The sequence below is a fragment of the Malania oleifera genome, chromosome 2, assembly GCF_029873635.1.
Source record: "Malania oleifera isolate guangnan ecotype guangnan chromosome 2, ASM2987363v1, whole genome shotgun sequence".
Classification (NCBI taxonomy): Eukaryota; Viridiplantae; Streptophyta; class Magnoliopsida; order Santalales; family Ximeniaceae; genus Malania; species Malania oleifera.
Window position 1 is genome coordinate 10599507 of NC_080418.1, and position 72089 is coordinate 10671595.

The 72089-nt window shown below is 36.5% G+C and overlaps 5 protein-coding genes across 5 annotated transcripts; 4 read left to right on the forward strand and 1 right to left on the reverse strand.

Moving 5' to 3' along the window:
• The first annotated feature begins 1311 nt into the window (after positions 1-1311).
• LOC131147639 (E3 ubiquitin-protein ligase RDUF2) lies at positions 1312-3192 on the forward strand. Its single transcript, XM_058097150.1, has one exon. The coding sequence runs from the start codon at positions 1560-1562 to the stop codon at positions 2694-2696; it is 1137 nt and encodes a 378-aa protein (XP_057953133.1). The 5' UTR covers positions 1312-1559; the 3' UTR covers positions 2697-3192.
• Positions 3193-15172: 11980 nt separating this feature from the next.
• Positions 15173-26404, forward strand: LOC131147640 (E3 ubiquitin-protein ligase SDIR1-like). Its single transcript, XM_058097151.1, has 9 exons — positions 15173-15336; positions 20731-20907; positions 21018-21072; positions 21161-21213; positions 21323-21551; positions 22071-22185; positions 23177-23222; positions 24097-24222; positions 24532-26404. The coding sequence occupies exons 2-9, from the start codon at positions 20830-20832 to the stop codon at positions 24655-24657; spliced, it is 828 nt and encodes a 275-aa protein (XP_057953134.1). The 5' UTR covers positions 15173-15336; positions 20731-20829; the 3' UTR covers positions 24658-26404.
• Positions 25231-26404, forward strand: LOC131148040 (zinc transporter 2). The gene is given in 7 exon segments (XM_058097783.1): positions 25231-25373; positions 25375-25458; positions 25460-25737; positions 25830-25912; positions 25914-25948; positions 25950-26092; positions 26095-26404. Coding segments are annotated over 7 exon segments (876 nt in total). The 3' UTR covers positions 26205-26404.
• A 10841-nt stretch (positions 26405-37245) lies between these two features.
• Positions 37246-41170, forward strand: LOC131147641 (laccase-17-like). The gene is made up of 6 exons (XM_058097152.1): positions 37246-37451; positions 37843-37994; positions 38077-38321; positions 38687-38818; positions 39601-40566; positions 40694-41170. The coding sequence occupies exons 1-6, from the start codon at positions 37329-37331 to the stop codon at positions 40822-40824; spliced, it is 1749 nt and encodes a 582-aa protein (XP_057953135.1). The 5' UTR covers positions 37246-37328; the 3' UTR covers positions 40825-41170.
• A 17080-nt stretch (positions 41171-58250) lies between these two features.
• Positions 58251-58550, reverse strand: LOC131147643 (small polypeptide DEVIL 13-like). The gene has a single exon (XM_058097153.1). It carries the CDS (start codon positions 58548-58550, stop codon positions 58251-58253), a length of 300 nt encoding a protein of 99 aa, XP_057953136.1.
• Positions 58551-72089: the final 13539 nt, after the last annotated feature.

The window sequence follows — 72089 nt, forward strand, 5'->3', positions numbered from 1 at the left end:
GTAGTGTTTGGGAATGCCGATTTTGAAGTTTAGATTTAGATTTGTATTTCATGTGATTCTATACGGATCTAAATTACAACTCACCATATAAATATACATATATATATTTGGCAAGTATAGTACAAAATATTTCTCCAAAAAAAGAATTATTGGCACGTTTTTAATCCACGGTAAATTTGCCTAATTTACTCCTCTGCCAGGAAGAAAGAGGGCCATCATTTTTTTTGTACCGTAACGCCCCACCGAGAATTAATTTTTAAAAGGAAAATTAAAAATAGAATAGAATAAAGTAAAAGTGTGGACTGGGCGTGAGTTGGAAACCTCGGCGATGATTTGAATTTCAAACTCGGCGTCTTCTGATTGGGTACGGCTAGCCGATGGGTCTTCAAGTCAACGGTTCACGCGTGAGAGGCCAAGGACCCGATTCGACGTCGCTTAGTCCTCCAAATTGAAGTTCTCCAGAAAGGCGGACCAGTCCACTTTAACGTTTCCACTAACGCCGCTGAACTCCCAGGATAAATTGTTTTACAGTGGGACGCGCTATTCCAACGTTTAAATAAAATAAATTTTTAACTTTTTGTGAAAATTTTCTTTTAAATAATTATCCAACTAGCTACTAATAGAAATGTAAGTGAATAAAGTCTATTCTCGAGATACTAGGACTCGATTGTACTTGAGTTTCAATTGATTGACTTTGACCTATTAGCGTTTGATTCGATTTAATTTTGTTCGAATTTGAATTGATCAAATTCGAGCTACTTGAGTATTTTAATAAGTTAAATTCAAACTTATAATAGTGCTCAATTCGAGTTTCGAGTTAAATTGAACTTTTTAATTTTATTATTTTGATAATATATATTACATATACATTTTATATATATATTTATGCATTTGTTTAATATTAATTCATAATCGATTAGAGTATAATCAAGTTAAAATTGACTTTTAAGAGCTTGAAGTTGAGCTGAATTTAAGTTTTAATAATTTTGAAATGGATCAAATTTGAATTAAATTTTTAAGTTTAACATTTTTTGGTTGAGTAAGGTTTTACTGTATTGACTTAACACAAATAATTCATAACTACTAGTTTAAGTATTAATGCAATTTATTTGAATACAATTACTGTAATTATGGAGTTTTGTCAAAAATTATAAATTAAAAAGATGGGACAAATTAAAATTATTTTAAAATTGAAGACTAACAATAAAACAAATTAAAATTTTAAAACGAATATGAAGAATGACTGTGGGTAAACTATTTATCGAAAAAAATGTTTTATATATATATATATATATATATATTTCCGAGGTTTGGAAACGCCGTTAATTGCGTGCTAGGTGGGACGCGTCGAGGACACGCCATCAATTCACACCCTCCCCCTCCCACCGCTCCTCTTCAAAACCTTCAAACCCCCATTGCCTCATTTCTCTCTATCATACTCTCTCTCTCTCTCTCGATTACAGAGATCTGAGACTGATTCTGATCTTGGAAGGACTCAGATTCGGAGGAGTAATTTAGTTTCTGTCGTCTTCGGAATTTCAGGGTTGTTTTGTGATCGGATGTCGTCCACGGCCTCCTACTGGTGTTACCGTTGCACCCGCTTCGTTAGGGTTTGGCCCCAGGACGCTGTCGTCTGTCCTTACTGTGACGGCGGCTTCGTGGAGGAGATCGACTCCGCGCCTCGCTCCGAAACTAATCCCCACCGTCGGTTTCCCCCCTACGCGATGGGGAGCAGCCGGCCGGACTTCGGTCAGGACTCGGATCCGGGGTTCCGACGCCGCAGGAGGAACGCTGGCGACCGATCGCCGTTCAATCCTGTGATAGTCCTCCGTGGCCCGGCGGACGGAGAAGCTGGAGGCGCCGGTGGCGGCGAGACGGCAACCAGTAGTTTCGAATTGTACTACGACGACGGGTCTGGGTCCGGTCTCCGGCCTCTTCCGCCGACGATTTCGGAGTTCCTGATGGGATCCGGGTTTGACCGGTTACTGGATCAGCTCGCGCAGGTCGAAATCAACGGGTTCGGGCGCGCCGAGAACCCGCCGGCGTCGAAGGCCGCCGTGGAGTCGATGCCGACAGTCGAGATCGTCTGTAATCACATAGTCAGCGAATCACACTGCGCTGTTTGCAAAGAGCCGTTCGAGCTCGGCACCGAGGCTCGCGAGATGCCCTGTAAGCACATCTATCATCAGGACTGCATCCTCCCGTGGCTTTCTCTTCGCAATTCCTGCCCGGTTTGCCGGCACGAGCTGCCGACAGACATCCCAGGAGGCGGAAGAGCTTCGCCGGAATCTGCACAATCTCCGGCGAATACAGAGCAAGAGACCGTGGGGCTGACTATCTGGAGGCTACCCGGTGGTGGATTTGCTGTAGGTAGGTTTTCTGGGGGTAGAAGAGCCAGCGAGCGCGAGCTTCCTGTTGTCTACACAGAAATGGACGGCGGATTCAATACCAGTGGCGCTCCGAGGAGGATATCGTGGGCGTCGAGCAGAAACAGATCGAGGGAGAGTGGCCGATTTCGCAGAGTTTTCCGTAACGTGTTCTCATTTATAGGGCGGCTGAGGTCGTCGTCTTCATCATCCTCACGTTCTAGTACAGAATCTGATTCTTCTGTAAGTAGAAGCAATAGTCAACCAAGTTCAGTTTTGTTCGGTAGACACTCGCGCAGGCATAGCAGAGCCTGGGTTTTGGACGATTAGGGAGGAAATGGCAGATGGTGATGATTACTGGGAAACAACAAAAAGAAGAACAATTTGTGCCTTTTCCCGGCGGATGAAATTTTCTGAGAAGGCAAACAAACAGGGGTTCCCCCACTTCCCCCTCCCATCCCCAACTCATATATACATAATTCTTCTTCTGTAAATATAATGCAACCGTCAAGAAAGAAATTCACTTCAGTATAAGATTTATTGATGATAGGATCTGTCGAATCGGAGTTTCTTCATGGGATAAGTTTCTTTCTTCTTGGTCCTTCTGAACCCAGAAGAGGAAGAAGACGATCAATAGTGGGGAAATTGGAGAACAGGGACGCAGATTCTTCTCAAAGAAAATGGAAATTGATTGACAGATTCCGAGCGCGAAGGCTTTGAGTTCATGTTTTTTTAATTTCCTCACATTGCATAATTTCTTGTAAGCTTCAATTTATTTCTTTCTTTTAAAATCATCATCAATGAATGCCAGAAAGTTTTGGTTGAATGGTTTCTCTTTCTCAGTATTGTTGGACTACAGCTCAAAAGGTGCGCTGTGCCTGTGCACAGCTTGTATGATTGATTTCTTCCTTCATAAACAATTTCTAATGGGTGCTGGCTCTATTCGGCTCACGGCCATGGGCTTTTGACATTTTCCACTGTTTGGGGGATTTGATCATATTTTTCTGGAATTTGGAACTGTTTGGCTCTTTTTTGCACCCCGTTGCATTAATTTTGTGAATCCAGTTGGAAAATATTTTACGAATAAATGGGAAACTGTTAACATCATATCATGATGCTCCACCATGTTGGGCTCAAAGTGAAAATAGGAGAAATGGAGCACTGATGTTCCAAAGTTGCTTTACACTTTCCGGAGGCACGCCGGTGCAGGCTTTCAATTTTTGTTTCTTTTGGAATTGGGAATTGAAATTGGAATCCCAATGGGAATTGAAATGTTGGGGGCTCACTCAAGTCCATGAATCTTATTCCCATATCAGCTTTTTCGGGTTTTGATTGGATAAAGAGAGGATTTCTATTTAATATTTTTGTTTTTGTATTTGTATTTGGGAGCATACAATATGAATACGCAAATTTGTGATATTTTTTTTCTTCTTGAAATTCACATTAGAGTAGCTGCTTTGACTTTTTCGTCAAACTTTGTTGGGTGGATGTTTCATAGAAGCAAGCTGTTGTTGATCTGTGTTTGGTAACTAGTCATAAGGGATGGTATGAAATGCAAGCAGTGCCCATCAATCTATTTTTAACTCTTTAAAAAATAAAAGCACGAGGAAGCTCTTGGACCATTTCTCAAATTCTTGTTTGGGTAGCGAGACCTTTTATTGAACGTTTAACATGGTTGAAAAATGACTGTTTACCAAACACTGTCTTGGGCCCCCTTTCTGGAAGAGGGAATCATGGACTTTCCCGGAAGTGGGAAGTGGGAAATGGGAATCCATCTCCCTTTCCAATGCCTCGTTCCATACATGATGCGATTTGCTTGAGGGTTTCGTTTCTTTCTCTCCCTTTATTCGCCCAAGGGCAAAGGTAGAGGGAGAAGGAGGGAAAGGGAAGAGGAAATGCTTTTGGCTTTCCACTTTCCTAGCTTCCAATGGATTTCAGAATCTGTGTTTTGGTGGATGCAGAGGAGGGCCTTGAATTAAAAGCCCTAATGGCAATTTTTGGACACCCATAATTTTTTTGCTTTGATGCTCAAATCTCATATGCCCAAGGTAGTGGGTATCTTCACCAAGTTGAGGCCAATTAGGGTTTGTAATGTCCAATTATAAAATCAATCTATTTGACACTCCCTTGATTTTAATTTGTAACTTTTTTTTTGGGTCAAACATATTACTTAAAAATTGAATTGATTTAGTACAATTTCGTGTTTTATATATATATATATATATTAAAAATATTTACTTAATTTTAAATTTAAATTTTTAATTTTATATTGTCTCAAAATCATTCAAACACATCTTTGGAGAAAAAAGTAGAGCTTAATAGTTCGGGGGTTGGCGATGAAGAATCTATCCGAAAAGACGAGCTGATCGTATGAAACATGTATTTCAAACTCAATACATCACTTAAACATGTTTTATGCGAATTGTCCATATAAAAATTTTGTCCCATGTATGCTTCTCTTTGCCCGAATAAATTTCAAAGTTTAAGATGAGTTTTAAATTTAGAAAAATATCTACAAGATGACGCATAGGCATTTCGTACATGGCATGCATATCTTATCCTTTCTATTCATAGATAAGACTTTAAAACATTCCCAATTATTGTGTACCCATTTACGAAATGGAATAGGTTCATCTCACGATTTATTACTTTTGCTTTTTGAGAGATTAGTAGTTTTATTCCATTGAAAAATGAGAAGAAAAATAAGTAATTATAAGACATATCACAAAAAGAATCCACACTCATAGCAAAATTAGTCGATCATGATCTTCCTTATAAGGATAATTGATGAAAAAATATTGAGTATTTATGAATCATGGAATTTATATTTATCCGGTGTAGTTTGGCCTCCCAGTGGCTTTTTAAAAGGAAAGTATGAAAAGTAGTTTTTTGATATTATCTTAAAATTGTTTGGCCCCCTATGAAAAAGTGATGTCAGAAAGAAAAAACTGACCTTGAGCGTTTAATAAGAAAAGTTGTAAGGTGTCTAAAAGTATTCAAAATGACTAAAATATATATGTATTTTCAAGAAATATAATTAACGCATTGAAAGTTTTTTGTAATATTTGAAAATTTTTTTTTTTGAAGAGAACAGTGAAATTAAATATTTTATTAAAGAAAAAACTGTTGTGATTTGTCCCACATTGGTTGTGAAAGGGGCTTGGTGGTCAGTTATTAAGTGTGAGGGAAAATCTCACCCATGAGTTAGCTTTTGGGGTTGAGAAAACCCAAAACCACCCAACACTGGTATCATAACCGGGCATGCGGTGCACCAAATTTGGTGAGCCCAATTTGTGAGGACTTTGGAGCCTGATGTGTGAGGGGGATGAGGGAAAGCCTCACCCCGTGAGCTAGCTTTTGGGATTAAGATGATCCGAGAGCACCCAACAAAAACTAGCCTTTAACTTTTAAAAGTTTCAAAAAAACTATTTTCCAAAATCATGCAACCCAACTTTTAGTTTTAAAAAGAAGAAGTTGAAACAAAAAAAAGGGGGACAATCTGATCCTTAGTGGTTTTTGTTAGTAGAAGGGATCTTCTGTAACGAAAAAGAAAATTGAAGGATTTTTAATGTCACTTTTAAAGTCGAAAGAGATATTGGTTAGACGATAAGACCCTATTTGGAGCTTGAAGAGCTTTAGAGAAGGAGAAAAATTTTAAAGGAGTCAATTTTTGTTTTTTTTGTTTGATTATCAAAATAATAATAAAAAAATAAATAATGTATCAAATTAATATATAAAAATTTGATTTTATACATTATAAAAATTTAAGTTTTCTTATTTTGTAATCATATTAAATAAATTTTTATTTTAACGGTATTTGAAAAAAAAATATTTTTTTTCAAACGAAAATTTTAATGCAAATTGACCCTAAATAGTTCAAGAAATAGTTCAAGAGAGCATTAGTACATTTTTCCCTTAATTTTTTTTAGAAATAAAAAAAATGTATGCAACTTTCCATCATTTTTTTAATTTTAGAAAATTTAACATTTATATTCCAAGTAAAATTAAACACGTGCCTTTTCTTAGTTAATATCTATGGCGTTTTTTCTTCACACACAGCCGTTCTTCACAGGCTTGAGAAATCCAAAGAGAGAGAGAGAGAGAGAGAGAGAGAGAGAGTTGTGGTTAGGGATAATTAATAAGCAAGCTATGGAGTAGTAGGATTTTAATCCCCATTAATTCTAAATCCCCTTTGCATTATTCTATGCTTCTCTAACTTTAATCATCCTTATAATGTTATGCCCGGCACCCCACTTATGCCAAATACCAATGCTACAACTATTGCTATTGAATATAAAAGAAAATTAAAATAATACAGAAACTAATAATAAAGCAATAAAAGGAAGAAGACAAGAAATTTACGAGGTTTGGTATAGAATTACCTACGTCCTCGGACGCCGATGATCAATCCACTACTTCTTGACAAAGTACAACTTTGAGGTGTGTCTTACAAATGAACAGTTGAGCTCTTTATATAACTTCAACCTCAAGTCTAAAAAACACATTTCTTCAATGTGGGACAAATAATATAAAAAATTCAAAATAACCTTTTATACTATTGTGGAATAATTCTACCAATGTGGGACAAAAAAACAACAAATCTCCACCTTGACGATAAATTTAACAAATTTTTTAGTCACCAACATTTTCTGAAGTTCCATATCATCAGCGCTTTCCAAAATTATTCATACTTGCAGGATATTGATCAAATCCAAACAATGTTTGAACTTTATTGTTGTCACAATTTTGGTCAACATATCTGCGGGATTTTCAGTTGTAGCAATCTTCTAAAGAAGTATCTTCCCTCCATCAATAATATCCCGCATAAAATGAAACCGAACGTCAATATGCTTTGTTTGTGCATGGTAGACTTGGTTCTTTGCCAAGTGAATAGCACTCTGACTATCACAAAACACAACAATGCTCTTCTGAACAACTCCCAAATTTTCAAGTAAACCCTGCAACCAAATAGCTTCCTTAACAGCCTCTGAAGCTGCCATGTACTCTACTTCTGTTGTAGACAAGGCAATGGTAGACTGTAAGATAGACCTCCAACTCACTGGACCATTAGCAGATGTAAAAATATACCAGTAGTTGATCGACGTTTATCCAAATCACCTGCAAAATCCGAATCCACATATCCAACAACACGTTGATCAATAGTATTATTTTTCTCAAATACTATACCAATATCAATCGTATTCATAATATATCTCAAAATCCATTTTACAGCTTGCCAATGTCCTTTACCCGGCTCATGCATATACCTGCTCACAATACTAATAGCTTGTGAAATATCAGGTCTAGTACAAACCATTGCATACATCAGACTACCAACAGCACTTGCATAAGGAACCTGCGACATATACTTACGTTCCTTATCTGATTTAGGAGATAAATCCGCACTAAGTTTGAAATGAGGAGCAAGAGGAGTGCTTACTGGTTTTGACCGCTCAGACATGCCAAAACTCTGTACTACCTTCTTCAAATACTGTTTTTGAGACAAACTAACTCTTCCTCTCATTCTGTCTCTGCGAATCTCCATGCCAAGTATCTTCTTTGCTTCACCAAGATCTTTCATCTCAAACTCTTGATTTAATTGAGTTTTCAACTTGTTGATTTCTTCCCTATTCTTTGAAGCTATCAACATACAAGAGTAAATATATAAAAGATCCATTTTGTAGTCTGCGAAAATAAACACAATGATCATGTTTATTTCTGATGTACTTCTGACCCATTATAAACTGATGAAATCATTTGTACCACTGTCTTGGAGACTGTTTTAAACCATACAACGATTTACCCAGTTTACATACCCAATTTTCTTTTCCATCAACCTGAAATCCATCTGGTTGAGTCATGTAGATTTCCTTTTCCAAATCACCATGTAAAAATGCAGTTTTTACATCGAGTTGAACTAATTCAAGATCAAATTGTGTTACCAAAGCCAACAAAATTCGAATGGAAGAATGTTTAACAACTGGAGAAAATACCTCATTATAATCAATGCCTTCCTTCTGTGCGTAGCCCTTAGTTACCAATCTAGGTTTGAAGCGAACATTATTTGCATCTGGAAATCCTTCTTTCTTTACATAAACCCATTTGCAATCAATTGCTTTCTTATCCTTAGGTAGTTGGGCTAGCTCCCAAGTCTGATTCTGATGAAGAGATTGTATTTCTTCATCCATTGCTTTTTTCCACTTGTTTGATTCAGAGTTTCTCATTACTTCTTTGAAAGTGTAAGGAACATTATCATCCACAACTGGAAGTGCATAGGCCACCATATCAGTATACCAAGCAGGTTTTCGAATTTCTCATCTTGGCCTTTGAGAAAGAATTGATTCTTGTTGCCGTGAAGATTCTCGAATTGAAATCTCCTCTTCTTGTACACTATTCCCCACCGTAACTGGAGAGTTACCTTGTGTAATCTCATTTCTCACTAGGTTTCCCAAAATTGTCTCAACCTCCACCTATTGTTGAGTACCACTGGTCTTCTTTTCAACTCGTGACTCCTTGCGTATTGTTTTCTTCATCATCGCAAGTTCATCAAAAGTTACATCTCTACTTAAAATCATTTTTTTCTTCTCTAGACACCAAAGACGGTATCCTTTGACTCCTGCACTTATCCCCAAGAATATTGCTTTCTTGGCTCTTGGATCCAACTTAGATTCTTTAACATGATAATAAGCCATAGTACCAAATACATGTAAAGAATCATAATCACTAGCAGGCTTTCCAGACCATACCTCATAGGGTGTTTTTTCCCCTATTACAGATGATGGTAGACGATTGATGAGATGACATGCATATCTAACAGCCTCAGTCCAAAACCTTTTGTCTAACCCAGCATTAGACAACATGCATCGAACTTTCTCTAGCAAAGTCCGATTCATGCGCTCTGCCACCCCATTCTGCTGTGGTGTATTTCGAATTGTGAAGTGTCGAGCAATACCTTCATCCTGACATTCCTTCATAAACGGGTCACTCGTATATTCACCACCATTATCTGATCTGAGTCATTTAATATTTTTTCCAGTTTAAGTTTCAACTAATTTTTTCCACTTAAGGAAAATATCACACACTTCATTTTTATGCTTTATAGAATACACCCAAACTCTTCTAGAAAAATCATCAACAAAAGTGACAAAATAATGCATACCACCCAACGAAGCCATTTTTGTGGGCCCCCATACATCTGTATGGATGTAGTCTAAAATTCCTTCAATCTGGTGGATTGCTATGCCAAATTTCACTCTAGTTTGTTTTCCTAGAATGCAATGCTCACAAAATTCAAGTTTGCACACCTTTACACCTTTTAACAAACCTCGCTTAGCTAATTGTTGCAAAGACTTTTCTCCTACATGTGCTAACCGTATATGCCATAACTTGGTTGTATCTGAACCTGCTTCTTTCTCAGAAACAACAGCTGCTGAGCCAATAACTGTACTACCTTGTAAATAATACAAGTTATTTTTCCTTATTCCTTTCATCACCACCAGCCCACCTGATTTAATCTTTAAGGTTCCATCTTTCAAAGTGATAGTGAACCCTTTAGACTCTAAGACACCCAATGAAATTAGATTCTTCTTTAGGCTTGGAACATACCTAACATCAGTCAAGGTCTTAATAGTTCCATCTTGACATTTCAACTGTATTGATCCTATTCCAGTTGTTTTACAAGTATTATCATTTCCCATAAAAACAACCCTACCATCTAATTCTTCAAAATTAGAAAACCATTCCCTATTGGGACATATGTGATAGGAACAACCAGAATCCAAAATCCACTCACCAAAATAATATGACGAAGATGTTCCAACAAGAGAAAAATCTGACTCACTTCCATCATCATTGGCTATATTGGCATTTAAATGTGCTTTGCCTTTATTTTTCTACTGTAATTTAGGGTAGTCTTTGTTCCAATGCCCTCTCTCACGACAAAAGGCGCATTCATCTTTAGCAGGTCTCCCATGAGATTTACTCTTCCTTCCAGACATACGACTTAGAGAACGTCCCCTTATTGTTAGTGCTTCTGCTGTTTCCTTGTGGACCCTCTGATCCTTCTTTCTACATTCAGTAATAATCAATACAGTATAAACAGCATCATAAGTAACTTTATCTTTCCTATACAATAAAGTGGTGGTCAAATGTTCATACTCATCAGGGAGAGAATTCAATAACAATATGGCTTTATCCTCATCTTTCACCTTTTCATCCAAATTTAACAAATCGGCCAAAATTTTATTGAAAGCATTTATGTGGTCATTAATCGAAATACCTGGTTGATACTGGAAGCGAGACAATTTCTTTTTCAAATAAAGCCGATTTTCCAGACTCTTGGTCATAAATGTATCTTCCAATGTCTTCCACAATTTCTTTGCAGATGTCTCCCTCATAACACAATATTTCTAATTTTTGGCGAGACATAGATGAATCGTACCACATGCCTGACGATTGATCTTTTCCCAATCTCTGTCAACTATATCTACCGGTTTATCATCCAAAGCAATATCTAGTTCTTGTTGATACAAGATGTCCATCACCTCACATTGCCACATACCAAAATTATTGGTACCATCAAATTTCTCCACCTCAAACCGAGCATTAGCTATCGTCTTCGATGATAATGTTGAAGCCGAAGGGGTTGGAGTTCGTGTGGACAGAGTTTCTTCTACTGCTGCACTAGTTTCTGCCATCTTCTATATATTCAATAGCAACCAACAAAGCAAAAGGTCTAGGATGAATAGTACGTACCAACTGTGTCTACTCTGTTTTATCCTATGAAATTCCACTTTGACCAGGCCAACCTCCAGGGAGCGACTGAGCCGCAATGGTCTCTGAGCACTTGCTTAGACAAGGTCTTTCTTAGGCATCAAACGTGGAATCAAGGATCCTAACAGAAGAACACCTCCGTATCAACACTATTCAACCTAACTCTGATACCAATTGTTGTGCCGGGCACCCCACTTATGCCAAACACCAATACTACAACTATTGCTATTGAATATAAAAGAAAATTAAAACAATGCAAAAACTAATAATAAAGCAATAAAAGGAAGAAGACAAGAAATTTACGAGATTCGGTATAAAATTACCTACGTCTTGGAGCGCCGATGATCAATCCACTACTTCTTGACAAAGTACAACTTTGAGATGTGTCTTACAAATGAAGAGTTGAGCTCTTTATATAACTTCAACCTCAAGTCTAAAAAACACATTTCTCCAATGTGGGACAAATAATATAAAAAATTCAAAACAACCTTTAATACTATTGTGGAATAATTCTACCAATGTGGGACAAAAAAACAACATATAATACAATAGGTTAAAAAATCAGAATTTTATATCAATCAAGTTCTCATGCAAATAATCTCGATATAACTTTAAGTGTTGTTCAATTTAATGCATATAATTTTTTTTTATAATATTACTTCTTTTTATCATTCGTTTTACATAATTTTTATCATAGTTGGTTCAATATACAGAAAATAATGTTATATGCTTTTGCTATTTCAAATGCTCTACCGGTTTGAAGGTTTTTCTTTACATGCCCACGAGCGCAAGTTAATATTGGTGTAATAATTTTTCTGTGGTGGCTTCTTAAAATCACTTGACATAAATTCTATTTACTAAATTAATTTTATGTTGGGATGGATCTTCTTAGATAATAACTCAATTAAATTCGCAATAATTTTACATTGTTTGTATAGTAGAAAATTTATGTTAATCATTATTCACAATAATTTCGTAATAACAATTTGAACGATTGTGATATTATTGTCTACACTTTGATTTTTAATGTGCTTAATAACCTTGAATTAATTTATACTAACTCAACCCTACATATGGTATTAATTTTTTTAGGCTCATGCTTTTCATTTTTTGTCACACACTTATTGAAAAAAATAAAAATGATCTCCTTATATTCATAGTATTATATGTGTAAATAGACATAACAATTTTTATTTTTATTTTTTATTTTTGGGATTGCACTCGCTCAACTTGGTGATCCTTCATGATGTAGGACGGGAATGGTCGACCTAGTCCTACAGTTCAACCCTCACACAAGCACATACACTTAAAACACTTTGAATTAAGAATTCAATTAACTAACATAAACATAATAAATTATGCTATCTTTCACATGTTGGATTTTTGAAAAGGCGTATATGTTTGTCCAAAAAATAAATCCCAAGAGTTACTAATCAAGGGCTCAAGCTTTATGTGGAAAGAAGTTAATTTCAAAGTCAAAATAGTAAGTTCTAAGTTAACAAACTAATATTCTCACAATTGATTTTAACTAGCAAATATCAATATTGAAATATAAGTATTCAAGTGGCTTATCAACTATGGAATTTGAGACTGCAAACAAAGGCTTACACAATATTAAAGCAAGGGTTCAAACAAGTACTGAATTTACCACGAGATTCATTGGGTGACTTGACGTTGTTCAACGAGTTAGACCACGCCGTAAGTCCTTCATACAAGCTTTGAATCACCAAGATCAATGCAGCAATGGAGTGTAGGGATGGTGGCTGTGTGGTTGTATAAGGAGCAGTGGCCATGTGGTGTTTAGATAGGGGTGGCTGTGCGGGTGAAAGGGAGGAGATGGTGACGGGGTCGTTGGATAGAGTGGTCTCTCACCACTTGATCTCCGGAGAGAACGTCGTAACCTCACACTATACAATTGATAGATTAGACAAAGGTAAACAAACTTCAATAATGGAAATTCATTCAATATTCAAACATAACTTACATAAGAATTCTTACAATGAAAGATGTATAGTTAGCATGAGGGGACAGGACATTAATTAGCTTACACTTCCCACACAAGCATGGAAAACAAAGATGATTAATACTTTCACTAAATCCTAACATCATAAACACTCTCCAACTTACTAAGCACATATCTTGCAATATTACAAATTAAATGGACACATATGCCAAAGGAAATCCAAAATCGTGCAGGGCCCATGGAATCGTGTGGGGCCCACATGGGTCTTGAGGTGGATCTTTCTTCAATTCTTCATTGGTCTTCAAGCACCAAATAATCTTGACATAAATGTCCATGCAAATACAAATTCAAAATAATAAAGTCTTCAACAAAAGTCTTCCATCAAAAGTAGATGGTCTTCAAGAAATCCCATGTGCACCTACAAAACAATTTGTATGATAGCAAATATCGAGAGATTGTCCACGTGTCACCATGTCGTCAAAGGATTGGATATCGGGAGGTTGTCCATGTGTCACCATATCTGTAAAGGAAATGGGTCAAGCGTGTTGATCCCATTACTTTGGGTCTAGGTCCAAATAAATAAATTTTTGGGATTGTTTCAAAATTTGCAAAAAAAAAATAAAGAAAAGAAAGTCTAACTTAGAGGAAATCCAATGCAGTGAAAAGTTGACCTTGTTTATTTGCACTCTTAGCTTTGTCTAAATTGACATTATAATAATGGAAAATTCTACGCATGACAAGAAAACATCATTAAAAATATTCACAAGTGACGTGGACTCTAATAGCTTGTTGCAATTTGATAAGTCTAAAAATATCAACTAATTCTAATTACAAATCATGGGATTCTACATCACTTGTGAAAATTTCTTATAAAGAATATAAAATATATTATATAATTATAAATAAATAATTAAAAATATAAAATAAAGAAAATACGTTATGTATAAGAGTCTCAACCCCTCATTGACTGGATTCGCCACTACTTACATGGTTAGCTCCCATTGGAGGCTTCACTTAAGGATTTAACATGCTCAATGCGTGTGGTAATGTATTTAACAATAATTTCTCACTTTTGGTCATTTTACACGTATAGATTTGCCTTTGTTGGTACAATTTTTATAATTTTAGTTAGTGGGGGCTTTTGAGGGGTTTATATGGTTTCGCTTTTGGTTGTGCTAATTGGATCTCCCATGTGACTTGTATGAGAAGAAGGTGCACTAAGATGACACCTCACATGCTTTGCACATGGACATGCGCATCGAGGTGAGCTCACATCCACCCGACGGGTGACTTGTCATCCGTGATCCATTCGTTTAAATTGAATTTGAGTTTAATACAAGCTGCTCTGTTTACATAGTAGTCACTTGTTAATAAAACGAGTCAACCCGAACTTGAACCCAAACTCATTTAACTCCAACCATTTATGACCGGCTCGAACTTGATCCGTTACCCTTTTTGCCACCCCTATGACCAATACCTGATTGAGGTGATTTGAGTTTGTTCCTCCAAACAACTTCTATAATTTTCTTCTCATCTCAATTGGGTTATATTTTCAACAAGTATAGATTCTGGGATTATCGTTATGAATTTTTTTTTAAAATTTGGATTTATATAGTTTTGGAAGAAATTCAATATAATTTTGTGTTATATTTTATTTAAATCTAAACAAATTAAAATTTAATATTCCAATTCAAAACTTGAATTCATGGTCCAACGCACACTTCAAAAATATATTTGCAACAAAAAAGAAAAGAAAAGGGATAACGGTCACCCATGGTTGATCAACACGTGGCACTGTTCTTATTTAATGACCTACCATGAAACAAAATTATAAAAAGAATGGCAGTTTAGTAAATAAATGAGCATCGGCGGTTAATAAAAAGTAAATCACAGATCTGGAGCGACTAAACGCGACCGTTTCGGTCGGTCGGGGATTTGAATTTTGAAGCGAGATCCTATGGTGTGGATTCGTTTTATCGACGTCATTAGATGCAGTGTCAGCCGTTGGATTTAAAGCAAGCTGACAATGGTTCACTGTTTCTCCGATAATAAATACGTTCACAAACAAAAAGGGCAATCCTTAAATTAATCCAAAGAAGTAACAGTACAAACTTCGAAGGGACTTTGGCCAACTCCGGAAAGAACCAAAACCCCACAAGAACAGTACGATCACCGGTCGGCTTCTTTCATTTATCGCTCTTCTCCGAATCCGCCGCCATTCGATCGCCTAGTTCTGTAAGCCCCCTTCGACATCTCAATTTCTGCATTTCTTCTTGTTTCTGCGAGTGTCAGCTTTTTGAAAAATTGAAAGATTCTGAGGATGAATCGCAGATTAGGGTTTTATGCGAGTCTTTAATTAAACCCAATGCGTGCGGTTTCTTTTTCCTTTTCTTTTTCTGTTTCTTTTATATTGGGAGGTTCATTTTCGTGTTCGGAATTGTTACACTTGATCGCGCTTCATTGTTCTTTGCGTGGGATTAGTTAGGGTTTGGTAATTGGTTAAAATTTTCGGGAAGGATGTGTAACTGAAGAGGATTTGAAGTTTGATTGTGCAAATGGAAGGAGCAATCGATTTTTTTTTGTTGTTGTTGGCCTTTGGATATTTGTTGAAGCTGATTTCTCGGGGAGTTCTTATAATCTTAGGTGTCGTGCCTGTTGTTTTTTGTGCTGAGCAGTGATCATGGGTGGAGTATATGTGAATGCGATAAATAATTGGTAGAACTAAAACACATGATCAATGCAGTTAAATTGTGATTTTAGGCATACTTGTGGAAGCCATTTGATGCACAACCTTGGTCCAAGATCCCATTGTTGCTAAATCAAAAAAGCACCAATTAGGACTTCCTCTCATCTGCTATGATGGCCTATCAATGGGCTGGTCTCTTCTCCTTTTGGAAATATGTATAAGAGAAGAAAGGAACCTACTCTTTTTAGAGCCAGAGGTATATGCTATCTACAGTCCAACCCATCATAGACGCCAGTTAGGGTAAATTCTACATTCATCGAATCATATCCATATCTAGAGTGATCCCACTGTACTGAAGTGAGCTAGGTCTCAATTGACTGTTATGGTCACAACGAGCACATTGGCATTCTATGTCAAGTCATCATTCATGAATTTTTTTCTTTGGTAAAACTAAGCAAATGCTAGAATTCTTTATTGTGTGTCTTGTCTCGCCCTTTTGCAAACACAATGTGCCCTGGCACCCTGGGTTTGAGAAGGGGGGGGGGGGGGTTGCACCTTTTAGAAGCAAGAGAAATAGTACTATGAAAATGATGGCTAGATATAATGCTTATGTGGTCTTTCTAGATTTTTTCTCATTTGATCCATGAGGTTTATGTCTTATATATATATATATATAAATATAATTTTATTCCGTCAAAGCCCCCAATTTCTAGGGCTCATTTAGCTTTCTTTTTGCAATTGTTGCCATCTCAGGGGAATTAGACGTTAGCATTTATTTATTTGGTCAAGGTAATGGTTTTATTGGTCCTGAAAAATATTTCTAGCTACACTGGCATTTGCTCATAGTATTTAGAATTTGTTAATATTTTTTACCTGGCATATAAGCATATATTATAGTGCAGTATAATTAATGTATGTTCTTTTTTTTTTTGCTTTTGTTTTTGTTTTTTTTTATTCAACATAAAAAGGCCAATTCTGTGTTATATGTTGAATGCCTATTTGCTAGTGCACCACCATTATTTGGGTCTAGTTCTTAGGTTTCATTCATGCAATAAGTTGTAGATGATGATGAGGACAACGTGATTCAGTGGCAGCATCAAGGAATTACAGCCAAGGAAAATATTTGAGGGAAATAGAGGATTGGAGAGGTGAAGAAGAAGAAGAAAATGGAAGAAGGAAGAGGAGGATGGAGATACAATAGCGATAAATCACACATTATTTTTCAAGTCAAATTCACCAAAAAACTAACTCCAAATGGCTTCCACACCCTATTTATGAGGAATCCTAAAAGACAAGAATTACACATATACCCCAAAATATATGTGAAAATTACAAACCAACAACACATATATCACAAACGGACCCAAATACACATAATTCTACTAGGCTACTACAAATAAACTAAATGCTTTTTGGTTTTAGTACCCAACAATTCCATAACCCTATTATTTAAAATTGTCTCCTAATTTGGTTAAAATGATCCACCCAAATACTTGCTTCCCTTCTCACATCACAATGCTAACAAATATCTTGAAGGTTGAACTAAAACAAGAAGTTCTTCTCCTACGTTATCTTCTCTCTCTTGTTAATGAAATTCCTTTTCTATGAAGAAAAAAATCTGGCCGTAGGGTAGATTAGCTCTATTTTAGGACATTTATCTTTTTTGTCTTGTCTTTCTAGTACTTTTCTTTTTATGTTTTTGATTTTTATTTATGATACCTATTGCAGTGACAAATAGGTATAAAAAAAAGTCCAAGGCTTTATTTTGATAAGAAGATTTATGACTCATGTCCACTAAGGTATCAAAAAATTGTGCACTAATAATATGAAAATCGTTTATGTAGTCATGATACTCAATTATGCAACAATTTGCATGCACATTTTTGATATTTGATTGTTTATTCTCAAGAAGTGAAATCTCTTGAACATCTTGGGTGGGCCTAGGACTACCTCGTGATGAATTTGATCCAAAGCCATGTGATTTGCCTAAGAGTAGTGGGATGCTTTCGAGTTTGCAAAATAATATACCTTTTGATTTCATCCCTTAATCCTTTTTTGAACATAATCACCACTCTAAGTTTCTCCCTAAGAGCACAACGATAAATGAGGTCTCTAAATTTCAGGTGATAGTCAGCGACACTAGAAGAAAGTTTCCTAAGACTATAGTTAGTCCACCAATTTCTCCTTGTAGCAATGTGGGGGCATACTTTCTCTTAAAATATATCTCATTTCAGACTGTGTGTACCACGCGGTTCTCTATGATAGTATTTTTCCCTTTCAACCTTTTGCCAGTATTGCTTTGCTAAGTTGAAGAGTTTTGATTTAGCTAAGTACATACTTTGTTGTCACACAATCCATAAATTAAAATAATTCTCCATGTCATCCAACCAATCTAAGGACAAAAAGTATTACTTGAACAACCATCAAAATGACAATGACATATAGATTTTATCAATTTTTGAGAATTGCCAACTTGGCGGACTAGACATGTGGCATTGACTCATCATTTTTTTAAAATAACAACAAAACCAAGCCTTAAGTTCTACTAGGTGGGGTCAGTTACATTTTGTTTTAAAAATGAGTGAGAAAATTTGGACCAATGCAAATTCAAACAAGTACCAATTAGATAAGTATTATAAAAACAGTTTCGATGAAATACAAGTAATGTAAGCTAATGCAGCATTACAAAAAGGTCCTTGTTCTGAGTTCTGAAAGATTCTTCAAACATTTCAGTTTTCACTTCCATTTCTTGTAGATGCTCCAAGAAAACTCGACTAATAGACTTGAAAAAGGGTGCTGGCATGCTGAAATTAAAAGTATGTTGTAAACAACCAGAAAATAGTTTCCCTAGGTTCAACATCAAATTCTCTGGAACGGAAAACTAGTTTGTCCCTGTAAATCTCAAAATATTGCAGTTTGGCTTCAATCTGAATGTTGGCAGGCCTTCAAATCACTTAAATTTGCATTGGCAGTCCAAGATCTAGTAGTATAGATCAAAATATCTTAAAGCCAAGACAGAATATGGTCTAAAGTTCCATATCATGGCTAAATTCAATTTCTTGTGATTCTAGAAAATGCTGGAAAATTCTGGAACTGTACCCACGAGCTTGGCTGGCATGCGGAGCATGTGTGCTGCTGGAGAGGAGCCTCTAGCAATGGTACTTCACCTGGTGGCAGATCAGTGGTTGGTGAATCTGTTGATGGTGGTGCTGTGTCAAGAAAACGATAGCAATTGTGGGATTTTGAAGGGTGGTTGGCTGGGAATGTTGCAGTCTGCTTGTGGGCTTCATTGGTGATCAAACAGTGAAGAAATTTCAGGGGTGGGATTTTGAGAGGCTCTGTTTTTAATGGCGAGGGAGGTATTGTTAAAATATGCCTGGAAATGGTGTTCAAACCTCCGGGACACAACTGTAATTTGTGCGGAAGTTACAGATGAGCAGTTTCTGAGGATTTCCCTGTAATTACTGGCCCTTGAGTTATTCGTATAACTTTTAGTTGTGTAACAATACTCATAGTTATGAACCTAAATAACTGCTGTTCCAATCTACGTGAACAATGGGAGTTCTGGTCTGTGGCTTTGATGGCTGCAAGGTGTATGGTTTGGCATCTTTGGCTATGGGTGTGGTAATCGGGGTTGGGCTTTGATACCAAAATTGATGTAGGATGGGAATAGAAATTCAGAGACAGAGGGAAATAGGAAAGAGAAATAGAAAGAAGAAGAGAAGGAGAGGAGGGGAATTACAGAATTACAGGTGGAGGAGAGATAGAAACAGCAAGGTAGTAAACAAAATAGAAATAAGAAGACATCAGATAGTTAGAGATGGAACAGAGAAGAACAGGAGAAGAAAGGAGGAGATGGAAGAAGGAATAAAGAGAAGAGAAGAGGGAATCCAGGATGAGAGAGAATGGGAATTAGTGGAAATTCTGAATTCAACCCAAGTGATAGAAACAGCAAGGTGGAATACAGAATAGAAATAAGAAGAAATCAGATAGTTAGAGATGGAACAGAGAAGAACAGGAGAAGAAAGGAGGAGATGGAAGAAGGAATAAAGAGAAGAGAAGAGGGAATCCAGGATGAGAGAGAATGGGAAATAGTGGAAATTAATTCAACCCGAGAGATAGAAACAGCAAGGTAGAATACAGAATAGAAATAAGAAGACATCAGATAGTTAAAGATGGAACAGAGAAGAACAGGAGAAGAAAGGAGGAGATGGAAGAAGGAATAAAGAGAAGAGAAGAGGGAATCCAGGATGAGAGAGAATGGGAAATAGTGGAAATTCTGAATTCAACCCTGATAACTGACAACTGTCTCACACATTAAAAACATAGAACTTATACATCTAATATTACTACTAAACCAAGAAGTTACAAAATAACCTGAAGTACTTAATATACACAAAATAATCCTAAAGTAACTAAACTGAAAAAATAACCAAAATTTCCCCAAGCAAAAATAAGAATTCTAGCTACAATATTAACATCTAAAATAAGTGGTTCTCCCTCAGTCGTACTCTTATTTTTAGGAGGATACTTAGTCCTAATCCCTTTGTATTTCTTTTTTTTTTGTCTCTTGATAATCTTTATCTATAAAATGGCACCTGTAAACCTTGTGTTGAAGCAGATGATAAGTTTTTGACTCTCGGTAGTTTACTTCTAGAGTTAGAATTGAAAGTTGGGTTTAATATGCATAATTTATGTGGAATTAGAATGTCAGAGAGATATTCCCCCTCTGGTTCTATCCTCTCATACAAGGTGTTTAACAAGATCAACACTTATTGCTGTTCTATCCACCTTTACAAATTTTGAAGGAATTGAATGTCTTTGTTTTTGCTTTTTGTAACTGCACTGCACTCAGTTGACAAAAAAAAAAGCATGGTTAACTTATTATATTCAGTGTTCTGTTCAGCTTCTATTGACAATTTATATGCTTAAAAAATTTGCAGCTTTTTAAGGTTTTGAAGATTATTGACGGATTGGCATATTAAAGTGCTTTATCATATGAACCATCCCTCTAGACGGGAAACTGCTAAGTTCCTGTAACCATGAGTTTTGTTTTTCGGGGGACGAGAGCTGATATTGAAAGTGGATTTCCAGGATTTGTTCCTGGACGGCGAGCATTGGTATGCTCAATTATTGTTTGTGTGATGGGTACCTTGTTACCTGTTGCTCAGTTGAAATACATGTTTAGACATATTTACACAATGCTGATTCCTCTGCTTGTCTCTGTCAGCGTGTTCATGCAGCTCGGCCAGTGAATACCAACTCACTTGCTTTTCTTGTCACAGGTAATGTCTATAATTCCTTGGGTTTTGCTTCTTTACTTGCTATTATGCTATTGCTCAATTCTTATCTTGAATTACCCTTTTTTGTCAGTGCTTCTGCTGTTCATGATTTTGAACTCTCACCAGATGTCACCCAACTTTCTGGTATTTTCTCACTAAACTAGCTTCTGGATGTAAATTTTTTGACTAGTATTATTGATGTATAATTGCATATCAGAAATTGAAGATATACCCTATGAATTGATGGATGCAGTTGTGGCTGGTTCTGGGCATCTTTCTGATGGCCACAAGTCTTAGGATGTATGCTACATGTCAGCAACTGCAAGCTCAGGCCCAAGCTCATCATGCTGCTGCCAGTGGCTTGCTTGGTCATACAGAACTGCGCTTGCACATGCCACCATCAATAGCTTTTGCAACACGAGGGCGACTGCAAGGATTGAGGCTGCAGCTTGCTCTTCTTGACCGCGAATTTGATGACCTAGGTATGGTTCTACTACTGAAACGTGTTTACATCCTTATGGTGTGGATGTTATTTGTGCAAATAGGTATAATCTATCTAATTGCAGAAACTATCAAAATGAATGAATTGATGATAATAACTATAAGTATACAAAAGAACCCCTTTTTTTGTAATTTATGGGCACTATCTAATAGTTAAAAGAGTAAAAAGGGAAATTCTTTGCATATATATTCAAATCATGTTTGGTCATATTTCTCTTTATTGAGAAATGGAAGAAGCTATGCAAGGGGTTTGTCAGGCCTGCTCAATATGGTACCTAATTATAGACTTCTATGATACTGGTGGGAATTTGTGCCTTTCTGGTTCAACTAAGATCATAGTTCCTGAATTTCTATGTGAATCAAGATGGAGAATAGGGAGTTATAGCTCATATTAGTGATTCACATATTTGCATGGGAAAGTGAGGGCTTCTTGTTTTAGTTTAGATGGATTTTAGAAGTGCAATTATTGTTTAAGATAACATCTCTGATTTCTGTTGCAGATTATGAAACTTTGAGAGCATTGGATTCTGATAATGTTTCTTCAGTTCCTTCAATGAGTGAGGAAGAGATAAATGCTCTACCAGTTCACAAGTACAAGGTCACTGGCCCACAAAGGTAAACCAGAAGGTTCCTCTTGTTTTGTTTTGATTTTTTATGTTTTTGATTTTGTTTTCTAAATGTTCTTTCCTCTCAAGAATGCTTTCGCTTTTATTTTAGTTGTATGCTGAACACGGTGTCTGTTGTTTCTTCTCAACCAAGTTCATCGTATTTCTCTTGAATAATTTTTGCTCCCAAAAGCTAAGACTGTTTAATCACACCTTGTAATCATCTAATCATCGTTGATGTTATTGGCACAGACAATTTTTTTTGTGTTCCCCTTCCGCAGTTTATCCTTGATCAATAATTTATGGAAAAATTATTTTTTGCTATTAAACCTTTTTAGAACCCTTTCTTTTTCTCTTTCACATGTACTCAAACACATACAATTATGGGTCAGCAGATGTATCATTGGATAAATTGAAGCATTTGAAAAATAATGATTTATGTATCAGTGGTTCAAAGATAGAGAAAAAACTGTTGGCCATAACCCATAAACCATTGGATCTTACAGAAAACAACAAAGAATTCGAAACTAGTGCACAAGGAGGACAAGATTTATGTACTTATTTTAATGCATGGGAGGGTGATAATAAACTATCAGTCCATCAGTATATGAAAATGATTTAGGGCCATTAGAACACTTTGGTGCCTCATTAGTTTGCAGTGAAATTGTTGAGATAACTTTTTAAAAAATTTATTTGTTGTGATGAATAAAAACTTACCCTGTGGAAGCAGTGTATAATATTATTTCTTGATTTTGGCACTGGTTCCTTTGCCAAAAATGGAAAGCAGAAGAGATGACATATAACAGAGTTTTTGTCTGCTGTATGTAGAGGTCCTGGGTTAGGTTCTTTTAGCATGTCCAAATGTTATTACTTTTTAGACTCTTGAGTTTTCGTTGAGCCTTGTTGGTTTGCTTAGGGAATCTCACATGAATATCTGTTGAAATTCTGTTGAGCTTTGAAACTTGATAATGTTTCTGACATGAACCCATTGTTTTTGACAGTGACGGTTTGCTGCAACATGCCTCTTCTTCATCAGCCATGCCTGAGGTATTCTATTATTCTCATAAATCCAATTACTTCATGAGTATTGAATGTGTGTGCTGATGATAAGCAGGTTCCATTTTACTATGGGTAGTGTTTTTCAGTTTTTGTTGACTTTCTGATGTTCAATTCACCTGCCAAGAAAAATGGAAGAAAATGGGGGAAGTTGGAATCTTTACTTGAGCCATATTTTGACAGCCCATTTATAAATTTTGTCTGCATGACCATATTTTCCCAATTCATGGATGGCATTTAGCCAGTATACAACCTTGTCTTTGTGGCTGACGGATGAAAACTTGAGCTTTGCAAAAATGGATATTCTGTTGTGTCAACATTTCATTATAGAGTGCAGAAGTACTCTTCAAGGACACGGCATAGATTTGACATTTAAAAGAAAAAGAAAAGAAATACAGATAATGGCACATAGTTTGACAGATGATCAAAGGATAATGAAAAGTGAATCACTGATGTCCAACTATGCACATTATGTTGTTTTTTTCTCCTCATGGTAATTTTATTCAATGTCTTGAAAGGCATTTGTGAAGCATGTCCTTTTGGGCCTAAATGCAGTAGGGAACAATTTAAATGCCTCAACTCCTGGAATGAGTCCTGGATGTATGCCACACGCCTAGAAGAGAAAATGATGTGCTTTTTAACAGTGAAGGCGTTAGCAAAATGAGCCATCTTATTTATTCATGTTGTAACTCAGAAATATAAAGGGAAAAAAGGATTAGGTCTATAAAGCCCTTTGGTTGTGAATGGGGGCTCTCCCCCTCTTCCTCTTCAATCTTCTCCATTGACCTTGTTGGATTGCTGTCTCATGGCTTTTGTAATTTGTCTCTTTATGTATTTTAATTTCCCTTCGATATATTACAAGCAGATGAAACAAGACTCCAGAAAGGCAGATGCAAGCACAAAGAATTCAGAAGATGAATTAACATGCAGCATTTGCTTAGAGCAGGTTAACAGGGGAGAGCTTGTCCGCAGCTTGCCATGTTTGCATCAGGTTGGTACACTGCTTCTTGTGACATTGCAAATTTGCAATTTGGTTTTCTTTTTATTTGGTTTTAGGATTAGTTTATGTTATGTACGCCTAACATAAATCTCAGAATTTGTTATTGTTTTGTTTTTTTTGTTTTTTAAATCTATTTACAAGAAGGGTGATCTTCTTGAAATATTTTCACTAAGTTCATTTTGCCCAATTTTCTACGTTATGTTTGCTTGGTGAAAGGGCGTTTATTTATCATGCATTTTTGGTTTTGATTTGCATATCTTACATCTTAAATGCCAAACACCCCCCCCCTTTTTTTGGCAGTTCCATTCAAACTGTATCGATCCTTGGCTGCGGCAGCAGGGGACATGCCCGGTGTGTAAATTAAGGGTGGGTTCAGGATGGGAAGACGGCAGGGATAGTGAATCTGAGGTTGCTGACATGGTTTAAGGACTTCAGCTAATGTAGCCTGTAGCTGCTGTTTTTGTATATGTAATAAAGCATATGCACCAAAATTAATGTATGCTATATATATGTAATAAGTTCTGCATTATATATATATGGTTTTCCTCTTAAGCAGGGAAAAAGAAAAAATGAACTAGGCATTACATGTGAATGATTTTTCATAATTTGTGCTGGTCTCTTCTTTTTCTAGGCTTGGCAAGAGTGAATTCTGTTTCTTGGTAGCCCATGATGTTTGATATAGTAGTTGGATATGGTGGCCTGAGTGTACTTTTTAGGTTATTTGATTTTCCAGATTGCGATGAACATAACAATTTTCTAGCTGTAGTTTACCCCGTGCCATTCACCATCTTTGTCAATGTTGGGCTTAGCACATCAATGAGCCAGTTGTGGTACAATTTTAGAAAGTCAATCTGTATTGCAAAGGAGAAGGAGAAGGAGAAGGAGAAGGAGAAGTTTAAACACACATTGAGTTTATATTCATTCATTTCTTCTATTATAAACCCAACATAGCTAATACTAAAGCTAGTGGAGTTGAAGATATCTGCATCTGCTTCACCTATGGCCTCCATTTTTCCCTCAAAAGTTCCCGAGTTAACCTCTCTGATCATCGGTTGCTTTCTATTCCTGCAAGTCTCCCTAATCTTGGGCCATGGAGAGGGTATGTTTGCTGGTCGAGTCTCTCCATAATTCTACAGATGGAACGATGCTTTTGGGTACTCAATTTGCAGGTGGGGTTTTTCTAGGGACATCTCTCATGCATTTCTTGAGTGATTCCAGCTCCACTTTTGCCTTTTGCATTCATGTTGGCTTTGGCAAGTTACCTGCTCACCATGCTTGGTGACTGCGTAGTGATCGGCTTTGTCACAAGTGGAATCAGCAGAGAAGTCAAGGTGGAAGTAATGGAGGATGGGGCAGCGGCCGAAAATCAGGAGCATAAATGAAAGGAGGTGGGAATGGATCTTAACGCAGCTTTCCTAAAAACTTCATCATTCGGGGACACCCTGCTTCTCATCCTTGCTCTATGTTTTCACTCGGCTTTTGAGGGTATTGCTGTTGGCGATGCAGGTTATCTCCAGCTCTCTGACTTATTCATGAGCCTCTTTATGTTCATACATCCCCACTCCCATGCAAGTGATAACACAGTTCAAATATTACAGTTACAAAGGCTGGGGCATGGAGGAACTTTTGGACAATATCCTTGCACGAGGTATTTGCAGCCATAGAGATAGTAGTAGCACTTTTTAAGTATGATACCAAAGAGGCCATTTCTGGCCACTGGCCTATTCTTTGGCCTTTGCCATGTCGAGCTCGGTTGGAGTAGGAATAGGCATTTCCATCAATGCCACAGCTCAGGGATGCACAGCCAATTGGATCTATGCAGTGTCCATGGGCATTGCGTGTGGAGTTTTCATTTATGTTGGCTATTAATCACGTAACAGGCTGACCCTTGTAACTTTGATGCTCCATTATTCAAGTTTCTTGCTGTTCTTGCTGGGGTTGGGGTCATGGCTGTTGTAATTATTTGGGATTAATGAAGTGGTTCTCCTGAACTGAGATATTAGGTTGCTGCTCCCTCAATTTGGTAGGATTGCTGATGAGGGTTTGTTCTGTTTACTTCATCCTGCTCCTCCCTGTTTCTTTGCTTCAAATTAATTCCTTATGCTTTTTGTCGGACAAAAATTGAATGTGACATTCTTGTATCTATCTAATATTAGCTTGCGGGTGTTTTTAAGAGGCTGTAATCTAAAATAACACAAATAGCACACGCGTACACATGCACAAAGGTTAGTTTTGTGTAACCCAAAAAAGAAAAAATAAATAATAAGGACTTGTTTAATTAGTTGTACATGCAGAAAAATAATAATTTTTATTTTTAAATTAAACTCTTTAAAGATGTAATTCTTTGAACAATTTAAAACCAGATTATTTTCCAATTTACACAGTTACTTCAAACTTTCAACGTCTCTCTGGGTTTGAAGAATTTATGTTTCAGGTCTTGAGTTTAGGGCTAAAGGTATTGACCTACCTTGAGATTTGACAAAAACAATGACCTCTTTGAAATTTCAAAAATTTTAGAGATCTCCTTGATATTTGTCAAAACGATACAAACATTCTATTTTTAGTTTGTCTTTTCGTTGAACCTTAGGATTGGTTTGTGATATTTTTGAAATCTTAGAAAAAGTCTTTGTGGTTTTGTCAAATCCCGGGAGGGGTGAGTGTTTTTTATCCTTTTAAGTCTCGGGAGGGATGCAGAGGAGTATAAGATTAGAGAAGGGTTGTAACTGATCGACAGTCCTGTGAACCTCTAATGAATCCCAATAAAAAAAAAAAAAAAAACTGATCATGGATTATTTTTAGTTTTATCAGCCAGGAAAAAGTGTTTAAATAACAAGATATATATAATGTACGATCTCATCTCAATTATCGTTTTTTTTTTGGTTCATAAACTTTGGCTCCATGATTAAGAATCTTATTGTAATTAGTTTAATTCTTAACAGGAACACATAGCCAGAGGGACAACCCAATTATCGCTATACATCAATTCCCCCTTGCTTGAAACTTGAAAGAAAGGGTGGGTCAAACGTCCTTCTCCTCCTCTACGGCTTTGAAATTCGTAAGGCACTGTTTGGCGGGATAGCCATCACCATCCAACAGACATGCAAACCCTGTCCATGAAGATGATTACCACGCATGAATGCAAAGATAACTTAATTAAATTTCACTAATTTATTGGTAAGAGCCGAACCGAAAGATGGTAGCTAGCTAGCCTAGGTAGCCAGCCCTCCAATGATTTTTCCTCTTCACCAAAAATAGTATGAGGGTTTCTTAACATGGGGGGCATCATACAAGTAGGAAATGTTATTTAGTATGCTCTTATGCTGCTATGAAGTTGGGATCTCCAATTTGAATTTAATCAAATTTGAATAAATTTCAGTATTACATCTTATTCAAATTTAATATAAATATAAAATCTAATAAATTGATAAAAAAAAAAAGATAAAAATAATTAATTGGCTTGTACAGTACTCCATGGTGGAGCTGGCTGTCTAGCCTATTGACCAACAGCTGATATTTCTCTTTCCTTTCTCAATATTTGAGACATTTTATCTCCTTGTTGACCAAGCTAGGAATTAATCCCCATCATGTTCATTATATAATCACAAACGCAGAGAGTACAGCTGCACAGGTTCATTTGGTTCATTCCACATTGGAACTGATCAAGAAGCTTGCCGAGGAATAGGTCAGCTAAGGTTTAGTTTCCATTCATGCATCAATATAAGACTTGAAGAAAAGACAATTACAGAAATTAATTTACATTAGAGAATATTCACAATTCCATTCTAGTAAATCAATGATGGATCTTCATGTGGAATTGAATTCAAGACTGCCAATCATTTATATACAAATATGTTAATCCTTTTTAGGCTCTTTATGACATTACCAATTTTCTTCTAACAAATTAAGAATTAATGATTTTTGTGTGAAATCAAACTCGAGACCTCCCTCTTCTGGCCGACATGACCATATATTGTGGCTGATTTTCTTGTTAGAGAATGAGAAATGAGAAATAATGTTATTTACAAAGAACATCTTTTATCACGTTCTTTGAAAGATATCTTTTGGATGGATAGGTTGGGTCTCATTTTCCTTTGTCAGTAGTTCATCCTCTAGATTTTTGTTTAGTTGGTTTAAATTTTTCGATTTTAGTTTATTTTATTATTTTTATTTTTGCTAGGCTTGTTTAGTTTTGTTTCTTATTTAACTTTGTTTGGATTTGTAGTCTTATTTTCATCTGTTGTTGGTGTTGTTATTGGGAGACCTTTAATGTCTTTTTTATCAGTTTTCTCCCAATGCTTGTCATGTAACCACGGTATTCCTCCACCAAAAGTGAGGGTATATCGATAAATAATTAGAGGTGCCGCCTTCCTTTAGTTAAAAAAAAAAAAAAAAAAAAAAAAAAAAACCCAGCAACCCAACCCATTTGCTCAACCTTACAAGGAAATTCACATCAATTTCCCTCGGTGTCACTATTATTTTCAATAATTTTGTAAACATGTACCTCGATTTTGATACACATTATAAAAATTTTGATTTTTACAAGCGACCATAATCGTTGCTAAAGGCCCGTAAAATCACCATTATAGTTTGTACAATTTTTCAATTTTGTGCATATTATTACTAAAAAGTTGATATGTGAGGCCTAAAAAATTACTTTTTTTAGTATTCAATTCATGAAACCGTGTTTCTTTAGTAGAGACGAATTAAACTCCTAGAAAATTACTTTTTTTTTCTCATTTTTAAATGACATACATTAATTTAGTCTAAATCTACATAAATCTAAATATAAAACTCAAAATTCATGTTTTCAAACCGAAAATAAAGATATTCAAGGAACACAATAATTTATTTAAAAAACATTTTGACTTGTAACTTTTAAAAATTTAAATTTGACTTGCTAAAAAAAAAAGTAAAAACTCATTAATTAACTTATCCGTTTTTCTTTGAAAGTGAATTGTAGAAGCGCATGTCTATTTCCAAATGCAATGATCTCAGCTAGGCTGCTTCTTATGTGCAAGCCTGAGATCTTTCTGTATCATACATTTTGATGAACACTCTAGCTATGAAATTTAACCACAATCAATACACACACACACACACACACACACACATACATATAAAGTGACGTATTTTTAGGCCTAAATAATTTACAAGTGGAATTCTTAATAATTATTATATATTAATTTGAATCCTGTTGAAAATTAAACTTGACTGGAGATGGCCGGCAGCCCACCTCTGTTGAATTTGGGCTGGAGTCGGCAGCAACCTCATCAAAATCTCATCAATTTCAGCCACTATTGTTGATTATATTGTTCTAACTTTACTATAAATAGATGTGTGTGTATATAATGTAATATGTGGTGTAGAAAGGGTGAATAACCAGTGAGTGAGAGATTATATTTTTGAGAATTCCACTGTATTTTTTTTTTCAGATTGAAATCAATTGAGTATTTATTGTACAAATTGAGTGTAATCCTCAAGGAGTTCAATCACAACCAGTGATTGAGTGAATTCCCGCCACCTATTAGTGGTATCAGAGCATCAGGTTTGCCGGAATTCGCCAAACAGAGGCGAACATAGGGAAAATTTGATTTTTCCTCAAATTTGAAGTTACTCTAAACCCAAAATTGAGCATATTATTGTGAAATTCGCGTTGAGACGAGTTCAACGGTGAAAATTGTGCCTCAAACAGAATCCGGGAGCCTCCACACGCGCTGATAGACGAAACAGCGTCCTCCACACGCGTCGGTGAGGACATTGACCACCGACGTCATGCTCCTCACCGCCCGCACGCGTCTTCCATGCCCGGTTGGTGAGATCCGACCCAGATACATGGAAACCTGATTTGCAACCCGACTCTAGTCCCGCATGGACGACTCGACCTGGCTGATGGACCTGCGTCCAATCACCTACATGTAGCACGCCTAGAAGCCACCACGTGGCCCTAATAGTAATCACTCACACCATTTATCTCCGTTAAGTTAAACTGGTCCAATCAAACCGGTTTAGAATTGTTTTTTGGCCGGTTCAGTGATTTTTAAACCGGTTCTTTGCAACCTAAAACCAGTTCCTAATGTTTTTCGACCTTTTGAACACATTAGTAGCATCAGATTTTCCAAAATCTATCCCCATCACTATAGTTTTTGATATATTAAATCTAATGGCTAATGGTACTACACAAGTTGTTATTCCAAAGTTAACATGAGAGAACTATGACAACTGGTCTATTCAAATGAGAGCCTTTCTAGGTGCTCAGGATGTCATGGACATCGTTGAAGATGGGTATAGAGAAGCCCTATCAAAATAAGCCGAAGCATCTATGTCTAATGCTCAAAGAACGATCTTGTGAGCTGATCGAAAGAAGGATTGCAAGGAAAAATTCATAATCTATCAAGGCCTTGATGTGGCCATATTCGAAATCATTGCCTCCGCCAAAACATCCAAAGAAGTTTGAGACTCTCTCCATCGAACACACAAAGGTGCAGATAAAGTAAAGAAGATTCGTCTCCAAACATTGCGAGGTGATTTCAAATCCTTAAGAATGAAATCTAATGAATCTATTGTTGATTATTATACACGAGTTATGGTATCAAATTAATTGAGAAGAAATGGAGAAACTCTCAACGATGAGAGAATTTGTGAGAAATTTTTGTGATCTTTGGATCCAAAATTTGATTATATAGTTGTGACTATGGAAAAAACAAAAGATCTAGAAACCATGTTTGTAGAAAAACTGTGGGCTCACTCCAAGCCAATGAGCAAAAAGTCAACAGAAGGAGTGATGATAAAGCATTGGAGCAAGCTCTCCAAATGAAGTTGTCCCTCACTACAAATAGATACGACAAATGGGGGACGTCATAGCGAGGAAGAGGACAAGATCGAGGATCTCGTGGAAGAAATTCTAGAAATTATGAATCTAGAGAAGGTGGCAGAGGTGGAAGAGGTCCCACTAGAGGAGGACGCAATCAACAGAAATATGTCCCACGGGACAGAGGACAAGGAAGAAGAGGGGGATACAATAATCGTTCAAATGTAGACAAGAGAAATGTTCAGTGCTACAACTGCCACAAGTACGGACACTACAAAAGTGCAGAGTTAATCCCCAAAATCATGAAGTAAATGAAATTCTTACTTTGCAAAAAAGGAGAAAGCCGGAGGAGAATCGTTGATGCTGATGGCACACAATTCAACTCACCAGGACCAAAATGTTTGGTACCTTGACTCTAGAGCCAGCAATCACATGACTGGTATAAAGAACCTATTTAATGAACTTGATGAGAAAGTTCAGGGAGATATATCATTTTGTGATCTCTTTAAAGTATCTGTTCAAGGAAGGGGAAATGTCTTAATCAAGAGGAAGGATGGAGACCATGCTTTTATCTCCAACGTGTACTATCTGCCAGCCATGAAGACTAATATATTTAGTCTCGGACATCTTGTGGAGAAAGGCTACCGAATTAGTCTTAAAGATAAGCAGATGGTGATAACAGATGCTCGAGGTAAGCTCGTTACTCGAGTACAAATAGTAAAGAATCGAATGTTTCTGCTTCCCATTCAACATGATACGCCAAGGTGTTTGAACACTATCATCAAAGACTAGCTATGGCATCTCAGGCACAAACGTCTAACTTTTGAAAGTTTGAAACAATTGGGAAGCAAGAAGATGGTAAAATGCTTACCCAACATCCACCACCCAAATATGATATGTGAAAGCTGTGTTCTGAGCAAGCAACACCGAAATAACTTTGGAAAGCAAGCCGATTGGAGATCTTCCATGCCGCTTCAGCTAGTACACACAGACGTGTGTGGTCTATTGAGGTCATTTTCAAATCAACAGAAACGATACTTCCTCACTTTCATTGACAATTACAGCAGGAAGACTTGGGTTTACTTCCTAAAAAGGAAGTCAGAGGTGTTCGACAAGTTGAAAGAGTTCAAAGCTTTTGTGGAGAAAAAGAGTGGCCATCGCATCAAGTCACTTCGATCAGACCAAGGAGAAGAGTACAAGGACAAAAATTTCCTAGAATTCCTTAGGCAACAAGGGATTCAAAAACAGTTCATACCATCATACACTCCCTAGTTAAGCGGTGTAGCTGAGAGGAAGAACCGCACAATCCTTAACATGACCAGGAGCATGTTAAAGGATAAGAACGTGCCAAAAAGTTTTTAGGCAGAAGCAGTATCATATGCAGTCTATCTGCTTAATAGGTGTCCTACAAAGAGTCTTGATACAAAGACACCACATGAAACCTGAAGTACTTACAACCCCACTATCATTCATCTTAGAGTGTTTGGATCCATTGCCTACGCCAAGATCCCAGAGGTAAGAAGGACAAAACTGGAAGATAAAGGGGAGAAATATATCCTTGTTGGATACGACAACAAAACCATGGGATATCGACTCTACAAACCCATCAATAAGAAAGTCATTCACAGTCGGGATGTCATTTTTGAAGAAAATAAATAATGGAAGTGGGACCAAGCTGAATCTTCCAAAGATGCAGAATTGACGCTCGAAGGAGAAGAACCCACATAGACAAGAGAAGTGGCTATTGAGTCATAAGTTCCTAAGCTGCAGACACCTCCACACGGTTCACAATAGAGGAATGAATCTCCATCACCAATTGAGCGTGAAATCGTAGACATGAGGACTAGAGGAGCTTGTAATCTAGCCAATCTCTATGAAACTACAGAATCAATAGAAGAGTATGTTACACTATATTGTCTATTGTTGACCAGCGACCCAGTTAGCTTTGAGGAGGCTAACAAAGAAGAAAAATGGGGAAGAACAAGACTTGGGAGTTGAAAAATCTCCCAAAGGGCCGCAAAACTATTGGTGTGAAATGGGTTTATAAGGCCGAGAAGAACGCTCAATGAGAAATTCAGAGATACAAAAGAAGACTTGTCGCCAAGGGTTACAAAGAGAAAGAAGGGATTGATTATGGAGAAATCTTTGCCTTGGTTGCCAGGCTTGAAACCATCGGATTACTAATTTCACTATCAGCACAAAATGGATGGAAGATTTACTAGTTGGATGTGAAATCAACATTTCTGAACGGTTTCTAGAAAAAGAGATCTATATCGATCAACCACCCGAATATGTGAAGAAGGGAAAAGAAAATAGTGTGTACAAGCTAAAGAAAGCACTCTATGGTTTGAAGCTGACACCTCGTGTGTGGAACATGAAGATTGATGACTATTTTCAGAAGAATGGTTTTGAGAAGTGTCCCTACGAGCATGCGCTATACATGATGATGGAGACAGATGGAAGCATGCTAATTGCCTGCCTATATGTTGATGATTTAATCTTCACCGGTAACAATCTAAAGATATTTTCCGCTTTCAAGAGGAGCATTGTCAAAGAATTCGAAATGATGGATATTGGCTAGATGACTCATTTTCTTGGCATAGAATTCGTGCAAAGCGAGAAGAGGATTTTCATCTCCCAGAGCCACTATGCAAAAGAAGTACTGAAAAAGTTTGGGATGGACAAATGGAATCCTGTGACAACTCCATTTAAAACGGGATTGGAATTGAGAAAGAATGAGTAAGGAGATGTTGACCCCACATAGTTCAAGAGTCTGGTTGGAAGCTTGAGGTATTTGATGTGCACTAGACCAGACATATTCTATGGAGTTGGACTTGTTAGCAGGTACATGGAGACTCTTGACTAGTCCCACCTGAATGCAGCGACAAAGATATTCCGCTATGTTAAGAGTACCACCACTGATGGTATGTTTTATTCATCAAAAGGTGATTGCAAACTTATCGATTATTTAGACAGCGATTAAGGAAGAGATCTTAATGAAAGAAAAAGCACGACGAGATTCACATTCTTTATGGGAGATACAACGTTTACATGGTCATCGAAAAAGTAACCCATCGTAACGCTGTGATCATATGAAGTTGAGTATGTTGCTGTCAGTTTAGCTGTTTGTCATGGTATATGGATCAAGAATGTATTGAAGTATTTGAGATTTCTTCAAAATGACCCCACATAAGTCTACATCGACAACCGATCAGCGATTACACTTGCGAAGAATCCAGTTTACCATGAAAGAAGTAAACATATTAATACTCAGTATCATTTTATCACGGAGCATGTCAAGAAGAAAAAAGTGGAGTTGATATCTTGCAGAATGTATGATTAGATTGTTGATATTTTCACGAGCCCACTCAGGCATGATATTTTCGCAAGATTGAAGACATTGCTCGGAATGACAAAATCAGGAGAGTCAAGTTTAAAGGGGGATGTTGAAAGTTAAACTTGACTGGAGATGGTCGGCAGCCCACCTCTGTTGAATTTGGGCTGGAGTCGGTAGCAACCTCACCAAAATCTCACCAACTTCAGCCACCATTGTTGATTATATTGTTCTAACCTTACTATAAATAGATGTGTGTGTATGTAATGTAATATGTGGTGTAGAGAGGGTGAATAACCAGTGAGTGATAGAAATTGTATTTTTGAGAATTCATTGTATTTTTTTTTCAGATTAAAATCAATTGAATGTGTATTGTGCAAATTGAGTGTAATTCTCATTGAGTTCAATCACAACAAGTGATTGAGTGAGTCCCCTCCACCCATCAAATCCATGGCATCTGAAACCCTTTGAATACTTGACTAATCCATTAGGATAATGAGCTTACCCCTATACCATTATTTACTTAAATACTAAGGTATTATCTCATATGAATAATTGTAACCTCCAAAATTCATCCCTTAACATTTTGACGAGAAGAATTTTGAGTTTACCACTTGAATCACTTTAGAGGAACATAATTAAATTTAATTTATTATTTGTGGAAGTTATTATTATTATTATTATAAAAAAGAATTACAACCATAACTTTGGGACATTTGGCATAAAAATTCCATCATGGAAAGCGTGTAATTTTTTCAAGAAAATGCTTGCAATTAGGGGCTCATGACCATTTCAAAATCATATTATTATTACAAAGAGGAGGACAGAGTTGAAACTTTCCTCCAATGAATAGCAATTTCGTCTAATCAAATGAGCCATAAGTAGAGTACTTTTGTTTCCATCTTTTCTTGCTTCCATCTTGTGTGATGCAATGGAATCTATTACCCTTAAAAAGAAATTGTTTTAAGTAAGTTGATATATTTTAAAAAAACTTTCATTAAAACCACAAATTGAGAAAACAAACAAGAATTGATAAATGGTTGGTGCCAGTAGAAATTTAGAGAGAGAGAGAGAGAGAGAGAGAGAGAGAGAGACGTTTGACCCACCAATCTTACAAGCAAGAGAAGAATGATATAGAATGGGATGGATGGATGGATGTTCCGTTATATGTTGTCGCAGTGAAGGGTCAATTCAGTCTAATCAGAAGCTTAACCCCCAAGCTAAACTAGCTTAGACCGTGTCATGATGAAGTATATCACTATTTACTTATTATATATGCACAGAGTTTTGGATATAAGCTTTTCTCCGGATTGAATTTGCAGTTTCACCAACTACGGTCCGTATGGGGTACTACTACTACTACTGCATCTACACTTGTTCTCTACGATCTACCTGCCAATTCTTCTTCTTCTTCTTCCTCTTCTCTCTCTCTCTCTCTCTCTCTCTCTCTCTCTGTTAGTCTGAGAGATGCTCTGTTTGGTTAATAAGAGAAAAACTATTTACATTTGAAACTCACCCACCAATTAGTATTTTGATCTATTAAAAATGATTTATTATTTGAATATAAAATATTATCTTGACAGTATAATATTAATCACTGAATTTCAAACTTAATATGAAACCATCGATTTCTTGCATTCGACGGACAGGCCATTGATTAATGTATACGGTTTTCAACATGAATGCAACTGGGCGGTCGGGTCTTTCATTTTGAAATGAAATGATTGAAGATGGAGAAATGAGCTTTGAGTGATGGGGAGAAAGTGGGGAGTTGCGAACCACTGATATATGATTTTTGCTACTGCTGCTTACCAACAATATTAACGGTATTTGGAAGCTAAACTCTCTCCTCCCAACCCTTACCCCCCCTACTGCTTTGTCTTGTTTGCCAAACTTAATTTTGACTGAGTTATGCGTGCGTGCATGCCCTCATTAATTAATTGCATATATATTAAGCAATATTTATTGCTTAGATATCGGTTTGAGCTTTAATTGTGGGCCTATATATTTTCTGAAACGATCGTGTCTGAGATCTTTTTAAATATTTTTTCACTTAAATATTAAGATATTAACTCAATTGCAAAGTCGTAGTCCCGGACAATTTAACTTGGACCAATATATATATATATATGAATGCTTCATGGAAGATTTATTTACACTATCTATAATTTGTTTAAAAAAAAATTGATTTTTTTTTTTTTTTTTAGTAAAAGAGGGCAGCACCTCCATTTATTTATTAATATACCATCACTTTTGGCAGAGAAATACCGCGATTACAGGTTAAAACAAGCCAACCAAAATAGGACAAATAAAACTAAACATAACTAACATTAGCTTATAAGTGCTCGGTAATCGAATGAAACATTCGAATTTGACGTTACTTTCATCTTTTCTTAATAAAGACAACTTTTTAGCTCAACATATATTTATAAAGTGGATTATTAATTAGTTAAACTCCAAAAAAGAACTTGGATCCTTTTTTTTTTTTGTCTATATATATAGAATAAATAAGCTGAAATTAATTAAATTAATAAATACAGAGATTGGAAGATTTAATTAATTGGGAAGTATTTATTTGGAAGCAAAAAAAAGAAAAAAAAAGACAACAACAGTAGAAAGCTAAGGGGTCAAAATAAATTGGCTTTAAAAGCACTCCAGGGTACCTGCGAAGACCAAACCCTCCCAACAGCAATTTAATTTAAACCTATCTCAATTAATCTTCTCCTGAAGCTGTTCACTTAATGAATTAATCCATAATATCTGATTATTACCTAATCAACCCAACACAATCATTCCAAATATCATGTCACTCTCCAGTCTCCTCCCCCCCGGCCTCCCTATATAAACCTCCACTCCCCACCCCTTCCCCTTCATCACTCCTTCAAATCATACTCAGCTGCAGCTGCAGCTGCCTTCCTCCCTCTATTCTGACTTTGAAATAGTTGCAGACCAAACATGGGCTCCTCACCATTCACAACCCTCGCAGCTGTTCTCATTTTCCTCATGGCCTCCCTTTGCCTCCTGCCTCCGCCTGCCTCTGCCAACCACGCAGGCATTACAAGGCACTACAAGTTCAATGTGGGTACACATATATTGTTCATGTCTGTCTACACATATACATACACTAGCTTAACAAAAATTCTTGATTCCTTGCTTCTGTGTGCCGAGTCCCGCGTGATGAAAATCGATCACGAGTGTGTGAAACCCATGTCTAGGACGTATGTATTCGGGTCAGATGCTATCTACTTGAGTCGAGAAAGTATTAGATACACTAGGATGATTTTGTCATGTGCATGTGTTCTATCTAAATTAGAATAACGGAATTATAGGAACCCGATATATACACTCAGTGTACCTAATATTTTCTCACTCGAGATACAGCTAAGATCCGAAAAACCTGAGCACACAATTAGATTTGGCTTTTTTTGTTTTTTTTACATGGAAAAAATTATTGTTGTTGTGTTTGCAGATAAGGATGCAGAATGTGACAAGGCTGTGCCACACAAAGAGCATGATCACAGTGAATGGGAAGTATCCAGGGCCTCGCATCATCGCCAGAGAGGGTGACCGCTTGCTCATCAAAGTGGTCAATCATGTCCAGAGAAATATCAGCATTCACTGGTATATATGGGTTTTTATTATTTCACTATAAATATTAAATAATAATTTATAAATTTCTCATTGTAAGTAATTGTTTGAACAGGCATGGGATTCGACAGCTGCGAAGTGGGTGGGCTGATGGGCCGGCCTATATAACTCAATGCCCAATTCGAACGGGCCAGAGCTATGTTTACAACTTCACCATTGTGGGCCAAAGGGGAACTCTGTTCTGGCATGCCCACATTTCGTGGCTGAGAGCCACCATTTATGGGCCCCTTGTCATCCTTCCCAAGCCCAATTCCTCCTACCCATTTCCCAAACCCTACAAGGAAGTGCCCATCATCTTCGGTAATTTTTTTTTCAGGGACACACGTCATTTCCCCCCCCATTTTTTAAATAATTTAATTAATATATATATATATATATATATATATATATGTGGGGGCGAACATTCAGTCAGTTCGGTGAATTCGGTTAATTAACTGAATTAACCAAAAAATTTTATTTGAAAAACTCATTTACCGAACCGACCGAAATTCTATATTTAATAGAACTCAAAACTGACCGAACCGAATTTTAGTTAAATTGGTTAACCGATTTTAATCGATTTAATATTATATATATATATATATATATAATATAGATAAAATATAGATTTTTAATATAAATTATGAAAATTTAATTAAGTAATTAAAAGGACGGGGATTGTACAGGAGAGTGGTGGAATGCTGATACAGAGGCAGTGATCAGCCAGGCCCTTCAAACTGGAGGCGGCCCAAATGTGTCCGATGCATACACCATTAATGGATTTCCCGGCCCATTATACAATTGCAGTTCCCAAAATGGTATGGCAGCACAATCCAACTTCATTGCGTTTAAGATTTTATCTCTACTATTAATTTAGGGAAGAGATGATAAATTATTCCTAATGCATTTCGTGTACAAAGTTAATTATTGAATGATATAATTAATAAATTTATATTTCTTATAAACCTACCCACAACTCTTTAGTACTGCCTCCACTCTTTTCTAATCTTCGAAGGCCCCTCCCTTGAGAGTTTATCTCAGTGAATTACTAGGGGTGCATCAATGAGTGAGCGACTTTTACTCTCTGAATTTGGTGCCGTATAATAGTGTTCAAAGTGACGCAATGATAACTGGAGTTTTCGAATTTTCAAAAAAATAAAAAATAAAAACTTAGGGTTTAAAGTTGTGATTTTCCATGCTCTTCTTTAATTTAGGAGAAGAACTTTTGCTTACATTTGAAAGCACTTTTCATATGAATACTCACTTTTTGTATTGATTTTCTCATTTCCTGGTATTTTATCATTTGATGGTTGGAACCAAAATTTTTCTTTAGCGAAAAAAAATATGCACAAATAAAAAGATGAATATCTTATATTTTTGGAATAAAATTATCTTATCTTTTCGAGAAACCTTTAATTTGAATAAGATGTAATATAAAATTGTATGAAATTTATCTAAATCTAAATTCAAAATCTAAAATCCATGCTTGTAAATGCAAATCAAAATATTTTGTAATTAGTTTTACATGTCTAAACCATCGTGCTTGCATGTATTTATAATTTTTTTTAATTTTTGTATATATATTATTTTTTTTCTTCAGATACATTCATGCTCAAGGTGAAGCCCGGGAAGACATATCTCCTACGCTTCATCAATGCTGCACTCAATGACGAGCTCTTCTTCAGCATCGCCAACCACACCCTCACCGTCGTTGAAGCCGACGCCGTCTACGTCAAACCTTTCCAAACCCAAATCCTCCACATCACCCCAGGCCAAACCACCAACGCCCTCCTCCACACCCATCCCCACCACCCTCCCACCGCCACCTTCCTAATGGCCGCCAGCCCCTACTTCACCGGCCAAGGCACCTTCGACAACTCCACCTTCGCCGGAATCCTCCAGTACGAACCCCATCCACATCTCCCTTCCCCACCCACAAACCTCTCCGTCCTCAAACCACCCCTTCCTGCCATCAACGACACCTCCTTCACAGCAAACTTCAGCAGCAAGCTCCGCAGCCTGGCCAACTCACAGTTCCCCGCGAACGTGCCGACGACAGTCGACAAGCGGTTCTTCTTCACTGTGGGACTCGGGAGCAGCCCGTGTCCCAAAAACCAAACTTGCCAAGGTCCCAATGGCACAAAGTTTGCAGCTTCGATCAACAACAACTCCTTTCCTCTGCCTACGACGGCGCTCCTGCAAGCACATTTTTTCCGACAGTCGAAGGGCGTTTACACCACCGATTTTCCGAGCTTTCCTCTGTTTCAGTTTAATTATACGGGGACTCCGCCGAATAAGACGTTGGTGAGCAACGGGACCAGGGCGGTGGTGCTGCCGTTCAACGCCAGTGTGGAGGTGGTGATGCAGGGCACGAGCATTCTTGGCGCTGAGAGCCATCCTCTCCATCTTCACGGGTTTAACTTCTTTGTTGTGGGACAAGGGTTTGGAAATTTTGATCCAAAGAAGGACCCTCTTGGATACAATCTCGTCGATCCCGTTGAAAGGAACACCGTCGGCGTGCCGGCCGGCGGCTGGTTGGCCATCCGGTTCTTCGCCGACAACCCAGGTAACTAAATTAATTACATGTGTATCTAAACTAATTTATATATATATATATATATATATATATATATGATTTCTCTCATATAAGTGAATTAATGATGATTTTGTGTAAAATGTTAATTAATTAATAGGTGTTTGGTTGATGCATTGCCACTTTGATGTTCATCTGAGTTGGGGGTTGAGGATGGCGTGGGTAGTGATGGATGGGGAGCTCCCCAATCAGAAGCTGCCACCTCCACCGTCTGATCTCCCCAAGTGTTGAATCTCTCGATGATCGGGATTGTTGCGGCAGCTTCTGTTTTGCAGGAGAAATCAATTTCTTGGATCTTCTTTAATTAATTAACTTAATATTGTTTTGTTTGTTGATCATGTACGTATTTTGGGAGTTCTTACAAGAATCATGCATGCATGCATGCACCCAATTAGCCAGCTTTAGCATTGAGCTACGTGTTTTGTTTGGACGCTTGGGTCTAACAAGTTTATGCCTGAGTCCAGTCCATTCAAAAGAGTTGGGAAAGAGATCGACACAGAGAAGATGATTTTGTAACACGATTTCATGAAATAAGCTTCATTACTACGTAATAAATACATAATGAAACTTACATCTCTCTCTCTCTCTCTCTCTCTCGGACGCCCCTGGCCGCTTGATACTTTGTTGGCAGATTAATTTCACACGTGAATTGACAACTACATATATACGAACCATGGGTAAATTTAAAGGAGCTATAGGCTTATAATTATTATATTATAATGCCATATAAAATCATATTGAAATTTATCCAATTCAAGTTCTGAAATTCATGCTTCCATCCAAATTCAAATTTAAAGTCTAATATATATATATATGGACGGGAAATAAAGAGAGCAAAAGTTAGGTTCTGTGCTGGAAAAGAGGTAAGTTCAATAAATTTAGTATTGAAATATATTAATGTTTGAGAATTTGAATTTTAGATTTTAATTTTAAATTTGGTATGGACAAAATGTAATACAAAACTATAATTAATTTTACTTAAATCCATGCAACTCCAAATTCACATCCATGCTCCCAAAGACTATCTAATAAGATTACTCCCGGAAAAACTTTCAAGTTCCAATAAGTCATATATATATTCACTAAAGATGATTGTAATTGTTTTTTTTTTTTCTTTTTGATGGATAATATAATTTAAGATAACAAATATATAGGGTGGAAACATATTTTTATCATAGAAAATATTAGGCAAACCGATATACATTGAAATAAACTTGATTTTACCATGTTTTTGTATTTTAACTAAATCAGGAAGTTATAATTATTTTTTACACACATAATGAATGCAATTTGAGAGTTTTGGTAGTGAATTTGTTTCATTTTAGCATGGCACTCAAAATCTGAGGTGAATTGAAGAAATTTCTAGAAAATTGGGAGTCAAGTTTATGATTTTTTATGATTATGTAGACAACCCATTTTGTCTAGGCTTATATAGCCAATTTGGGTTTTTTCTTAGTCCATTTTTTTAAAAAAAATTCATACATAATTGGGTAAATTTATTAATTCAATAAAATGAGAATATACATAAAAAAAAAAGAAAGAAAAATTGAATACAAGGAAAATGAAAAAAAAAAAAAAAACACGAAATGAGAAAATTTAGTGGGCCAACATCTTCATCTTTAAACCTGCAAGCACAAAAGGAAAAAGGAAAATTAGACATGTGGGAAACCGCAATTAGCATGTGGATGAAATTAGAGTTTAATGCAGAATAAATTGAGCAATTCAACTTAAATTTGATTGTTCAGTTAAATTCTAATTATTCTAATCAGAATTGATTGAATTGATCCTCAGACCTATAAACAGTGTGCTTTAGAAGGGTAGAGGGGACAGATGGGGGAAAAAGAGGAATTGCTTATTGGAAAAATTGAGAAAGATTTGTGAGAAGAAAAGCTGAGAGTTTGAGAGATTGAGGTTCGGAGAAGAGAAGTTGGTGCTTCCAAGTAGAGGAATCCACTGTTGGCCTAACAAGCCTTATGAATCATATTTTAATGATAACAAATCAAGGAAATTTAACACGTTTTGGTTAAAGAGATGATGTTTCAGGAATCAAGCATTAGAGTTCAAAATCAAGAGATCATAAGTGATATTGAAAGCCTATATTCCAGACAAGTGATCAAAAGAAAGGTCAAAAGATCAAAGAAAGACAAATCTTATGAAAGCTTAAAAAATATTGAAGCTCATGGTCAAGATGGACTCAAAGGAAGACATACATGAAGAGTTCACACTTAGAATGTTTAAGTTTTAAGAAAGTCTTATGTAAGTACTTCATTTAAAATCAATTCGGATGTTTTGAAACTCTTTAGGAATGATTATAGACTTAGAGACCCATTTTTACAACCTTGGAAAATATATTTTCCTAATTTCAAGTCAAAGTTTCCAAGACTAAAAGCTAAAAAGAGTTTTTAGAAACAAAATCTTAAAAACAATGAAAAGTGTACTCTCAGGCGACTGACTGAGTTTTATCAAGTGAATATTAGTTTATATGTTTTTAAGATATGCAAACAGAACTATGACAGGCGCCTCATAGATCCATATTAGGTGACTGACAGGCTTCTGAGGTTGAGTCAGGCGACTGACTGAACACTCTCAGGCACCTGATAGAGAATTGACTTTTGAAATATGCTGATTTTTAAAGTAACAGGCGACTGACAAATTTTTGTCAAGCGACTAACCTTCATAATTTTTAAAATTAAAACAGCGTGGGAAACTTCCAAAAATGTTTGCTTGAACTCCAAACTTTGTATAAACTTGGAAAATACTCCAAGTAAACTTTAACAACACAAACTTACTTTGAGAACTCTATAAATACATGAAAATCAAAAGGATTTTTACAACAACTACTTACAATCAAGCATTCAAAGTCTCTAATTCTCATACTCTTCAAAAGCTCGCTTGCTCACACATCCTTACTGAAGTAATACTGATTTTCTGCTGATACAACCACTCGGTTCTTGTGGTCTTGCTGAATTTCCTTCTATCAAAAGTAGAACCTGGTGATAAATTTCTTGAGCTTCAAATTCATTATTTATTGATATTTAATTTGAAGTATATTAATGCTCTAACTTGTACTAATCAACTCTATTGTGAGAGTGTCTTTGTACACAATAATTTGTTCTTGTTTTTGTTATTTTTTTTTTTTACGATTCAAGTTGTTGAATCGTTGTACTGAGCATAGGGTATCATGTAATGCCCCAACTTGAGTCTGTCAGGGAGCACTACGTCTCTCCTCCTCCACCTGGACCAGACAATAGGAGGCGGGTCTTATCAGATTAATGATTGGCTACACAGACCAACATGTGTCCTTTTCAGTGTATTTTTTCCTTACTCACACACTTATTGAGAAAACTTCCTAAAAAGTCACCCATTCTAAGATTACTCCAAGCCAAGCACGTTTAACTGTGAAGTTCTTATAGGAAGACTTCTGAAAAGAAAAGTGCACCTTTTTGATATGGGTAGTAACATCTAATCCTTTTAAGACTTTCTTCCACGGGGTATACATTCTCCCCCACTTACAGAGCGCAACGTCCTCGTTGTGACCAACATTTCCAAATCCAGGTGATATGAATCTCATCACACTTTCGACTGGGTAATGGCTCTGAAACCATTTGTAATCCCCAACCTAAGTCTACCAAAGAGCATTGCGTCTCTCCTCCTCCACCTAGACAAGACAACAGGGGCGCAAGCCTTATCGGACTTATGACTGTCCCCACAGACCAACACGTGTCCTTTTCAGTGTGTTTTGTTTTCACTCACACACTTCCTTAGAAAAATTCCTAGAAGGTCACCCATCCTAGGATTACCCCAAGCTAAGCACGCTTAACCATGGAGTTCTTATGGGAGGACTCCTGAAAAGAAAGGTGTGCCTTATTGATATGGGTAGTAACATCTAATCCTTTTAAGTCTTTCTTCCATAGGGTATCACATATCGCTTGAAGAGAAGGACTTTATCGTATTTGAAGGAGTGTAAATGGTTTGCTTTGCCCGGTTAAAGGAGTGGTATAGTGAAATCCTTGGGTGGTGTACCTAAGGTGAGGACATAGGTGGGTATAGCCAAACCTGGTAAAAGTCTAGGTGTCACTCTCTTCCCTATTTTCTTTAAATTTCAGCACATATATACTGTGTAGATGTTTATTTAAATTGCTGGAAATAACTTTGTAATTGGGAATTGCGGAAACCTTAAAAGGGGAGTACATTGATTGAATCTTACAGAAACCTTCTAAGGGAGTACATTTATTAAACAAGTCATTCATTACCTACAACTCAACATCAAAAGATTGAATCTTGGAAAGTTGTTGAAATAGTTATAGCAATTCATATTGTGAAGCATTATCTTGATTGATTGAATCGTTCTATTGGTTTTTGGTTTAAGTTGTGTCTTGGCTGAATTCGAGTTTGAAAATCAAACCATACATGTGTGTTTTCTAAATTCAAAAATTAGTTGAGAAAGAATTTATAAAAAAGAGTTTAAAAGAAAATTTTAAATCCCAATTCACCCCTCTCTTAGGAGTACACCTTAAATTTTCAAATGGTATCTGTAGAGGCCCAAAGAAATTATAATAATTAAATAATAAGGGGAAGGAGAGAGGAAGATATGTTGTAATTTGGAAATTCAAACAGGGGTCTCATCGATGAGCACAACATGTTCGTCGACGAAGATGCTTGATGGGATTATCGACAGGGACACATCGTCGACGAGAAGTTACTGATAGGTTATTTTCAGCTCTGAATTTCGTTGACGAGGAATAAGCATTCATCGACGAACTCCCTTCGTGGCCTCGTCGACAAAGTAACATGACTCGTCGACGAGTGCAAGTGTATAAATAGCCTAATCTCGTTTTTCTCTGTAGAAATCACTCAAATAACCTCTCTCTCTTTCTCTCTCTCTCTCTCTCTCCTATACGTCCCCCCCTCCTTTCTCTTTAAGATTTTGGGTCGATCTCTTTCTAGTTTGACGATCCGAGGCCGCCACGACACTCCTGAGAAGTTTCTCTCCAAGTCTACTAGAGTGGATTGTTGGTGGGACTAACTTGGACTCCATCCCAAATTCAAGGTAATTTTTTTTATTTAGTATTTGACTTTCCTACAGTTGTAGAAAATGTAGTACTCGAAAAAATACTGAAGTTTTGTTCAGGGAGATGTTGTTTTCAGGGTGTCGAACGGTAAACCCTGCGGGTGTAGGACTAGTTATTGTAGGGACTTTTCAATAGTCAGGTAAGGAAGTAAACTTAAACAGTAATTTTTCATGAAAATCATTATTATTTAATAGCAGCTTAATTTTTCAGAAAACATGTATTATATATGAGTATATTTGTGAAAATGTATATTTGGGAAAATACTGCTGTTACACAGGAATATATATTTTTAAGTATGAAATGTGAGGAAATGTGATTTTAGAACAGAATTCATGATTTTATTCAGTATTGTGTGGCATGAATATTATTTTACGCATATTATATTATGTTAAGCCAATTTTACAGAAAAACATGTTTCAAATATTTTCAGGAATAACATGATAATGCAGTAAACTATGATTTCAGAATATATGATAAACAGTACATTTATTCAGATCAATATGTATGATATGTTCAGTGCAAGGTCGTGATTGATAGCCAGCGCAAGGCTATAGTTATGCACGTTTTCGGTGCAAGGTAGCAGTTATGATTGTATTCGGTGCAAGGTCATAATTATTTATGTTATTACAAAATTCATAAATGCTATCAATCTATTTATGTTAAAACAGTATATTATCATGTACTATATGTTATTAGAACCCGAATGATAGTTTGTTGACCTCATTGGTCACACCCAGTTTTGATTATGACAAATACTCTTGGTACTGATGGTTGTACTGAGAATTGCATGCAGGTTCACCTTGTGCGCACTTTAGGACTGAAAGACATATCATGATGGCGTGCGGTGTTCGTGCCGAAGAATGAAGATCTATGTGCTGTATTTTGTATTCATTTGATTATTTCTTCATTCTGGGATGTAGTTTATTATGAACTGTGCACGTGTATGACTTGTAATAATTTTCATCATGCATGGTAGGTAGGTATGCTCAAAACGACCATAGTTGGACTTTAGGTACCTACACAGATCTTAGGAGTCATCCTTCGGTCGACCGACACCGGATTTTTTCGATAGGATAGAAAGTCCTTAGATCTCTAAACAAATGCACTAATAAGTCCCTATTATCATCTTCATATAAGGGGAATTAAAATTAGCTAAAAATGGACTTACATTGAAAAGGTTGAGAGGGTTCGGGCGACCGAACCCAGGCCGTGCTAAACGGCTCGGGCGACCAAACTAGTCAACTTGTTGAATCTGTGTTCGGGCACCCGACCTATTTTTGAACGTATCGTCCTTGGGCACCCGAAGGCTTTTCAGAGCACTTTTCAATTGCTCGGGCGACCGAACGTTTACATTTAAAAGAGGCTCGGGCGACCGAACTGCCTAGTTCGGTTAACCGAACCATGTGTTGTGCACCCGAACTATCGAACAAAATGCTACTGACTTTGGTTCGGCTGACCAATTCATCCTTCGGGCACCTGAACCTCTAAAAGCTGATTTTTTGACTGTGTTTGTTCGAGCACCCGAAACTCAGGCCGGGCACCCGAACCTTACGGGTTAAAATAATTTTTACTGATTTTTTAAATGGGGTAAACTGGGTTAATTTTCTTAGTGATCTTTTAAACAATTTTAATTATACCCACTATGTCCCCAACGGTCAAAAAATCCTCCTTGCCTATATATACCAATTCATTTGTCTTAATTAGCACGGGATTAGAAAACTTGATTAGGGCAAAAATTCTCTCAAACTCTCAAAACCCTAAAAACCCTATATTAGCCAAATACTTCTTGAAAACACTCACATACTCCATATTCTCTTTCTCTAAGCATTGTGAGTATCTTTATAAGGCTATTGTGCTTAAATTTCTCTAGCTTATACTTTGTCTTGGTATATTGATTGATTGATTTTATTTGAGAGTATAGCCTAAAAGTACTTCCACCGATTTCATTTGATAAATCTAGTGTGGAAAGACTTAGAAGGTTTTTGGTTCTTGCATTATTGTTTCAAGTTACCTAAACCTAGATTTTGTGTGTAAAAATCCTTTTATAAAAAAGTAGTCTTTCAAACAACTTCATTGTGCTTTATACATTGAAATAACCTATTGAGTTTGTTTGATTTATCTTGCTTAGCATATTTGAAACCCTGATATGATATTGTGATACTCAAATATTGTGTTTCAAATCTTGCTTAGATATACACTTTATATCTAGACTGAGAATATATACATGATTGAGTGTTTAGCACACATTAGAGCACTGAGCATTTTACATATCATTCGTGCTTGCATTATTGACTGAGCTATATTGGTGCACACATCTGCTTGTATTGAAGCACATTTTCGTATACAAACATTTTTATATACATTGGTTGTATTCCAGGCACGTGCCTGAAGAGGGAGATTAGCCCTGCGGAATAGTCCCGGATTGACTTAAATCCAGTTAGGAAATCTAGGTGCGTCATCTTGTTAAGGTGTGTCGGTTGAGGTTAGCCCCTTGAATTGACCTGATTGTATTAGGTGCCTCTCCACCCGTTGAAGTGAGCATTATAGTGGTAATCCTTATGCTGGTGTGGCCAAAGCAGGGACGTAGGCACAGTTAGCTGAACCCCGATAACATATCGTGCATGTTCTTTACATTTCCGCAATTTACATTTACTGTACGTGTATGTTTGCTTGATGATTGCATAGACTGACCCTAGGCTAAATTACATTGTCAGTAGACCTAGACAACAAATTTTAAATACCCAATTCACCCCCCTCTTGGGGTTGCACCATAACTATCATAGTTTAGATCAATTATCAGGAGCACGGTACCGTAGCTATACAGTTTAGTTCAGTTCAGACTTGTGCTAACCACCTCTGCCAATAGAGGGGGTGGGAGATGGATAGTCGATGTGGCTTTCAGTGTAGAGTTGTAGACGTCCACCTGGTAGTCCAGACTAGGGTGTGGCATGCCCATCATACTTATAGATATTTTTAACTTGGCACTGATCGGTCAGCCATTATCAGGTCCCGCCTTTGCGCTACACGTACAACCCGTCATGAGAGGTAATACATGACATAAATTATCTATTCATCCAGGATAAATTTCAGAATTACTAGTTATATCAAATGATTTTATGAACAGTGAAATACAATATGTTTTAGTAACACTATGAAATTTTATGTTTACTCAGTTATGATATTATCAGTGTTTTTAACCATGTGACATGTATCGTATATTTATTATAGCACACAAATATTCATGTTACCACACAACTGTATTTAGTTTATTCCCCTTACTGAGAGGTGTCTCACCCTAGCTTAAACCATTTCAGGGAACCCATAAAGATAGGTGGACCGAGCCCCGCGTCGTTGAGGCGGCTGTACTATCCCGCTAGGAGGGTGAGTCTTTTGAACTACGATCAGTAGGTTTGATGTAAGATCCTAGTTTTATCTTTTGGTGTTTCTGAGGATTGTATGTATACATTTACAGTACATGGTGAAAATGTAGGCAACTCTGGTATATTGTGTTATATGGTTAGGTGGATGAAATTTATGTTTACTGCCGCTTAGGTTTTCGCTGTGTATGACAAGTGTGTTCCCGTTACCCACGGGTTCAAGTTGAATTTGTTATGTTTTAAGTTAATGATAATTAATATGGTTGATTATGTAGCAGATTAGGCAGATTGTTACAGTTTGGTATTAGAGCCTAGGATGCTAGGTTCTATAGACTCTAAAATGCAGCAGTAACAATTCCTGAGTATGAGATAAGGGAATTTGAGGTTTGGTTTGTAGTCTAGATGCAGGTCTTCCGTGATGGTTTGGATGTCTTTCCTAAGGTGACGATTTCAGGAAATCTATGGTAAACTATTGTAGGGTTGGGTATCTAGGTTGCAGGACTGAACTTTGAATCAAGATTAGGAGTGATGAATTAGTTAAGGATATAATATACTAGTTAGATGATATGTTATGGTAATAGAAACCTAAGTTAAGTTTATTGTCTTTTCAGGATGGACCCTCGAGGTAGTAGCGCCTAAGCTAGTGGTACTGAGGGTGCTGGGCCCTCGGGCGCTGCGGGTGGTGATTTAGACACAGTACTGTGCAGTGTGGCTCAGCAAGTCATGATTGAAATTGCAAGGAACTCTAGAGAGCAGGGTGGTCCGTTTGCAGGCCACGATAGTTCGATCGAAAAGTTTATTAAGATGAATCCTTCAGCTTTCTTAGGAGGAACTGATCCTATAGTCGCTGAAAACTGGGTGCAAGAGATTGAAAAAGTATTTTCAGTGCTACATTGTACTGAGGAGCAGAGGGTGCTTTTCGCTACGAATAAACTGACGGGAGAGGCCGAAAGATGGTGGATGGCAGTAAGACTCCTGGAGTAGCAAAGGACAGTGCCTATAAAGATGACATGGGTGCGATTTAAGGAGATATTTTTCAATAGATATTTTTTAGTCTCGTCTAGGGAAGCCAAGATTTAAGAGTTCTTGAATCTGAAGTAAGGACAGCAGACAGTGCAGTAGTATGCGGTGAGGTTCATTGAGTTATCTCGCTTTGCCCCGTGCATTATTCCATATGAGAGGAAGAATATAAGACAATTTGAAAGAGGTTTGAGAAGAAAATTATATAAGCAGGTGTCGAAACTAAAATTGCAAGATTTTATCAAGATGGTAGACAGGGTAACTATGGCAAAAGCTGGAAAGCGGTTGAAGGATGAGGAGCAAAGACAGAGAAAGAGATCCACGCCCTCTGGTTCCTAGCAGGGGTTCAATCGAGGTTTGTGGAAGAGAGGTGGCTGTTACAGGGATTAGAGGCAGGAGTCAGGGAATCATGGGTTTCAGGGTATGCAATCTTTTCCAGCTTGCTTGACTTGTGGGAAGAGACACCTGTGTGAGTGTTGTGCCGGGTGAGGTATCAGCTACCGATGTGGGGAGTCAGGACATATGATGAGAGATTATTAGGCTCAGATTGGGGCCTTACTCAGCATGCCCTCAGGTGGAGAGTTTACTTCGCCCTAATCACACGTAATGACACAGTATAAAATACCTTTAATACTTTACTATGAATGACTTTCACATGAAAACTATAACTCACACCTATATAAATACTATAAACTGTAAGCTGTTAATACTTTTGCAACTATAAGTTGTGTACTGTAAATACTTTGCAACTATACTTTGTGAATTGTAATCTCTAGAATACTCTGCTCTGTTATACTCTGTTAAAAATGCTATGTTTTCATATATTCTACTCTATTATACTTTGGTTAAATCTAAAAATATGAATATAATAACTCACTCCCGAATGGATAAATGACATGTTTCCCCCATGAAGGGTTGTGAGGCCCATAGGCTAGACTTTACCCTTGGCCAGCCTGCCACCAGGTTAAGTCAACTATACTCCATCTCTACTAGTACGACTGGCCTTCCCATGCTGGTCTAGACTCCAGGGGAACTCTACACTTCACTGGCCTAATTGACTATTTAGTACCAACACTCTTCTTGAGACGTGTGGTTGCACTCTACTCTTCATTACTGTAGCTGCAGTACCGAGCGATCTATGGTCCATCGGAGTTCTTAAATCATACATTAAAATTTAACAATAATTATACTCTATACTTTACTTTCTTTTCCACAGTTCTAAAAATAGTATAATACCCACACCTTTCAATATATCAATATATCATACTAAAAACTCATAACTTTAATTAAACAATAATATTCTTTCTCATGTTACACGATTTGAGTGTTTCTCATAATTATATAAACTATTGGAAAACCGGTCGTTCTATTTTCAATATCTGTTTTATCGATAACATAGGTTTAATCGCGTCCACAGTTTTTCTAACTCAAAATATATATTTAATAGGAAAACAGAGATAATCAACCCTACTCACTTTAATTCTTTTATTAAATATATATAATAAATCAAACCAATAATTTTAACCGGTCAAATCATTTAGAAAATCTATTATAATAATCTAGAAATCAAATACTTTAATTAAATCGATTAAACTTTGAAATACAATTACTATAAAAATCCCTAGGCTCACAAACGCCCGTTTAATCAACTAAAAATAATAATATTAATAACCCAAAATCCAATTTCCATATGTCAAAATATTTAAAAAAACATGTATATAATTCTTGTAATCTCATATTACAATTTAATCAGTTAATTTATAAAAATTCTTGACATAATTTATTCCCCTTACCTTATCTCAGGAGTGGTGCTTATGACGCTCCTACGACAATTTCACTCCGGTTAAAATCTTGGTGGTCGAATTTGGTAACCCAAGGGTATTTTCTATTTTTTGATTGGTGCATGTTTGACCGAGGAAATCGAGGAGAGAGAGAGAGAGAGAGAGAGAGAGAGAGAGAGAGAGAGAGAGAGAGAGAGAGAGAGAGAGAGAGATGGAGCAGAGCTTCTGTTCTGGGAAGGTTTCAATCTTTCAATTTGAAAGATTAAATTGAATCTTATATATATATATATATATATATATATATATATATATATATATATATCCATCATATCATCTATTTAATTACTTTAATTTAATAATGTTTAATTAATTAATCGATTAATAATTTTTTTTCCAGGTTACTACAAATATTTTCATATCTTACCCAATTATCATGATGTATGTGCATTAAGTTTAGATTGGATATATATAACTTTGAATTATCATATTGGCTTAATTATCTTTTAAGAATCTTAGTATAATTATAATATTGTATTATGAATGCATGTACTAAGATTTTTTTATTTCAAGCCCTAATCACTTCTTAAGCCTTTTAGTCATCACAACCCTTAAAGCAAAACCTAAAAGCTAAGGAAGGATTGACTAATTAAGTTATGTCAATTTGGATCCGTTTATCCTTAGGTCCTACGAGGTTTGCTTTCATGATTACCCGTATCATTTCTTTATCTAAGCTTCTGGCACTTTTAAATAGACAGTTGAGCCAGACGTGCCCTTTTATTTTGTAATATAAACAAGCTTTATGTGCACGTGAAAGATTATGCCTATATATTCTATTTTTATGTAGTGAGGCATGACTATGGGTTTGATAGACTAACCATGAATCCTTTTTGAAAATATTGTTCTTCTTAACTCTTAAGGGTTTATCAAAGTTATCTTTTACATTTACGAATTTGAAAATCATTCCAAAATAATTTTCAGTTTTTCTTTGTAAGCAGATGATTTTCAAAATCTTCACAATCTTTTTCTTTTCTAAGGTGGCATGATATTCTCTTAGGTTTTCTAATTGTGTTGCCCACCTTTTATTTTCATTCTTCAAGATTGCTTTCAATTTAGACATCCTAACTAGAAGTTTATGCATTTTAGATAAAGTACATTCTAGTTCTTTGTTTGAGGGCATGCTTTCATTAAACAATTTATTGCATGATTCATTACAAGAGTTATCACAATAATCATCATATTAATCAATGCATGCATCATTAACATAATCATAAGAGGCACCAGATGATTCAACATTTGATATATTACAGTTTTCAACACAGGAATCATCACAAGATTCAACAGACGAATCATTAATTGAGGTGGGATGGGAATCATATACCTCTTCATCGATTGACGTTATTAGCTCATGATTTACCTCCTCCTAATCATTTGAGCTTAGAGCGTACAAAGGAGTGACAATCTCTTCATTCCTAGGTACTCCATACCTCTTGTCAAGCTTTTCCCATATATCCTTGGCAATAGAGCATGTCAAGATCTCAAGAAAAATATTATAATCTAATACACAATACAGTAGATTCATGGCATGTGAATTTGCATGCATCAAATTAATTTCATTTACAGGCATACAAATTCGCTAATGATCAATCAGCTGTCAGGCCCTCCAATTCATAGATTTTATGAAAACGTTCACTCTAATTTTCCAAGGGGTGCAGTTTACACCACAAAACAATGGAGGGCTAGAAGGTGATTGTCCCTCGTTGAATGGGGATACACCAATTTGAGCCATTGCAATCTTTAACACAAGCGGTTAATCTTTTTGCAATGAGACTCTGATACTAATTATTGAAATTGGTGTATTCCTAAGAGGGGGTGAATTGGGTATTTTAAAAATTTTACCTAGGTTCAATTTAAATCCACATTCACTATAGCTCAACCTAGGGTCTGTCTAAATGAACACTAATTACCCAACAAGAATTTAACTAACCAAATAATCAAAGTAAGTATGATAGACTTAGTTTTTCCCAATCATTCAGAATAATAAAACATAAACATTCAAGTACAAAAATTTAAATTGTGGAAATTAAAATCAAGCACAAGAAATGTTATCGGGGTTCGGCCAATACTTTCTACGTCCCGGCCTCAACTCACAAGTAAGAGGATTCACTACCTTTGCTCACTTACGTGTGGAGCGACACTATTTACAACACCTTATAGGATGGTGCACCTAGTTCTCCTAACCAGGTCTGAACCAGTTTGGTGTTCTCCTAACCAAGTCTGAGTAAATCCGGTGCTCTTCTAACCAAGTCTGAGCAATTTGGGACTTTTCATAGGGCAAATCTCCATCTTTCGACAACCCGTTGGGAATACAAAAAATGAATATTTTTGTACAATGAAAATAAGCTTCAATTCAAAGCAAGTAGATGTGTACAATAATATGCTAAAAAATACACTCATGTATGATATGCAAATAAGCTCAATGCAAGTATGTGATTTTCACAAAAATAATCTTTGAATAAAAATGTGTATTATGAGTGCTCAAAGATTTTATGCCCAAATAAGAAATTTCTCCAAAAATATTTTTCTAAATAAGGTCTTGGAGAATTTAGGGTTTGTGGCTCAAAAATATTTTCGCAACTACAAACAAATGAGCCTTTGAATCTTACAATGGACGTGCAAGATTCACAAGCAAATAATATTAACTCCCAAGACTATTTATCAAATGAAATATGTGGGAAAAACTAAAATAATACTCTTAAAATAAGATATAAAAAATATATGCAATATGAGAGTAAAAACGATTTTGATTTGTAAAACGAATGCCCAAAATAATGTTTAAAACTATGCTCTCTTGAAACATTTATCAAATAAATAATAAAAGAGAGTAAAAATTAAGGGTAAAATTTGAGAGGGTTTTTTGGCTACTCCACTTACTAATTATGAGTAATGAGAGGGTATATATAGGGTTAGCCAAAAATATAACCGTTGGGGACACGCTGGGTTTTTTTTAGAGAAGATTAATAAATTTTAAGCATGTTTAGGCATTTAAAAAAATGGCTGACTCGAGAGGTTCGGTTGACTGAAGCAAGGGGTTGGTCGACCGAGCTAGGGCGATTTTTCGAACCTTTGTAGGTTCGGTCGACCGTGGCTTAGGTCGGTGTGCCGAGTGGGTAAGTTCAGTCGACCGAGGAGTTTTTGAACTAAAAGTTTAGTCGGCTGGGACAAGTAGAAAAAGTCAAATTCAATGGTTGGTCAATCGAGAAAGCTTAGTTCAAAGTAGGGTTGGTCGACCTAGGCTTAGTCAAACAAATGACTTTTAGCCTATGGTGAGTTCGGTCGATTGAACTAATTATAACTAGAAGGGTTCGGTCGATAGAGGCTTTTTAATTAAGCCTAAAAATCTGACATCGGTCGTTGGTTTTGCCCCAATTTTGACCCTAACCAATTTAAACCATTTTGTATGAATTTAGTTGTTAAGAAAAAGGTTTTTTGTGAAGTGCGCTGGTCCCTAAGGTCTGTCTATGATCATCTGAGCTTATCATCCATACCATGCATGCGATGCATTATTACAGACTAAAATATAAAACAAAATGCAATACAATTGAAGATAAATGTCTTTTTCTTCTGTCTTGCTATTCAAACTTCATGGAATACGCTAGGATGTATGATCTTGAGGTCCTCATGGTTTCCATTTTCCTTTTACCTTATGTGCATGTTATTATATAGACCTGTTCTCACACTAAATGCATACATGAGATACAGACGCTTTATCAGCATCAAAATAGGGATCAGACTCAAAAAGTCAACAGATACGCTTTGTTGTCATATATCCTCTTTTTTGAATCAATAGACTTTGATTTTTTAGCATATATGATCCTCAGAAAATTGAATTTGGATATTTGACGTTCCTTGGTCTTTGTTGTGATAATTTGTCTCACTCTTTGTCATTTAAATCTGTAGTGGACAAATGTGACCGTCAACGATTTGATGAAATCGTTGATGGTTTGGTGTAACTGTCGACGGTTTTGTTTCGGAATTGTTTTCCGAGTGTGCCGAGCTGTGATGCATTGTTAACATATATAAGGCAATATAAGGTGAAGAGAAAAGTGACACGAGTTGTAATAATGAGGAATGTTATTTTCTTACCTAGAGAAGTTTTGAATTTGAATTTGTGTTGATTTTGAATAAGATGTAATATAGAATTATATTAAATTTGTTCAAATTTACTCACATTTAAATTTAAAATTTGAAATTTAGATTGTTGAGATTGAAGAGATATGGAACCAACTTTGCCTCGTTGGCAGGAACGGGAATAGATCCGATGATTAGGGATGAACCTGAACTCATGTCCACAAATCTTTTAGGTCAGAAAGGATAAAAAATATAAATGAATTTACTTTTCTTATTTGGATATTAAAAAATAAGAGAGAATAATAAAATACATATCAAATTAAAGGCAGAAGTTAAGTTTGTCACAAATCTTTCCTCTTTAAAATTTTAAATTATTTTAAAACAACATTTTATTCAAAGTAGTATTTGATATATAACAAAAATATAATAAAATATTATTATTATTATTATTATTATTATTATTATTATTATTATTATTATTATTATTATTATTATTATTATTCATTTCTTTCTCTTACCAAATCCCTGATCCAAAAGCAATCTTATAGGCAAACTAGGGAGATACCCATTTTCTTCTATGCCCAGCTTTTTGTGACATGAATTTTCTGACATGATGTTATGGAAAGGCCAAAACTTGGTGAGGCTAGATTAGCTTTTGGAATTTGTTTCTTCTGGTTTAGTTATGTTTTTTGGGTGATCGATGACACTGGCCAGTACTTAGGGAAAACTATGGGAAGCTAGTAGCTTTATTTATTTATTTATTTTGCCTTAACAGAGGTTGGTTTAATTTTATCCAGGATTTTAGCAGTTCTGTCTTTGCTAGAATTTGGTATATAATTCAAAATTTCTACTTGAATTAATTGCCACAATTGGTCATGCAAGGGTGCAAGTTTAATATATTACATATACCTAGAAGCCCTTTATTTTATAAAATTAATGACACTTTCAAATACTGAATTATTAGAAGTTTGGTTTCATGCAAATTGCTTTTGGATCAAGTTGGAAAATTTTAATCCAATGAGCTTTTGAAATTATATATATATACTCGCCAAGGCCTTTTGGATCCTTTCTCTACTTAAATATCAAAGATATTATCTCAATTGGAAAGTCGTAATTCTAAAGACATAAACCCTGATCATTTAATTAAGAAAGCTTTGAGTTTAGCATCTAAAAACACCCTTAGTGGGATACTTTTGAAATTAAATATTGTCGCTTAAAATATTACCGAATGTTTGGTATGTTGAAATGGAACTAATTGAGAGAGTGGAATGTAATGAAAAAATTATATGGTGAAATTGTAAACTTATAAAGATCAATAGCATTCTGTTCCACTTCATTTTATTTTGTTTTTGATTTTGAAAAACAATAAATTAGGCATTTGGCTTGGAGAAAGAATTTTGTGCGTGGAATAGGATGCCATTTCTGCTTTTCACAGGAATTCTAATTACAATAGACTTGTTTTCTAGGCATAATGGATTCTCTGAAAATCCAAGATGTTTGAAATTTTGAGATAAATTATGTAGTCTTCAAAGATTTCTTCAAGCAAGTGACTAAGGAGGTATTAAAAAAAAAAAAAAAGCGCATTTGATTTCACTTTGTTCTATGGGCTTCTTGTTGATAAGCTTCACATGCAGAATTCACACCCTTTATTTAACTATTACTTCTCAGCGATCTCCATTCTCTGCTCCCCTTGAAGGTTCCTAGCTCATGGCTTGCATTCCCAATGCAGATCCCAAATGCTTGCCATGTTCAATTATTCTTAATTTTATATATTACTATCCTAGTCCACGGCGTAAGGGAATCTCTTTCAAGTTTCATGACACTCTCCGATCTGAACAACCCTCACAAAAAGAAAAACACACACACACACACACACACACAAGTTTGAACCTTTTTGCATAATGTCATATTTTGAAAAGTGAATTTAGTAGGTTATGCGTCGACATTTTATTTGGCATCATTGCTAAATTGTTGTGAACAAAAAAACTAAAAGCCAAGTATAGAGATTGCTTTACACACAAGAAAGCATCTGACAATGCATGCATCAAGGAATACGAGTTCTGGCTAGAGTTTGCAATCAATTAAACTGAAATCTATGTGATATATATATTACATCAAAAATCTCTTTCCTGACAGTTTTGGCTCCCTCCGACGAAAAAACATACATTTCAATCGAAACAAAGAAACACAAAAAGAAGGAAAAAAAGAATTGTGTTGTGATCAATAGACCACTTCTTCTCTAGTACTAATTATTAGCACTGGGTCTCTTTGGAAACGAGTCAAGAATCTCCGTGTTTGTGCCAGCAGGCAAGCATGGCGACGCAGCGTCTCATGATGTAGAATCTGGCCTTCTGCTCCTTGGCCAAGCTACTACACTTCTTGCCAATGGAAGTGCTCTTCTGCGAGAAACTCCTGACCAGCAGTGGAGACTTGCTGGAAGAACCAGCAGCAGTAGAAGTACTATTGGGCTTCTGTGAAAAACTCCTCATGAGAGAAGACTTGGAAGTGGTACCACTGCTGGAGGAACGGCTACTTGAAGCTGCTAATTCCTTCTTCGATGGCTTCCATTTCTCCTCCATGTAATTAATTCAGCAAGACTGATCGGACTAAGCACCAATATAATATACTTGTCGGCTAGCTTGACGAGGGTTTTCTCAGTTTACTGATCTCTTTTCCACAGCTTGCACACACATATATGTATATGAGAGAGAGAGAGAGCGAGAGAGAGAGAGAGAGAGAGAAATTGGGTAGTATTGTGGCTTTGGTAGTGTGTGTGTGTTTTATATAGTTGGGGTAGCTGGTTGGGGACTGAGTGTTGGAGGTTTCGCTGATTAAGTGGGCGTTGGTGAGTGTGTTTATAGTCATGTGGGCGCTTGTGTCTCGTTGCATGAAACTAGCTTGTTGCTGCTGCCGCTACTGCCTCTGATGGCATCTATATATATATATTCATACGCATGGTATTTCTTAATTTATCTGTTACTGTGCAGACAGAGCCCACACCACCCCACCTGGCTCTTGAGTCTCCTGTTCTCAAGTCTCAAGGAGATCAATCATTTCTCTAGGTTTAGGTTTAGGAGACAGACAGCCCCTCTACGTACGTTGTTCATTTTTATTTGGTAGGGACCTTGTTTATTTCACCCTGAGGTATTAAAAAAACTGTTAGGTACACCCTGATTTCAGCATTCTAAGTTTTAGGCATCAAGCATGCTCATCAGGGTACCCCTCCATTGAAAGGAGGCCAGAATTTTTGAAAGCCCTAACCATTTTTATGAACTAGGGTTAGTGTTATTCCAATGTGTTGTAGTATGTGACTTATATCGAGTGTAACACGTATACAAAGAAAGCAGGCTGATGTCACAAGCGAAGTGGAGCGGAATGATGACATCGGTCTTTTGGGCTTGAAATGTATTGTTTTATTGGTTGAGACGATTAATAGGTTAGTACGGTACATGGGTATTTGAGGAATTTTTCTAATAACTCTATACAGTTAGGGTAAGTATAAATACATATGATGTAACCTTATTTTTATATAGTGAAATCCAGCCGCCGCTCGCTTTTGTGGATGTAGACATACTGCTGAACCACGTTAAATTTGTATGTTTTTGTTACTCTATCTCTTTATTTTTCCATACTATTCATCATAATCATTGCACGTTTCACGATGCAATAGTGGTAAATGTGTATATATTTTACTAGGAGAAGATGTCGAAGAAAACGAGCTCAGGTGTTAAAAGCTGAGTGAATAAAATAATATGGACTTCACCTATTTTATTTACTGAATCGTTGACACATGGACTCGTGATTATGCAGATCCATATTATTTAGTACTACTTTTTTAACTAAAACAAATAATGGGTGATGAAGATGATTAACCAAAAAGGTATAATCAAAGGAAGATCATGGAGGAGCAGCAAAAATATTGTGTATATGCAAAAGCATCCATCATAATCCCTTGATTGATGGGATGGTATATACATATCTAGATTTCAACTTTTGATTGTTGGGATTGTGTCTCTTCATCATATCCCTTTGAATCTTTGATTGATGGAACATGTGTCTCTTGATACTCTTTGATTCATGTGATTACATATCTTGATTAGGAATTTTGACCCCCTTTGACTATATATGCCCCTTAATTGGTGGGATTGCATGCATCATAAGATACATATGCCATCTACTGTATCCTTCCAAACCAAACCAGTAGTTAAATTAATTTTCTAATACATCTATATATAATTAAGATGATTGCACATTTATATCCATTATATGTTCTTTATTTAATCCAAATATTTTGCATTTTGTTGTGATCTTGAGCTCCTACCGCATGGCTTCTACTACTGAGAGTAACTGTAAAATGGGGAATCCAAGATGATGAATTGACGATCGATGTTAAAAATTATTAATTTATTTGTTAATTCCTAAGTAAGTTTAAGAACTATTGCTGTTAAGAATCGTATGATTTTTATTAATCATCATTCGACCGCAACAACCTGAAGGAAATCAAATAAAAATGACTTGAAAGACCCGGGGTGTACTCCGGGGGATCACTCTGATAGATAAGTTAGGGAATGGAAGGTTTAGGTTGCAGCAGTACGTGAAGAGTGAGTGAAAATGAGATCTAATAATTAAGTATGAAAAATAGCAGACAAAAGTACATGTTATCTATCACAACACACATGTAAGGATAAATAAAAATCTCAATAAAATGAGTGTTGGTTTATTTGTTTATTCATTTTTGTTTCTTCAAGTGGGCTGATATGTATCATGCAAGATGCTATTGCAATTTCCACCCAAACCAGAGCTAGTCCATATGGAGGATCTTTCTAGGATTTCTGGCTGACCTATGCATTGTATTTGAATGCGTTGCATAGCATTATACACGTCAGATTTATCAGTTCCTAATCATATTTTTCTGTCTAGGCATCAAGACCCCTTTTTGTTTTTCTTTTTTCTTTGTTGGTAAGAAAAGAGTTGCAAAAGTGACTCATTGGTGACAATGGGAAATTTTTTCTTTTGATATGAGAATGAGGTGAGTTAAAGTTATGAATGATAGTTGAAAAGTTATAGATTTGTACGCAATTTATAAGGGAGGGGAAAAAAAAAAAAAAGAAGTCGTAGAGTGCAACAAAAGTCCATAGACAACCGAATTGATATTGAGAGTAAAATTTCCTTGCTTCAAGATCCTATAATAACAATAGAGAAAAGGAGAATTTTCAGAAAAAATTACTACGCAGCCGCAAATGTGTATGATAAATGTTTATCAAACATGTACCTTTGAAGTAGGTTTAATTCCTTCTTGTTTTATTTGGATTGGGAGGAATTTTCTTGTATTTTTCTAATTTGGGAGGGTGATCTCATTCACATCTCCCCTCTAATGGTGGATTCAAACTGCTTGGCCAATGCATGGATTCTTTCAAATTTTGATGAGATAATTTTTTTTTTTTATTTTTTTATTTTTTATTTTTTTTAATAATCCTTGAACTCCAATCATTATTGTGTTACTTTGGATACTATGGTGCAGTACCAAATCTGGAAAGTGAAAGCTATCCATCCATTGACGTACTCCTGGTGATTTATCGGCATAATGCCTCAAGGAGGAATCGAAAAATAAAAGGATGTAGCATTGGTGAATTTTTTTTTTTCTAATGTAATTAGCCTTTCCTTAATCTCTCTCTCTCTCTCTCTCTCTCTCTCTCTCTCTCTCATACATATATATATATATATATGTATGTATGTATGTATATATGGTGATGGAGCATAGCACGTGATCAATTGTTTGGTGTTACTAGAAAATGAGGAAGATGGTTCATCATTGAAATTATGACGACCATTTTTTATTTTGAGAACTCCCATATCTCTACAAGTTACAGAATAACATGCAATCATTCTGAGGTTTCACCTCATATTTTTGTATACTCATCTCATGCATTGCTTCTGCTACGCTATATATATATATATATATATGTTATGGAGGGTCAAATTATATAAGAATTTAATTAGTTCAGAGATTTTGATGGGTTTGACTCTCTGTCTCTCAGGTTCATGTGTTCATGTGATTAAAATACTAAAACCAATACATATTAAAAATAAAGCATGTAAATATTTGAAATGCTTGACTGGTCAAAAATTTCTTCAAATGCAAATGTAGCAGAGAGAGAGAGAGAGAGAGAGATTGCAATGAACACTCTCCATGTGACATGAAAAACAATTTTAAACAAACAAAAATCAATGCTATATAATTAAGGTTAATTAATAAGCAGTTGTCATGACTGGCCATACATATATATTGCCAAAAGACAGAGAAAACGTAGGCAGAGCATGTGGGCTACACGTATGCGTGCATTCTTTAAATTAATACAACTTGATTTATAAAAAAACAAGGGTAGCAGAAAGAGATCTGTGCCCTGTTCCCTTTTTTCTTTTTTCTCTTTATTTTAAACTAAACTTTTTTCACATTTTAGTTTTTTTTTTTTTAAAAAAAAGAAACTACAATTTATTCATTGATTTATTATATTATTTTTTTTCTTTTCCTTATTTTTTTCATGATTTTCTTTCCTCGTGATAAATATTTCTAAATTTTTTACGAAACCTCAATTCTATTGATAATCATCGCTTATGACGGAGGAATACTGTGGTTATAAGCAGGACACATGAAATTTACAAATAAACTATAAAAATCATCCCAAACATCAAAACCAATAATAAAAAAATCAATACCATAACCCAACTAAAACAACCTAAACATGTCTATATGGAATCAAACCAAACAAAAATTAGCAAATTACATGTAAGATGATGTCATTTACCTGCAAACACAAATCAGAGGAAAACGTAAATTCAAATTCAAAACTTAAAATTTATGTTCCTGAGCACAACGGTAAATAATTGTTATCTCAAAGAGCCAAATTTGGTTGGGTCAAATCTAATGTGTGGATTGAATGATTTATAATATGCATGGAATGTCACATGGTGTGTACTTCAATTCTTGTTATTCCCATTAAAAATAAGGAATATTGCTGATCATGTGGCCTCATAGAATACCAACATTTCATCTTCCACATGCTATCATGTGACCTACACCACCAATGGGAACCCTTTTATGTTTACGTTTTTTTTTTTTTTTTTTTTGGGGTGGTATACATAATAGCCTGCCTCATAAAACCAAGAATCTGCATACATAGTACACATAAAATAACAATACTAAAAAATACAACTGGTGAAACCGCCTATGATTTGGTGTCTTCTCAGTTCATATAATATTTGATAGTTGGAAGAAGCACCATGTTCGAAACTTCAGCTGAGGACTTAAAATTGACCTATATTTTCCTACTGCCATGGTTTGTTTGACTATGCTTTATGAGGTTAGTGCATGATAAATGGGCTCCCCAGATCATTGGCCAAGAGTCCAAAAAACTGTAGTTCGTGGGCTCAAAGTTGGCCCACTACTACTAACTAATAACATGTTGGGCCTTCATCCTCTATGCAGAGGCCCAGTTGAGTTGAGCACATTGAGAATTTGAGAGGCATTCTTCATGTGTTCATGAACTTCATGGTTAAAACTTAGATTCTGCATTTGTAAGACTTGAAAATTATGCTCTGGTTTTTTAGGAGCATGGAAGATTTAGAGCATTGTCTGGTACTGCATAAGAATTGGTCACAACTGGGATATCCTTGCCCAGTTCTTTTGCCAATAGTGAGGCTTGTTGAATCACCTAGTTACATGTTTGGGAAAGGAATCGTATGTAATGGAATTTATTTTATAATTCAATTTCATCAACTATTCACATTTTCATTCCATTTCATTCTCATCCCACTTCTGCGAACCAAACATGATGTAAATTCTGCCTTCATTCTTTGGAGAACTTCTAATCCTTTCTTTGAATAGGATGTGATTTTGGTTGCCAATCCACATACAGAAGTTGAATATGGCTCGACACATGGTGTATTGCACCAAACTATATGAAATTACCTTCTAACCCAACTAGGCTACTTGTTTTGTTCCTTCTATATATCTCTCTTGATTCTTGGATGTGCCTAGAAAAGGATGCTACAAAGAGAAACCTATAATTGTATAAGACAATTCTTTAATGAGGCTATGATCATTGAAATAAAATTATTGAAGATTACTTTGTACGTTTCTAGTTCTCTATAGAAATCATTTTGTAATTGCTAAGATTTTTGAACTATGAGAGCATGGTAATGTCAACATGTGCTCTTGTTTCGAACAAGAAAAGATGATGTGTAAGAGAAGTTGTTGAAAGATATAATAGAAATGATAGTTTTGGCAAGATACCAAAATCGTGTATATCATTAAGCTTATATAGACTTTAGAGTTGAGATATCAGATTACAATAACAACCAGCATATCATACATGATATATACCAATAGAATACAAAGTTTGAAAATCAAATGGCCTAGTTCGTAGGAAGCACGGGATTTGATATCCTTGAGATAACCGTCGATGATTTTGTTGATATCCGATATCTTGTTTGTTGATGCTTAGGATCTTCTTGTTCGGGATTGATATCCTTAATTGATATCCTTAACAAATCCTCTTGTTTGAATATTTGTTGATATCTGATATCTCATTTGTTGATGCATAGGATCTTCTTGTTTGGGATTGATATCCTTAACACCCTCCCTCAAATTGGAGGGTAAGGAACAAACCAACAATTTGTCACACAAAATACAAAACCAATTAGCAGTGTGGCCTTTGGTGAAGATATCATCAACTTGATTATAGGTATTAACATAACGAACAACCACATCTTTGTTACCCACCTTCTGCCACGACCTGCTCATTTTCCACATTTTTTTTTAATAATAATATCAACGTCATACATTCCAGTTCAGCAGGTCACCATCCACCTAGACCCGTGGGTACTAGGGATATAATAGAATATACTTAGCAGAAGCCTAAGCAGCAGAAAGCATATAATCATATACATCTCATCATAACATGCATTACAATACCAGAGTTACTACAATCACTATATCTCAGTATATACATCCCAAAAATCATGTCTAGGGACATTCCCCACAAAATGTAACTGTTACTAGAAAAACTTACCCTTCAAAAGGGCAGATAAACAGTACTATATCAACGGGGCTTTTCCCGCTCTCCTATCTGGGGCTCCTGAAAAGTTAATAAGATTAAGGGGTGAGACACCTCTCAATAAGGGAAATAAATTAATACCAGTGTGTGACAACATGAGTATTCTGTGTTCTACATATACCATACATAACATATTTAGTACTATTTTGTCAAATCAAGGAAAACATGTATATATCAAATCATAGCAGAACATATTGCCTTTTCATAAACATATCTCATCTCATATAGTAATAATAACATAAAAACCATCCTGGTAGGTTAGCTGGTTGTTATCATGTATTACCCTCACATGACTAGGTTGTGTGGCCCGAAGGCGGGACCTGGCAATGGTTGGCCGACCACTGCCAAGTCAAACAGTAGTCTGTAGATCCGATGGGTCTGCCAGACCTGGTCCGTATACCAGGGGCGATCACAGCACACTTCTTAAATAACCACATCGACCATCCAATCTTACACCACTCCGTACAGCGGCGTTAACACAAATATCATGATCATGAAGACCATGGACACATAGCAACGGTACCGTGCAAGTGCTAGCCTAGACCAAGCCAACCAGGTTCTGATATCATATACATAAACTAAAATCGTGATACATGGATATCTCATATCATTAATTTTCACATTAATCATATCATTTTGCATATATACGTATATCATAAAAATCATCGGCCCTTACGCCGGTATTACACATTTTATCATAACTCGGCTCGTACGCCGGTAAATCATAGCACAGCTCGTACGCTGGCAAATCATAGTCACATAGCACGGCCCGTACGTCGGCAAATCATAGCACAACCCGTACGCTGGAAAATTAGATCCACATAGCATAGCCCGTACACCGAAAAATCACACACAAAGCTCGGCCCGTACGCCAGTTTTTCATTATAAAAATCCATATCATCCACATTCCCAGAAAACAGTATTTCACAACATTTTTACTCATGCCACACAAATGGATTTTCACATATTCAACATACGATCATTTTCACAATATTTTGAAAATATAAATCATATATATAAATATATTTATTTTTCCTAAAACCAGATGCTATATATATATATATATATATATATATATATACATGCATTTTCTCAAAACGAAACTAGTTTAGTTTATCCCCTTACCTAATTCCAAAAAAGCCCCTAAGAAAATTTTCCCGCACCCGTAGGGTTCCCAACTCAACACCCTGAAAATACAAACTCTCAGTATTAAACTTCAATATTTCTACGTGCATAACATTTCTTATAACTACCGTTAAGTCAAATTCAGCTTAAAAAGCCTTCCCTCAACTTAGGGATGATTTCCAACGTTCCCAATTCAACACCCTTGGAAATGAAAACTCTCAATATTAAAATTCAGTATTTCTAAGCGTATAGCACTTTTCTCAACTGCCACATATCCAAATATTGAGTAAAAAGTCTAACTTTGGATTTGGGATGGTTTCCACCTAGCTTTCACCAACAATCCGCTCTAACAGATTTGGAGAGAACTTCCCCAGCAGCGTCGTGGTGACTTCGAATTGTCGATCCGGCATAAATCTGGCCCGAAATCGACGAAAGAAAGAGGGAGAACCGAAGGGGAGAGAGAGAGGAGAAAGATTTCTTAATTTGTAAGTTAAAAATTGGATTTTCCATATTTATAGAACAGGGGATTTCGTTGACGAGACACGTCACCTCGTCAACGAGTCCTTCATTAAATTCGCTGATGAGACCCTGTATTCGTCGATGAAATTTAGGCTGTCCCAGAACCTCTCTTGATATTTTCTCATTGACGAAGTCCTATGTTCGTCAACGAATTTTCTAATGCACTCGTCGACAAGGCCCTGTATTCGTTGATGAGTCCTGGCAATTTCCTTGAAATTATAGTTATCCTCCAAAATGCAATGTCGAGCGTTCGTCGACGAAATCTACAGCCTCCTTCTATTTCTATTTCTATTTCTATTTCTCTCTCTCTTATTATTAAAATCATATTATTCTTCAGGTCACTACATTCTCCCCTCCTTATAAAATTTCGTCCTCGAAATTTACTATTCGTATAATTCATCATCCCTTAAGCAAAATGGTCTACTTATTTTATTACTTACCCTCACTTATGGCGAAGGAATACTGTGGTTACATTCCGAGTCCTAGGAGATTACATATATACAAGAAAATTCTCCCAACACTAAAATGTTACACTAATTAAACGATTACATGTACCTGCAATAGGAAGTATAACTTTACTTACATTTTACTGAATCAAACTTCTGGGAATAGATGCGGATACTTTTGTCTCATCTGCTCCTCGGATTCCTTAGAAGCCTTTTCTATCGCATGATTACTCCACAAAACTTTTACCTGAGGAATCTTCTTGTTACGTAGTTCTTGTACTTTCTTATCCAGAATTTGTGCTGGTACCTCCTCATACCCCAGTGAATCACCAAGTTCCAACTCATCATAACTGATGATATGAGAAGGATCGGGGACGTATTTTCTCAACATAGCAACATGGAATACATCGTGGATCCTGGACAACACAGGTGGTAAAGCTAGCCTATAGGCTACCGGCTCCACTTTATCTAGAATCTCAAATGGACAGATAAACTTAGGACTAAGTTTACCCTTCTTCCCAAATCGCATAACCCCTTTCATCGGAGCTATCTTCAAAAACACATGATTTCCCACATCAAACTCTAGATTCCTGCTGCGATTATCAGTATAACTTTTCTGTCGACTCTGAGCTGCACTGATTCTGTCCCTAATAAGCCGAACTTTATCACACACTTGTTGCAGAAGCTCTGGCCCCACTACTCGCCGCTTACCCACTTCATCCCACAATAAAGGAGAACGACATCTCCTACCATACAAAGCCTCAAATGGTGTCATGCCAATGCTAGACTGGTAACTATTATTATACGCGAACTCTACCAGTGGCATGAACTAAGTTCAACTACCCCCAAAGTCCAATACGCATGCACAGACCATGTCCTCTAGTATCTGTATCGTCCTCTCAGTCTTTCCGTCAGACTGAGGATGGAATGCCGTACTAAACGATAACTGAGACCCCATAGCCTCTTGCAAACTTCTCCAAAATCGTGATGTGAATCGTGGGTCTCGATTTGACACAATAGATACAGGCACCCCATGAGAACGAACTATCTCCTAAATGTAAATCTCCGCTAAACGGCTGAGGGAGTAGCTGATCTTGATAGGAATAAAGTGGGTGGTCTTCGTCAAATGGTTAACAATCACCCTGATTACGCGTCAAAACTGCGAAATTGAGCATCTTAACCCGGGCTTTACGGTTTATATTTTTAATTAAGTGCCCAAAATTGTCCAATATTTTAACAAAGTGCAAAAATTATCATTCTTGAGTTTTATTGCAAAATTTATGAATTTTTGATAATTTTTTATCGCAGGAACATTTTCGGAAACCAAAACCGACACCTGTTCGTATTTCATGCATAACTTTTCCGTCCAAGTTCTGATTGAGACGATTCAAATTTCTGGAGAAAGAGGAAAAAATTATCTACAACTTTTATGTTTTTAGTTTTGTGAGAAACGGGTTTCAAAAGAGTCAGATTTGTGGTGAACAGAGAACGAAAAAATGAAAAAGAAAAAAAAGAAAGAAGATATATTAAATGGGCTTTGATTTGACCCGGCCATGCAGCCGGGTCGGGTCTGGCGATTGGGTCTTAGGGCTATGTTTCCCCTCTCCCCTTTTTATTGTTTTTTTTTTTCTTTTCTCTTCCCTGTTGGGCGCTGCCCCAGCCGCATCCTTCTCTTCCTCTTCTCTTTCTTCTTCTTCTTCTTCTTCTTCTTCTTCTTCTTCTTCTTCTTCTTCTTCTTCTTCTTCCTGCTTCTCTCCTCTTCGCTTCTTTCCCCTGCCCTCTGCTCTCTCTATCGTTTCAGCTTTGTTTTCCCTTGTCCCCTTGCTGCTGCACCTCCAACAACACCATCCCCAGCCTCTCCTCTTCCCTGCTGCACAGCTCCGGCCACCCTACAACTCTCCAGATCTGCAGCAGCTTCTCCACAGCAAGCCAGCCCTGTTCCAACAACCAGAGCAGCAGCTCTAGCCGATTTCCTCTGCTCTGCTCCACTCCAGACTCCCTCTAGCCTCTACAACTTCTTCGGCCAGCCATTCCATCAGACCCGAGCAGAGCACAGCAGTCTCCTGCACAGCGACAACAGACCCGAGCACTCTTCCAGGCTCCTCTATTCTCTTTCTCTATCTCTCTCTCTCTCTTTTTTTCTATCTCTTTCTTTTATTTATATATTTATTTAATTTTTTTTTGTATTGAAAGTTGGACATGGTTAAATTAGTATTAAGGTTTATTTTAGATTTTAAATAATTGTTAAGTTGTTTTTGCCTTTGGAAAATTAAATTAGTTGTGATTTTTTTTGTTCAAGACTTATTCTTATTTTTTTTGTTGAAACTCAATTTAGATTAGGTTTGGTTTTATCAAAGTTTGTATTTTTCTTATGGTCTTTCGTTTTATTGATGCAATGAGCCACCATGGAATTAATTTAACCCGAAAAGTGTGTATTGTAAGCATGAGTGGCTAAGTTCGGTGACTTGAATTGTGGGTCAAAGTCGTTTGCTTTCCATGGTTTGTTAGTTTCCCTAAAATATTATTGTTAAACTTTTATTTGGTTGAAACTGAAAATTTAAGGCATCGTTGATAAATCGCTGGCTCTTATTTCTTGTTTTGTTGTTGACGTTAGGCACATCAAAACCTTGATTTAATCTAGGATTTTAATCAACTTATTTTTACATAAAATTCGGTTGATGCTTAATGAGAGTTTATATTTTCTTCCGTTTGGATGTGGCAAATTTACTCAAGCTTAGTAATAAAATTTCATCTTATTTATGCCTTGATTGGATTAACAAGAAAAGGAGTAAGGCCTAGGGAATCAGTAAACGATGGAAGCAAGCAGACATTGAACCCGTAACTCGAGTGTTTGGTAAAATTGTTTCAGTTAATCTGTTCAATTTGGTTGCGTTATTAGATTTACATTTTTGGAAAATTGATAAAATTTTAGTTTCATTTTGATAGTTTACTCAACCTTCTCTCACTTTGTTTACTGTTTTCAAAATCGTAAAAGACCAAAAAGATTTTCAAACCCCATTTTTCAGCAACAGGATTTCACTAAACTTGCATAAATACTTTGATACTCAGTGGTCCCTGTGGAATACGATCCTGGACTCATCCTTTATACAACTTGACACTTCTGCACTTGGAAGCACAACTCAGAACAAGTCACACCCAGATGGCATTCTGGCCCTATAACGTCGTCGGCAGTCCTGACATGAAGTCCATAGATATATTATCCCACTTCCACTCTGGGATAAATAATGGCTGCAACTGCCCTGCCGGCCTCTGGTGCTTAGCCTTTATCTGCTGGCACGTCAAACACTAGGCTACATACTCAGCGATCTCTCTCTTCACACCACTCCACCAGTACGACTCTCGCAGATCTCTGTACATTTTCGTACTACTGGGATGAACTGTATACAAAGATCTGTGAGCTTTCTCTACAATAGTCTTCCTGATCTCAGTATTAGCAGGAACGCATAATCTGAAATAAAACCGCAAAGCTCCATCATTTGCAATACTGAAATCTTCCCCCTTACCCATCTGTACTCTGTCTATCACCCCTACTAATTCTGGGTCTTCCTTCTAGACGGCTTTAATTCTTTCTTGCAGAGTAGGTTGTACTACTAGGCTGGTAATACACACTGGGAGATCACTCTCCACCAACTCTATACCGAGTCTCTCCAGATCCATCATGATCAGATATTGGATCTCCATAGCTGTCAACACTAGTTCCCTGGATTTCCTGCTCAACACATCAGCCCACATTTGCTTTCCCTAGGTGATAACTGATGGTACAATCAAAATCCTTTATCAACTCCAACCACCTTCTCTGCCTCATATTTAGTTCTTTCTACATAAAGAAGTACTTTAAACTCTTGTGGTCAGAGAAAATCTTACACTGCTCGCCGTACAGATAATGCCTCCAAATTTTCAGTGCGTGTACCACTGCAGCCAATTCAAGATCATGTGTAGGGTAGTTCTTCTCATATTCTTTCAACTGCCTGGATGCATATGCCACTACCCTGTCATGCTGCATCAATACACAGCCAAGTCCTTTCAAGGACGCATCACTGTAGATAGTATAACCTTCACCCCCAAATGGGATGATCAATACAGGCGCTGTGACTAATCTCTGCTTCAGCTCCTGAAAACTCTGCTCACAGTTATCGTCCCACTCAAATCTGGCATTCTTCTTCGTCAGTTGTGTCAAAGGTCCAGACAAAGCTGAAAATCCCTCAACGAAACGACAGCAATAGCCAGCTAGCCCCAAGAAACTCCTGATCTCCTGGACATTCCTCAGTCTAGCCCAATTCACTACAGCCTTAATCTTGTTAGGATCCACAGAAATACCATCTCCAGATACAACATGCCTCAAGAACACGACCTTCTCGAGCCAGAATTCACATTTACTGAACTTGGCGTACAACTTCTTTTCCCGAAGTGTCTGCAAAACCTGCCTCGGGTGCGTCTCATGCTCCTTATTGCTCCTTGAATAGACTAGTACATCATTAATAAATACAACAACAAACTGGTCTAGGTATTGGTGAAAAACTCTGTTCATCAAGTCCATAAATACCGCAAGAGCATTTGTCAAACCAAACGGCATAACAAGAAACTCATAATGACCGTACCTGGTCCTGAAGGCCGTCTTCGAGACGTCTTCTGCTTTCACTTTCACCTGATGGTATCCGGATCTGAGGTCAATCTACGAATACAACCGTGTATCCTGGAGCTGGTCAAACAAATCGTCAATACAGGGTAGAGGATACTTGTTCTTGATTGTCACTTTATTAATCTCTTTATAGTCTATACACATCCTCATAGTCCCATCTTTCTTCTTCACAAATAAAACTGGGGCTCCCCAAGAAGATACACTAGGTCGTATGAAGCCCTTATCAAGAAGATCTTGCAACTGATTCTTCAA

Excerpts from the sequence above, each read along its gene's own strand:
- LOC131147639 (XM_058097150.1), top strand. The coding sequence starts at position 1,560 with ATGTCGTCCACGGCCTCCTACTGGTGTTACCGTTGCACCCGCTTCGTT.
- LOC131147641 (XM_058097152.1), top strand. The coding sequence starts at position 37,329 with ATGGGCTCCTCACCATTCACAACCCTCGCAGCTGTTCTCATTTTCCTC. Across the intron at positions 37,452-37,842 it reads CAAGGCACTACAAGTTCAAT|ATAAGGATGCAGAATGTGAC; the intron begins GTGGGTACACAT and ends TTGTGTTTGCAG. Across the intron at positions 37,995-38,076 it reads AGAAATATCAGCATTCACTG|GCATGGGATTCGACAGCTGC; the intron begins GTATATATGGGT and ends TTGTTTGAACAG.
- LOC131147640 (XM_058097151.1), top strand. The coding sequence starts at position 20,830 with ATGAGTTTTGTTTTTCGGGGGACGAGAGCTGATATTGAAAGTGGATTT. Across the intron at positions 20,908-21,017 it reads TTCCTGGACGGCGAGCATTG|CGTGTTCATGCAGCTCGGCC; the intron begins GTATGCTCAATT and ends TGTCTCTGTCAG. Across the intron at positions 22,186-23,176 it reads AAGGTCACTGGCCCACAAAG|TGACGGTTTGCTGCAACATG; the intron begins GTAAACCAGAAG and ends TGTTTTTGACAG.
- LOC131147643 (XM_058097153.1), bottom strand. The coding sequence starts at position 58,550 with ATGGAGGAGAAATGGAAGCCATCGAAGAAGGAATTAGCAGCTTCAAGT.